Source organism: Camelus ferus, chromosome 3 (genome assembly GCF_009834535.1).
Source record: "Camelus ferus isolate YT-003-E chromosome 3, BCGSAC_Cfer_1.0, whole genome shotgun sequence".
Taxonomy (NCBI): domain Eukaryota; kingdom Metazoa; phylum Chordata; class Mammalia; order Artiodactyla; family Camelidae; genus Camelus; species Camelus ferus.
This window is the reverse complement of record NC_045698.1, coordinates 94,661,618-94,732,928: the sequence shown is the minus strand read 5'-3', so window position 1 is coordinate 94,732,928 and position 71,311 is coordinate 94,661,618. Positions and strand designations below refer to the sequence as shown.

Below are 71,311 nucleotides of genomic sequence, written 5' to 3'. Positions count from 1 at the left end.
ATTCACCTATATTTTCTTATTTTACGGTTTTGTTTTTGAGTCACATCCTTATACTTAAAAAAATCTCTGCAATGCTTCAATTATGTTTTATTGGTTCTACACCCACTTCTTTTGATTCTTACTTAGGATAACCTACACTTCTTGGAATTAGTCTCTATTATTTATCCTCCAAGTAGATCATTTCCTTTCTCATAATCTTTACTACTTTTCCCACTTCCTCTGCATTTTGTAAAGACTGCTAAGGTTTATCCTCCCTGTCAGTGATTTAATTTTCTGGCCATTTTGTTTTTTTATTGCCTCCCATTCAGATGATTTTAATCTTACCATTAATACAGCAGTTTCCTTGCCTTCCGTCTATCCCTTTTCATCTCATTTTCTTCTTATGGTTTTCTACCTCTATTTCATAGAAGCTTTGTTTATTGAAGGTGCCAGTTTTCTGAAATTTTCTTCTGGATTTTGCCATAAATCCTATTTATTGTTACATTCTTCCTCTGAATTTTTAAGATGTTATTTCTGTTCCTGTGACTCTTCACTAGGGTTTTGGTTGTCCCTTGTTAGACTCCCCCTTCCCCACGTGGTTCTGCACAAAGAGAAAACTTAACTACTGGAGCACATGAGCGGGTAGGTTGCCCAGCTCCCCTTGTCACGAGTTCGGCAGTAGAGTAGGTGGCTGTAATAGCTCACGACCCAATATGACCCAGGAGGAGTAACTTATAATTTTCAGCAGTACTTTTTTTTCCAGAAAGATTTTACTTGGAACTCCAATCTAAAAATCTATAAATCATAAAAGCTTGACTTAAGTCAGGGATAAAGGCTCAGCATATCACTTCTGCCTTGTGCTTTCTTGTCCTAAGGCGGATTTTCTCCTGCTTCTCAGTTCCTGGCTCTCCGATAGGTTGAACTGATAGAATAAATGAGAAATGCAAACCCTTATCAGGAGCTGCTATGAAGATTTCTTCTCTGTTCCTTGTTGTCAAAGCACTGACCTTGGGACCTCAGCCCTTTAAAATCCCCCATCTCTTTCTCTCTTGCCCACCCCCAAACTCTCTGTCCTCCTTTCTGTGATCTGCAGTCTTTGGATGGATACAGAGCATGTAGTGTTGTGAGTGTGGGAAATGATGGTCCTCAGAGCTCCTCACAGGCAGCCTCCTGGTGTTCAAAATGCCACCTGATTTCACGGCTGTTGCAGAACTCCCAAAGGGTAGAAAACAGAGGTTGCTGAAGATTCTTTCTGCCTTCTTTCTAGGAAACAGCGATGCTCTGTTTCATGGATGAGGCAAGATTTGTCACCGCTTTTTTCTTTTGTCCTTCTCTATTAGCCCTATATTTGGTGAAAATCCTTCCCAAATTCAGGCAATGTAGGCCTTGGGCCTTTTCTGTACCTTCACAAATACTGGGGTGGGATTTGGAGGATGGGTTTGGTATGAGGCTGGTTGCTTGTATTTAAAGTTGCAAGTTTCATGATTCACCATAGAACTGACTCCTCCTGACTCATCTCTAGAAATGGTCTTATAATTATATTTAAATTTCTCTTTACTTTAAAATTTCATCTTTAAAATGTTGACTTCGTTTATAAGATATTCAATAATTTATCATTATAATTTATATTGGGAGGATATGCTCAGACATTTTTACCAGTAGAGGTAGTTATGATAAAAACTGTATAGCACGGGGAGATGTATCATATGCAATATCTTGTAATAACCTATAATGAAAAAGAGTATGAAACAGAATATATACACATATATGTATAACTGAACCACTATGCTGTATACCAGAAACTAATACAACATTGAAAATCAACTATACTTCAATTAAAAAACAAAACAAAGCAAAAACAAGCAAACAAAAAAACAGCATTGGGGGAAAAAATAGCACGGAGGCCACTTGTCTGTAAGATACTCTGACATGTCTGGCTCTGAGGTTTAAATGCCCCCCTTTTCCTTCTTACATCACCCCTTTGAGGCCCAGGACAAGGGGGACAAGGGGAAGGGCCACCCAGGGTGGCAAGCCTCCCATCCTAGACTCCCTAACCCGGCTCCTTCCCCACCCAGAGCTCAGACACAGGTGTGAGGGTCCCCTTTCTTCCCAGTTTGCTACAGCCATGACCCAGCTTTAGAATATTTTGTTCTGTTCCAGAGCCCAACAAAGTCAGCATTTAGCTAATGAGCACCATATTATTGAGAACGTAAAAGACCCCATTGTTTGCCCTGCTTTATGGAGGAACATGGCTTCCTGAGGTAAATTAATTTGCGGAAGGAGTCATAATAACCAATTGCTTTACAATGAGCAACGCTCTATGCCAGTCATGCACAGGGTGGGGTCAAGGAAAATATGACACAGTATATTTTTCTTCAACTCAAGTCTCTTACAGAAAAAAAAGCTTTAAAATAGTCAAGCTATGAACTCAAAACAGTTCTAAAAGACTCCCCTGTACTCTTCCTCATCTTCTTTGAATATCTGTAGAGAAGACACAAGTGTCAGGGCACTGGAAAAGAAAACAGGCACGTCAGGGCGGCTAAAAGTGGCTCTTTGCCCTGGTGGGGCAGATAGTTCAGAGGCGATCACAGAAGCATCTGGCAGTGAACAAGGGGCAACGATTCCAAAGAGCAGGAAGTCACTAACAAGGGAGACTTAGAAAAATGCACGTGCGCGTACGTGTCACACATTCAAATAGTACAGAAGGGAAGAGGTGATCTAGGTTCCACAACAGTCAGAAACGCAGGTACATATACAAATATTCAGATATAATATTTATCTTCAAATCAGGTCTTTCCTGAAAAAAAAAAAAAGGGTGGGAAATGCTTCTACGAGGTGTTCAAACTATTAACTAAACAGTTTTCAAAATGTACCCTGAATCCTCCTTTTCTCATCTACTTTGAATACTTTTGGAAAAGAAACCATTTTTTTAAGTAAAACACAATTGAGGTAAGAAAATAGATGAAAATTTTAAAAACAGGACAAATGAAAGCCTGGCAATACAGTAGACACTTAATAAACATTCATTGAAATATCTATTTTCAAAATAAAACTACAATGTCCTTTTGCAATTTGATTTTTTTTAATTCTTTTTTTTTGTGAAAGAGAGGTAATTAGGTTTATTTGTTTATTCATTTGCTTGTTTGTTTATTTATTTAATGGAAGTACTGGGGATTGAACCCAGGACCTCATGCATGCTAAGCATGCACTTTGCCACTGAGCTATGCTCCACCCCCTGCAATTTGATTTTTTTCCTCTCAGCAGTATATTTTGGGCATCTTTCCATATCAGCTCCTGGAAATTAGTAGCATTACTGCATGGTGTTACATTGGAGGGATGCACTGTAATGTTTTTGATCCCATTGATGGACATTTCAGTGTTTCCACTTTGTTTTCTATCACAATCACAGCTGCGACAAACATTGTTTCGTGTGATCTTTGCGCACAAGTGGGAGTCCTTCTGTCACATAAAAAACTAGGAGTGAAAGCACTGAGTCAAAGGGAACATAGAGGGTGGGATTTCAGGATAAAGCACTAATACTTCTTCAGTAACTCTAAGGGAGAAGTATGAAGGGATGAAGACTCCTCAACCCTGTCCATTCTTTCCAGGTTCTCTTGACCCCACTCCCAACAGGGCTTCACCAACTGTCTGGGTTTGGGTCTGAGGTAGGGAGTAGACCCTAAGACCAGTATTCAAGTGCAAGTAGTTTATTTGATCAGTGACCTCAGAAAATACAAGTAGGGGAATGGGGAAGTGAGACAGGCAACAGAGGGTATGTTACCAAGCACTCCCCGAATATGGCAGCTGGGGTTCAATCCTGCTGGGAAACACTGGGAAAGAGTGTAGAATACACCTCAGAGATACCCAACCATGGAACATGGAAGCTGGTTTACATATCCATCATGGCCATGTCCTGTTGTTGTTTGAAAGTGAATCCAAGGGCATTAAGTATCTGGCTCTTCCAGCCTGTCCTGGGTAGAGGTTAAGTAAATCCCTGTAGCAGGCAGACAGCTGCAGATGTTAAGAGGAATCAGGTGCTGTGTAAAGAAGAGTGCCAAGAGGGTACAGGCAGGGAAAAGACAGCATCTGCTTCTTCTCTGCTAAGAAAGTGTCATAGTTCCCCAACAGAACTAAAAATTCCTACTTAGTGGAAGAAATTGGAAATCTACTGATGTCTAAGATGGATGCATGCCCCTGATTGGCTGCCAGTATTTAAAACCCATTTCTTTTGGGGGAGACTTCTTTATTCTATAGTTGTTGGAGGGAGGCTGAGGCCCTTTTCCACTGTGAAAGCCCAAATGGGGAATGTTTATACCCTGCCTGCTGTGTTTGAGACTAATGAGTGGCACAAAGATTCAGGGATAGTCAATGATTCACAGCGGCGGTAGCTAGGTTAAGAATCTAGCAGCATGATGAGTCTCCAGGAGAGCAGAACTGGCAGTGTTGAAACCAGAATATTCTGGGTCTCATTCCTAGCAACGCTACCTCTGTCTGTTTCTACCCATTTTCCAAGCCTGCTTCTCCAATGCATCCATCAATTCTTGGAGCTCCCCAGTAGCTTTCAAATAACACAAGGGAGTGGAGTATACGCTGTTAGCAATAAAGAAGCTTAACTACTATCTGGAATCATTTCTCCTACCATCTTTGTACAGAACTATCCATGCAAACAGACAACTATTTTGAATATTAGACACCAGACTAGTGGGCAAAGGAAAACTCTCCATCAATGACAACCTGGATAAAGCCCTACAGCTGGAGCCACAGGTAGCAAAAAAAAAAAAAAAAAAAGTGAGGGACTTCTAACTGCTCGTACTGTGATCCACCACATGGTTCATGTACCCTTCCCTAACTGAGAGAGGCGTTACCCCATCACCAACCTCAGCACAGGCGCAGCTTTCTAGCCACTGAAGAGAAAGAAAATTGGTGTCTTACAAAGGAACAAAAATCAGGCTTGTATCAGAATTTTCCTCAACAATACTATACAGTAGAAGACAGTGGAGCAAAACTGTCAGTGTTTTGAGGAAAGAACATTCACAGCCATTTAAAGGAGAGGAGCCAAGTCCCCAGCAGGCACTGATGCACCTGGGGACGCAGTTCTAATGGAAGAAAGACAATAAATCTCTAATACTGAAAACTTTAAAGATATGACCTGAAAACTGCTAAAAAATTTTTTAAATTAACCAAGGAACTGGAAAAGGACACCAATTACTGCTGAGAATGGAATTTGTGTTCTAGAAAATCAATGAGGAAAGCAGCACACATAGAAGCAAAACAAACAAAACCACCACCATCCAAAGAAATGCAAATCATGGGTACAAGGTAAGATTCATAAAGGGTAGCTCTGGGAGATCTGTATGCAAACAAGAGATTCTTGAGGCAAAAAGGCATAGAAGGAGAAAAATAATAATTAAAGAAATAATGAAGGAAAACTCTCAGCTATAGAAAAATTTACATTTTTAGGACTAAAGGGCTCATCCACTTTCAGGTTACACAAAAACCTCCAAGGTAATCATATCCTGGTGAAGTTTCTCAGATCTGAGGTTAAAGAGGAAATCCAACACATTTCCAGGCACAGAGAAATCTTTACTTACAAAGGAAAATGAACCCCATTGGTACAAAACTTCTCATCTGTGACAGGGGAAACCAGAGGACAGTAAAAGAATGCTCCTAGATTTTGAAAGAAAAGGACTACATTCCAAGAATCCTACATCTAGACAACTTACCATTCATGTGTAAAGACTACTTTTCTGGGTATACAAGGACTCAGAAAGGACACTAGTGTTTCTGCGAGAAAAGACTAAGGAAAGTGCTCTAACTAGGTTAAATTTAAATTGGAAAATAAAGACTGTACGCTGTGGTAAGACAAAAAGAACAAAAAACATTTGGGAACAAGAACATGGTAGCCTTTATGGTTGAATCTAAAATCAGATGATGAGAATGGGACTGGGGCCTTTAATACCAGTGTCAAATGTTAAGAAAGATGGGAAGGAGTAAAAGCTTTTGATAGAGGTTACAGAGAGGAGTGTCAGCAAAAGTTTCCATCTGGGACACCACTGATTAGAGAGATAGAGGTTTAAGTTTCTTTGGAAAAAATTAAAAGTTAATACCATTGAAGTTAAATCCTCCTATAGAATGACTATCAAAAAAAAAAAAAAGAGGAAAACCAAGCTGATAAAATGTGTGTCTGTCTATGTGCAGTAAGTGTGTGTGTATGATTGCTAAGATTTATAGCAAAATATTAACTACTGATGGTAGGTTTATGGGTAACATTACTTCTTTTTTTAATTCATAAAAATTATGGAACAATTAAATTCTACATGTGGAGGCAGGAAAAGTTTTGTACCCCTTAAGTACTGGGGATCTGTTGGGTCTGAGTTCCTCTTTGGGGGACAACACGCTTCCAATTCCACATGCCTACTGCCTGGTCCACGTGATGACTGGGTGCTACTGATCCTGGACAATCAGATGGCTCTCTCCTGCTGGCAGTCGGTCCAGGGATGGGTATCTGACCCATGAGTATACGGTTTTATGACTCAGAATGCATATAACAATCTACCTCTTTTATCTCAAGTAGCATGAAGTCATCATTGCCTGTTTTAGAACGAAACCAGGTAGGGGTAAATCAGTGAGGAGAGAGAATGAGAGAACAGAGGGAGCTAAGAAGATCAAAAGAGACAAACCATGATGACAATCCTGAACCTGTCTACCCTGCCAGTTTACTCCTTAGACTCCCCAGTTGTTTGAGTCAACACATTTCTTTTTAAAAAAATAATTTTTATTAATTATTATTTTTGACTTTTTTTTGATGGAGGTACTGGAGACTGAACCCAGGACCTCGTGCATGCTAAGCATGCACTCTACCACTGAGCTATACTCACCCTCCGATACGTTTCTTTTTTTAACTTAAGCTAAGCTAATCTGAGTTAGTTTCTGTCACTGTTAACTAAAAGAATCCTGACTAAGGAAATGTCCCAGCCCCTAAAACTTCAGGACATGTTCACTAACATAACCTCTCTGAGTTTATTTTAATCAAGAATGCCTTCCTTTGCCAGTATAATATGATTTTAGCCCAAGATATATATATATACACACACATGTGTTTTAATGAAAGCAACTGCCATTCTCACTCTCCTTATGAATAAAAAAAAAATCTGGGGAGTTCCTCCTCGTAACATTATCTTTGTTCTGCCAAAGGGTGTTGTTTTGGGACGGCTCCACTGCCCTCCTCAGGCCCTGAGTCCTCATCTGCACTTCCTAAATAGAAACATTTGTTCACAGAAAATCTGCCTCCACTCCCACTGTTCAGCTTCATCGCCTCTCAGTTCCCCCCCTGCTCACTACACTCCAGATATGGTGGTCTTTTCCTCTCATGACCTCAAAAATACCAGACTTTTACCTGATCCCCAGGCCTTCATCCATGCTGTTCCCCCTGCCTGGAACTTTCTTCCTGCACTTGGCTGCTTCTTCGTGTGTCAGCTCGAATATTACTTATGATATTCCTTCTTCCTACATCCTACTTCCTGGACAAGCTAATCTAAGATCTGACATCAACATCAACATCAACTTTCATTTTACTCTTTTCTTTCATAGCATTTATCATAAACCCTACGTATACAGTTACCTGTACTTCAGTAACCACGTGTCTAGTACCTCTTCCTCTAGAGACTACAAGCCCCATGAGGGCAGTGGCAGGGTCTGTTTTATTCAGGGCACTCTCCCCAGTAACTAGAACAGTGCCTGACCCATGGCTGGCTCTCCTTAGATGCTGTTGAATGGATGAGTGCAGCTTATGACCAGCCATTAATACATTGGACAGTTCCTGGAACACAGTCAGAAGGAGGCCTGCTTTCAGGAACAGGGCATCTCTTATAAGGCTTGCCAATGAAACACTGCATAGATTAATGGCCTTTGCACTGACTTTAGCACAATAAAAAAAGAATCAGGAAGGAGAGTTTCCAGGAACACCCTGGAGTCTGGAGAGCAAACGGACCGGGGTAAGGCTCCATATTCCCATTTGTCTCTTACAGACATTGGCCAGGACTCAGTTGCATCCTCTATACAGGATGTTTCAGGATCACTGTTCAACCAGATCAACTGGGAAACTCCTGGCACAAATTTGTTTTCACAAAATGAGAAGGTACCTATCAAATTTAGGTGTACTTGAAACATTTATGCAGCAAAGTTAGAGGAAATGCCTAATGAAGGTATTAGACTCTCAGATCAGAAGGAAAGGGGGTGTTTGTAATATTAGAACCACAGCTTTCCATTTTATAAGTTTTTTTAAATTTACTTCTCACACTATACAGTAATGTCAGAGCAAGGGCTTTGAAGTAAGCGAGACCTGGGTTTGAATCAAGTCCTGCTACTTACTAGCTATGTGACACAAAGCAAGTTACTTAACTCCTCTGGGCCTTGGAGTTTTTCATTTTCTTCCTTCTGAAATGGAGGATAATATCAGAACCTACCATATAGGGTGATGGTGCATGAGTGGGCATTATAATGTCATAGTCAAAGCAAAGCACTTATCACAATGTCTCGCACCTAATGAGCACCCCATACTCATTGTGAGTTACTGTTATCTTTTTTTATTGAATAAAAGATCCTTTAAATTCTATACTGCTTTACAATTTTCAAAAGTTTCACAACATGATTTCATATAATCCTGTAATATCCCCCTTTCTCCTCTTACTCCCTTTCCTTTCCCCACCGGTAACCACTAGTGTGTTCTCTATATCTGTGAGTCTGCTTTTTTTCTGTTTTATTCACTAGTTTGTTATATTTTTTAGATTCCACATATAAGTGATATCATACAGTATTTGTCTTTCTCTGAGTTATTTCAATTAGTTTTCCGAGTATATCCACATTACTACAAATGGCAAAATTTCATTCTTTTTATGACTGAGTAGTATTCTACTGTGTGTGTGTGTACATTTGTCTGTTGATGTACACTTAGGTTGCCTTCAAATATTGGCAATTGTAAGTAATGCTGCTATGAAATTGGGGTGCATCTATCTTTTCAAATTAGTGGTTTTGTTTTTTCAGATATATACCCAGGAGTGGAATTGCTGGGTCACATAGTAGTTCTATTTTCAGTTTTTTGAGAAACCACCAAGCTGTTTTTCACAGTGACTGCACCAATTTTCATTCCCACCAATGGTGACAAGGGTTCCCTTTTCTCCACCTCCTCGCCAACATCTGTAATTTGTGTTCTTTTTGATGCTAGCCATTTGGACATGTGTCAGGTGATATCTATTGTTATAGACAACAGTAGTAGCTATTGTTATACCTATTCTTGTAAACACAGGTAAAACATCTAAAATGCTGGGTATCTGGCACATAGTAAATAGCAACTGACTACTGTTTTTTTTTTTTTTTTTGACTCCAACAAAGGTGATATTCAAATATTCAACTACCCTGGTACCAGCCAGTCAGAGAGACACTAAACTTTTACCTTTTGGTAGTTGGATTTGTGGGAGTAAAGGAGTAGGCTACTGTGGGTCAGAGGGCATGGGGGAGGGCAGGGATGGCTGTGATGGTGGGGGGTCATTTTAGGGGATTCTGGCAGTGGCCAGGTACCAAACCGTTCAGAAGTATTTCTACATTTGACCCCCAGGGTAGCAAGCCAGTTCACCACCAGCCTGGAGCCGGTACTGACTTAGATCTTGTGGAGGATTCCAAACCAAGGATAGTGCTAATTCTTACCCAGTTAGAAAATCACCTCCACAGCTCACTTCCACAGCCAGGGCCAGCGTCCCGCCTCCGGCTCCTTTTCTCGACCCTTCTTTGTTCACTACCCACACAGGAACCATCATCTCCCTCCACGCCCAGTGACTTGCAGCCTCAACAACACCTCCACCATCACACTGTGCAGGGACTGGCTCCCCCCACCCCCGAAACCCTTCCCAGTCCCCAAGGATAACTCCATGTTGCCCTCTCTCCCTACCCCCCATACCAGGCAGAGGTGGGAGTCAGCCCCTCCCCCATCTGCAACACAGCCTCCCTCTCCCTGCCCTCGGCCATCATCCCCATCCTAAGCCTCGGCTATCCCCAGCCCCAGCCCCAGCCCCACCCTGAGGCCCTCAGGGGCTGTAAACGTTTACCCCATTTCCCACTCTCCACCAGGGCTGCCAGACCCTCCAACCATCAGAGGCCTTAGGGCTGGGCCTGCCTTCCCACCCCCGCTGACTCTAGCTCGGGAAATGGCTGGCCTCTATTTTGAGCAGAGGGACGTGTCACACCTCCCTGGCCCAGGACACCTCCTCCCTTGCCAAAAAACCACACTCCAAGTGTGCTTAGCCAACGACCTTTCAGTCCTGGTCTGCAAAAGCTGTCAGGATCTTTCAAGTTGCCTAAATCCTCTGAGCCTCCAAAAAGTAAATCTTATTTTCTCTTTTTTTCCTGTAGTTGGCTATATATAGCTCCATGCACAATAGTTAACCTTGGAGGGCTGAACACTTGGACAGGCTTGGCCTATTGTCTTAACACCCGCCCACGTGCAGCCAGAAGCCACAACCGCAACCGCCCAACTGGGAACCGCCTGCAGGGAGGGGTTCACAGAGAGGGAACCCATCCAGCTATTTCGGGCGGGACCCACAGGTCCTGGCTCTGCTGCTTCTTTCCTGTGCAACTCTGGAGAGCTGACTTGAGGTCTCTGAGCCTCAGTTTTCTAAACCGTCAAAATACTGTAAATTTGGTAGGAGGGACAAAAGGCAAGAGAACTACTGTATAAATTTGCCAAGAATCTAATTCAGAGCTGGGGTCAATGGTGGTTGCCAAATAAATATGTACTGTTGATTATGTTACCTGGTCACTTTTTGAACCTCTGGGCGTTTGGCAACTGAGAAACATATCATTTCTCTTTCTGTCACTCACCCACATAGCACACTGAGGCATATACACTTAGAAAAGGCTATTTGCTCCTCCCTTTCTTTTCTTTTTTAAATTTTTTTTTAAATTGAAGCATAATCAGTTTACAATGCTGTGCCAATTTCTGGTGTACAGCTTAATGTTCCAGTCATACATGTACATACATATACTCCTTTCTTAATGTTTCACTCTTATCTGCTGACGACTTATCATTGAGCTTGCTCCTAACACTTTTGAGGCAAAGGGCAGAGTGTGAAGGGAGGTCCATATACTACAGGCCTGTACTGTAAAACAGTTTTACTGACACAATAAACTCCACATGATAGGTTTTGACATATGCACACACCCATGGGACCAGAATCATGAAGTGGACACATCTAATACCCTCCCAAAAATCTCCCCCCTTTATAGTTCCACCCTCCCATACCTCCCACGCCACCTCCACCATCCTCAGGCAACTACTGTTCTGCTTTCTGTCAAAACAGATTAATTTGCTTTTTTCCTTTTTTAAAGAGTTTTATATAAATGGATCCATATAGTATGTATCCATTTTGGTTGGTTTCTCTACTGAAGCATAATTATTATGAAATTGGAATATTCATGTACAAAATTTTGTTTCTACATGTTTTTCTCTTGAGTAAACAGCTAGTAGTGGAATGCCTGGATCATGTATGTGTATGTTTAGTGTTTCAGAAACCCCCACACTGCTTTCCTGCCAGAGTGGTTGTACCATTCTATATCCCCACCAGCAGTGCACGAGCGTTGCAGTTCCTTCACATTCTTGCCAACACTTGGAATAGTTAGTCTTTCTCATCTAGCCATTCTAATAAATGTGTAGTGATATCTTACTGTGGTTTTAATTTGCATTTCCCTAAAAATTAATGATGTTGAGAATATTTTACCATGAACTTATTTGCAAGCCATATATCTTCTTGGGTGAGCTGTCCAAATCTTTGGCCTATTTATAATAAAATGAGCTGCTTATTTTCTCACTGTTGAGTTTTAAGGGTTCTTTTACAAGTGCTTTATCAGGTATATGATATGCAAAGATTTTTCTTTCAGTCCATGGCTTGTCTTTTTATTCTCTTAACAGCATCTTTCAAAGAGCAGTTTTTTGTTTTGTTTTGCTTATTGAAGTATAGTCAGTTTACAATGTTGGGTTAATTTCTAGTGTACAGCACAGTGATTCAGTTATACATATATTCCTTTTCATATTCTTTTTCATTATAGGCTATTATAAGATATTGGATATAGTTCCCTGTGCTATAAAGTAGGACCTTGTCCATTGTTTATGCATTTTATAGTTTCCTCTGGATATATATACCCAGGGATGGGATTGCTGAATCATAGGGTAAGTCTATTTTTAATTTTTTAAGGAATCTCCATACTGTTTTCCATAATGGCTGCACCAAACTACATTCTCACCAACAGTGTGAGAGGGTTCCCTTTTCTCCACACCCTCTCCAGCATTTATCATTTGTGGACTTTTTTAGTGATGGCCATTCTGACTGGTGTGAGGTGATACACACTGTAATTTTGATTTGCATTTCTCTGATAATTAGCAATATTGAGCATTTTTTCATTTGCCTATTAGCCATTTGTATGCCTTCACTGCAGAAATATTTGTTTAGGTCTTCCAAAGAGCAGAGTATTAAATCTTGATGGAAGTCATCATTTTTTTTCTTTTATGAATTATGCTTTTTGATCTCATATCTAAGAAACTTTTGCCTAACTCAAGGTCAGAAATATTTTCTCCTAGAAATTTTATGGTTTTTAGATTTTACATTTGATCTATGATCCATCATTAGTTAATTAAAAAATAATAATTCCATTGTGTATATGGTGGGGGTAATCACTAAATATTTTTCTTTTGGTATATGGATAAAACCAATTATTTCAGCCCCATTTGTTGAAAAGACTACCTTCTCCACTGAACTGCCTTTGCAACTCTGTCAAGAATCAGTTGCCTAAATATGTGTGGGTCTATTTTTGGAGTCTCTATTCCGTTCCATGATTTATTTGTCTGTCTTCATGCCAGTATTGCACTATCTTGATAATGTAGTCTTAAAATTGGGTAATGTTAGCACTCCGATTTTATTCTTCTTTTTCAAAGTTGTTTTGGCTAATCTAGTTCCTTTAATTTTTTTAATATCAATTTTAAAATCTGATTGAATCAGATTGTCAATTTTTAACAACAACAAAAAGCCAGTTGAGATTCTGACTGGAAGAGTATGGAATCTATAGAACCATGTGGACAGAACTGAAAACAACACTGAGTCTTCTGACCCATGAACAAGATATGTTTCTCCATTTATTTAGGTTTTCTTTAATTTGTCTCAGCACTGTTTTATAGCTTTCAGTCTAGGGTCGTGCGCATATTTTACTATATTCAGCCTTAAGTATTTCATAAATTTTGTTGCTATTGTAAATGATATTTTTGAAATTTTCAACTGTAGTTGTTTATTGATATAAATGAAAATACAATTGATTTTTGTATGCTGATCTTGTATCCTGCAACCTTGCTAAAATGACTTATTAGTTTTAGCAGCTTTTTGTAGATTCCATCAGATTTTCTACATACACCAATTGTGTCACTGGCCAATAAAAACAGGTTCCCTTCTTTCTTTCTGAACTGGATAACTTATTTTTCTTGACTTATTAATATTATGTAAAAGTGGTAAGAGTGGACATCGCTGTTTGATTCGTCATCTTAGAGGATAAAAGCCATTTAGTCTTCCACACTTAGGTATGATGTTGGATGCAGGCATTTTGCAGACGCTCAATATCAGGTTGAGGAAGTTCTCTGCTGTTTCTAGGTTGTTGAATATTTCTAAAATCAGGAATGGATTCTGGATTTTTAAATGCCTTTTCTGCATCTACTGCTGTAGTTTCATGTGTGTGTGTGTGTATGTGTGTCTGTGTGTATATATGTACATATTTTTAAAAATTTATTAATATAGTGAACTACACGTTAGTTAACCAACTATATGAAGGTTAAATAAACCTTCCATTTCTGGGATAAACCCCATTTAGTCATGATGTACCAACCCATTTACAGACTACTGGATTCTATTTTCTAAGATTTTGTTTAGGATTTTTACATCTATGATCATAGGGGATGTCAATCTGTTGTTTTCTTGTTATGAGTTTTTCTAGTGTGGTATTAGAGTAATGTTAATGACATTAAAATGAGTTGGCTTCCCCTCGGGTGTAGGCTATGGGATGATATCCTGAGAAAAAGGTGCACATAGACCCTGCAAGACCCTCAGGGCCATTCTGGCAGGTGATTTGTGTATTCCAGTTATCTGGAGTATGACCTAGAAAAGTTCTGGGTATGCATTCCCCTTTGGTTCCTGTGGAAAGCATTGCAGGTAGGGCTCTTGAAAGCACTAGGCATAGGGTAGGGACACCTTTTTCCAAGGTCTAAGGCACACCACCTCCACGCAGCCTTCTGGAATTCTGACTAGCCATCATCTAGAATCTTTGTCCACTCTAAATCTAACCCCTCTCCCTCCTATGAACCTTCCTGTGTGAATTACCCTGGTGAAGATACTCTCTAGCGAGTTTTCAACTTCTTCCTACTGCCTCCTTCCCAACAGCATTAAGACGTGCCCAAGGCTCTCATCTAAAAGACCAACAATGAAACAAAGCTCTCCTCAGTGCTGGAGTTCCTTACCACCCCTGCTCCCTCTCTCCTTTCATAGCCCAACTTCCAGAAAGAGCTGAATGCCCTCACTCTGTCCCCACATCCCATTCACCTCTAACAAACATGAATCTGACTCTCATCCTCACCACTCCTGCCCAGGTCACCGACAAACTCCTAGTTGCCAGTCACTTGGGAGCCCTTCGGCTACACCCCATCTTGATTCCTCTTCTGTTGATGTCTTCAAAAGCCTGGTCCTTCTCCTGCCTCTCTGGCTTTTGCTTCGTCCACAGACTCCTACATACGCAGGCTCCCCTGAGATCTATTCTCTCTTCTCCCCATCAGACTGATCACCTAACTCCAGATGACTTACCCCATCTCCACCAGGAGCTGCACGTGTTTACTCAGGGAGTGCGCTGCTCAGTTCCAGAGAGCGCTGTTCACACGGTGGTCATTCTGAAGGGCAGTGCCCAGAACTGAGCTATGCGCAACCTGGCCATATGTGGTTGCCCTGCTTGTCCACACTCCAAACATACTACTTGACATCCCACAGAACAGTGGTCTACTACATCTCTTGGCTGTAAGGTTTTAAGGGCTGAATTCATGTTTGAAGGGCCTGGCACACAGTAGATGATTTTAAGGGTGTGCTGAATGTATGAGCCCACCACCCAATCCCAGCCAGCAAAGGTCTCTCCATTGAGAAGGGCTGCCATGCCATAAGTGTGGGGCTGTACTTCCTTTAGACTATGTGTCCTCTTGGACTAGAGAAAAAACTGTTTGCTAACCCTATTACCAGACAATCTCATTCTCTGAGCTGATGCTAGCTGTGCATTCTATTTTGTCTCTCTGAGCCTCAGTTTTCTCATCCAGAAAATAAGATCTACCTTGCAGACTAAGGTAAGGAGTATTAAGACAAAGGTGTCAAAACCACCCCTGCTTTCTGTCCCTTTCACTCTAACCCACAGCACTCAGGGTAATACTTCTGGCTAAAACTTACCCCAGAAAAAAATTTATTGATCATGGAAGGGCATCTGGAAGGGAAAAGGGAGCCAAAACCCTGGGAAGTATGTTCCGCCTTACCCTGTGTTAGCTCTCAGTGTCAATTCTATTCCTGCTTATTAGTATTATTTAGTTATTCATTCATCCATCCATTTAGCAAATGTTGCCTGCTTGCTACTGACAAGTGCTGCGCAGGCACTGGGAGAGGAGGATTATATGCACAGATATGGTCCCTTTCTCCATGACACTGTACTCTGCCACACTTGGAAATGTCTGGGTTTATTTAGGTGTGAATCTACCAATGGAAGGAAAACACAGAGCTGATTTGACAGAATGTAAGGTGGCGGTGGGGGTGGGGGTGTGTGGAGGCTGTGGTGTGAAAAGTAGGGAGATGGCTCTTTAGACAGAATGGCCACAGAAGAGCCCTCTGAAGAGGTGGCACATGAGCTGAATATTAAAGACAGGCTTACAGGGCAGGGAGTGCTCTAAGAGTGAAGGAGTGAGAAAGGGCGTGCCTGAGGAACCAGAGAACACAATGTGGTTGCAGCAAAAGCAGACAAGAGGAGAGGGGCAACAAGTACTATCAGAAAGGCCGGCAGGCACCAGAGCATCCAGCAAACAAAGTCTGGGTTGGTTTGTAAGAATGAGAAGAGGTCTTTCAGGGTTTGGAGCGGGAATCCAAGTGATCAGCTTTAGGTTTTACAAAGATGGGAGATTTCTTACTGTCCCGGGACATTTGCCCACCAGGGGGAGCGCCTGGAATGCATCCTCTGGGTCCTTTGTGCCGGCTGGTTCTCATTCCTAAACATGGCTCTAGGTGCCAAAGCCAGGCCTTGCTCAGATTAGGGGCTGGTAGTGATTTGGAAAGAAATAATCATTGGTAATTATTTTATTAATTTCTTTCTGAATCTAACGTGCCTGACTTGAATGAGGAACATTATTACAGCATAACTTCCCAGTCCTCCACGAGGTACATACTATTAATATGCCCATTTGGGGATGGCAACTTGGCAATTACAATTGTAATTGTGTATGTTACTCAGCCCAGCAATTCCACTTCTGGGAATTTACCATCAAGAAATATTTGTCTCTGTTCATGAGGAGGCTTGTGCGAAGATGTTCATCGGAACACTATTTGTAAACTGGTGACAGGAATAGAAACAACTTAAATGTCCAGTCCTACCAGGAGAATGGCAAAATAAATCATGGTTCATGTACTCTTGGGGAGCTATTATAAATAATGAGACATCTCCAGATGCTGTTATGCGAACATCGCCCAGACACACAGTGGAGTTTTGCACAAACCTGGGGCAGTATAGTCCTAGCAAATGAAGCAAAACAGAGCCATAACCCAAACAAAACTATACATTTTCATTTACCATTATATGTAAATTTATAGAAAGAGGACTAGAAGGAACCACAGCCAACTATTAAAAAATAGCTGTTTCCTCTGGGGAGGGAGGGGTTGGATTGGTAGCTAGGATTGGGTCAAGTACGGCTTTGGCTACCTGTATTCATTTTAATTTTTCATGTGGTTTTGGTTCATACAGCATAAATATAAAAACAATGCAAAGTGTGAGCTTGAAGTCACATAGTTAGGGAGTAGGGGGAGCTGGATTCCACCCAGGTTGGGGGCAGCACAGTTTCTAGTATAATGGATTTCATCTCTCCTCACTCACTTATTCACTCACCACACCTTTACTGAGTGTCTATTGCGGACCAGGCACCCTACTAGCTACAGGGAAACAGTAAAGAGCAAAATGGAAGATTCCTGTCTAGTGTTTACTAATTGTTCGAAATATTTTAAAAGACACACTATGCATCACTCTTCCCCTTTCCTGAGAGTTCCAACTTTGGTTCTGTCCCTGAATAACTGTTATTTTTTATAATTCCTAATTTTTTAGTTATTAACTCTTGAGTCTCAGCTTATTCATCCGCAAAATGGGCCAAACATTACCAGCCTCATAGTTGTTCTAGTCATTAAATGAGGCAAATAAATGCTTAATCCCGAACTTGGTGCCTGGTATGTAGTCAATAAACCCAGACACTATTATCCTTGAGGCCTCAGCCTCTGAGTCGGCAATTTATGGGTAATGTCTCCATCTAGTTTCTGAGTCCTCCAAAAGGAAAGAAGTGTAAATAAAGGGATGGGATAGGGGAAAGGAGGAACGAGTCACGTTACTTTACTCTAGACAGGGATTTTATCCTGAGCTATGATGTTATACTCTTGGGCCTCTGTGCCCTATCTTTGCTTTCTCCTGGACTGCGAATTCCTGATTAATTCACTCACCTTCCCATGCGAAAACCATTTGCTGACCAAGAATTCTGTGTCCCCAAGGCCCAGCTCAAGGCCTGACCCAGATATAAAACAGCGGCCTCAGCCCTTGGCAAACTCACACGCTGCCTGTGGGCTACTTTATAGGGGACCTTAGCTCCTCAGTCCGCTGGCGGACACCCTGAGGGGTTTTTAAGAGAGGACTGCTCAGCCGCCTGCCCTGACCCAGGACCACTGATCTGCTCACCGCCACCCCGCGTCCTCCCGCCACAGATTCTGGTCCCTTTCTGTGGTTCCGCCGGCAGGACGCGGGCGGGGGAGAGGCCTCCCGGACACCTCGGACAAGCTCTTGGTCAGGCAGCCGGGAGAGGGGAAGGACAGGGTGACGCAAACAGCTCGTGGGCGTGGAGCGGTTGCAGTCCGCCCCCTCCACGTCATTCAGTAATCCTCCAGAGGTTGGGATCCTCGCTAACCACCCGGGTCGGCTTTAGCTCAAGCGGTTACTCCGTCCCATTGGACTTCTAGTTCCTATATGGGGGTTCGAGACCCGCGGGTGCTTTCTGACCCTTTTGCCTACTGAATTAAAATAGAATTTCATCTCTTCAGAAAAATTTAATACTTCCTCTATCATTCTTCATTTTGCCCAGTAACATAATTCATCGGTTGATGACAATAAATTGAGGTAGATATGACGGCTGGACGGAGCGCATGGAACGTCACTCCTGGGTCCCAAGTTAGCCTGATCCTAGATGGCCGAATGACCAACCTCAAGCGTGAGATAGGATACGTGCCCGCAAAAAAAATAGCGCGGGACCCGAAATTAACAGTTAAGGTCAGAATCTCGGGACCTTCGAGTCACAGTGTGGATAATAAATACTCCAAGTACAACGAGAACGCCTCCAGAACGTAAATACAACCACTGCCATTTATTTTATCTTTTAAATCCAAGTATAGTTGACTTAGTGTTATATTAGTTTCTAGTGTACAGCAAAATGATTGTTATACATACATATTTATATTCTTTTTCAGATTCTTTTCCATTATAGGTTATTACAAGATATTGATCCCCCCACCCCCGCGCATATATCACGGTCGGTGAACCACAGTGATACCTCTCCTCCCTTACACCTTAGCCGCCCCCAGTTTTTCTTTCAGGTCCTGGATCGCCCCGAGTTCCTCCCTTGCAGCCTGGGAGGTTGTACCCACGTGGAACGGTCTGCCATGCGCCTCACTCCCAACCAAAAGATTTCCGTCCTTCACCTAGCTTGTTGGGAACACAAAGTTTCTGTTCTTATCCTCCCTTCACACCTTACTGGTTTCCTTCATAACCTCTGCAGGATCTGCAGGCATTGTATGTAATTTGGCTTGATGTGGGGATAAGCCGCGCGGAAGTAGGACCTTCTACCCTGGTAGTACTCACCGCATCTCGTACTTGTAGGCCATACTGAGCGATGGTTGACTTGGTTAATAACGCGCACACACAAGTACTTTTCAGATTAAACTCCTGCAAGTGGAACTGCCATCTTCAGGGCTTTAGAAATGCACTTCGGATGTTCCCTCCAGAAAGACCAGATTAAGATGGGGAGGGGCCTTGGGTCTCAGGGGATGAAATCCCGGTGGCTCCAGGGAAGAGGAGACTGCGCTCTCAAGGGGGAAGTGGGGGGTGGTCAAGGCCACGGAGAGGTTCTCCTGGGGTCGCTCTCGGGCAATAGTTCCAACTTTCCTCTGGACCCTGCATCGGTAGGGACCACCTACCAGCCGGCGTTGCCTTCCACCCGCCTTGGCTTTGAAGTCTTTTGATCACACCACGGGCATTCGATCACACCAGGATGTATCCCGCTTTCGAGTCTTTTCAGGGTTGCTGCCCCACCTCCTCAGTGAGCACTGATCAGCCCGCAGCCGCAGCTCAGGCCTGCGCCCCACCCCCATGCCTTCCTCTGCAGTCACTGAGAACACATTCCTTTGGTTTGCGCCCCAGGCATAAAGAATCCCTGGGACCGCGTGCCCTCAGGCGATGGGCAACCAGGCCTCTTGTGGCCTCACTATGTGCCTCAAGCTGGCGGGTGCAGAGAAAACCTTCAGGGGCTCGAGCACCCGATACACCCTAATAAGCCACAGGATCCTCAAAGGGGCCTAGGAACAGCCAACATCCCGCAAGCAAACACCTCCACCTGAGGGAGAGACCTGGCTCAGAAAAAGGAGCATCTCTCTCTCCACCCACCCACTCGCCATGGAACCTTGGACCTCGCAAAGGAGAGAAACTGAGAGGCGAGCTTGTAGAGCTGGCCCCAGCTTGGAAGCTGAGCTATTAGCAGTCATGTGGGGAGGGGGACGGGAGAGGAGAGGAGGGATTAAACTGGACATTAGTCAGTCAATACTTATTTTCTAATCTTACATGAAGAACACAAATGACTGAACTGTAAAGCAAAACAAATGGCAAACCCTTCCTGCTTTGGTTCAGAGGACTCCTCCACTGAGGGATCGTCTTAAAATTTCAGATTCCTGGGCCACACCTCAGACAGCAGAATCAGGATCATTGGGTGGTACCCCCAAATCTGCATTTTTAAAGAACTCTAAGGTGACTATTTCATACCTCCTTCCTCCCCTTGTCTTATATTTCCTAAAATGAATTCATGTACACCCAGGAGAATTTCCTCGCCATCCTACCACCAAAGCCACTTCTCCCCCTGCATCCTAGAACAGTGCTTGGCATACGACAGGCATCCAATACATATTTACTGAAAGAATGAATGAGTGTTTGGGATGATAATCCCACCCCCTCCTTTCAGGGAGGTGCTAACTTTCCTTATTTCCTCAGCCAGGGGAAATCCCATTGCTTTCCAGAAGTGAATGGTTAGGCTCCAGAAACTGATGCATTAAATCAAGGGGGGAAAACCCAAACAAATGCATTACATCTCCCCGGCAGCTCTTGGTAAACCAATAAATAGTTGAGAGAGGACTGAGCCTGATCTCATTAAAACCATAAAGTCAATGGCTTTCCTTTAAGAATGTTGCTTTCTGCATATTTACATCATGATGCTAACACAGCTGGAAACTGGAGGATTCCTGCTAGGTTCCAGATGTGGCTGGCAGGATCTTAATCTGCTTCCCGCTCAACCTGACCTGGCCCCCTTGGGAAACAAAGATTTGCCTTTGGAGCTCAAAGTAGAGAAGGCTTAGAGAGCTAGACACCCCTCCTCTGCTCAGCCCGAGCTGCTGTCCCAGCAGCCGCAGCCATTTCTTTAACATTGGTTCTCAAACTCTCCCCTGTGTCAAAATCACCGGGGAGACTTGTTAAAATCGCTGGCTCCATCCCCTGAATTTCTAATCCAATAGGTCAGAGGTGGAGCCCCCAAATTTTTACTTCTAAGAAGCTCACAGGTAATGCTGCTAGGACTGTAGTTCCCAGGACTACGCTTTTAAAAACTTTGGCCTATGGCAGATCTTCCAAATCTGCTGGGATATTTGTCACTCAAAGTGCAGCCCTGGGAACAGTGGCATTAGTGTCACCTGGAAACTTCTTTGAAATGGAGAATCTCAGGCTCCATCTCCACAATTTAATGAGAATCATTTCAACAACTTTGAGAAGCACTGACCTGGGGTGTGTGGTAAATATGCTAATTTCTGGTCTTCTTTGGGTCCAACTGGAAGACTCTCACGGGGTAGGGCCTAGAAATCTGCATATGTAACAAGGTTCCCAGGGGGTTGGGTTCTTAGGCGGGGTGGAGTAGGTGACAGAAAATTGTTGCTTTGCACATTAAAATCACCAGGGGAGGTCTTGAAAGTACTGAGGCCCCGAGTCCCTTAAAACCAATTAAAATCACAATGTCTGACACTGAGGTCTAGCCTTTGGAATTTTAAAAAGCCCCTCAGGGATCTAACAAGTAGCAGGGTTGACAACCACTGCTCTTGGCTTGTTGCTGGATATATGCCTTCCCCCTTGGCTACCCAAAGTAGTGGTTAGAAGAGTCTAGAGTCAGAGTTGGGTCTGAATTCTGACTTAACCATTAATAATGCCTCCTTGAGTAAATTACACAAGCTCGCTAAGCCTCAGTTTCCCATTTTGTAAACTAAAGCAAATGTAAGATGATAAAAGACAATGTGTCCTAGCACTCAGATTATTCTGGTTGGCACCAGAATGGAATTGGAGGCTCTCCAAGACCCTTTGTGATTCAATTTCCCTCTTACCAGCCAGCTATGCAGCCATCTTTGGCTGCTATAGGACAGAAGCTTGTAGACTGTTAAGTGTGTTAAAATGCAAAAGGGGACACATGTTCTCAGAAGGCTCTGCAAACACTCACAGGCCCAGATGATGGGCATTATCATTTGAAGGCCAAGTGTAGTCCCACTATGACTGCGAGTGTCCTTAGGGTGACAGCTGGCCCACCAAGGGGTCACCTAAGAACGTGTGAGGAGGGGGTGTGACCAACCCAAGGCAGTTCTATACCCCCAGCCCTCAGCAGCTCTCTTGTGGGTCTGGGACAGTCTTAGAGGCAGGGGATCACCCTGCTTCCAGAGGAAGGGCCTTTACCTGCCCAGTGTGGCCTCATAGGGCCTGGCCCTGAATCTCAGCCCCAGAGATCCCATCTTGGCCCAGGATGCAGGTTTTCCACAAAGCAAGGGCAATTCAAAGGCCTCCACAAATGCTGAGTAAAGAAAAAGAAACTAAACTCACAGGCTTATCCCCAAACATGATTTTTCTAATATTGAAAATAGAGTTAGAAAGTTGAACAAAGGGTTTTTCTTTCTAATCATTCACTGTTTTAAATGCCTATGTTAGTTGCTACTGCCATCCAACAACTTCTCACAAACTTAGGGACTTAAAACACCACCACAATACTAACTCTTTCCCAGTTCTATGAGAATTCTGGGTGGACTTGCCTGGGTTCTCTGCTCAGGGTCCCACGGGGTAAAATTCCAGTGCCGGTGGGCTCTTACCTGGAGAAGAATTGGTTTCCATGCTCATATGGGGGGGCTGTTGAAGGTCTGAGGGGCCCATTTCCCTGCTGGCTGTCAGTGGGGCTGCCCTCTGCTCCTAGGAGCTACCCAGGGGCCTTCTTACTTGGCTTTGTCTATCCTCAAGCCAGCAACTTGGCACCAAGTATTCCTCAGCCCTCAAATCTCCGACTGCCACCTTGGCTACCAGTCGGAGAAACCCTGCTTTTAAATAAGGGGCGTGTGACTAGATCGGACCCACTGGAATAATCTCCCTTTTGCCATCAAGGGAGTAACACTAGGGGTGGAGTTCACGTAGGCCATCTTAGAATTTGGCCTACCACAATGCCTGTTTTGTTTTATTTTAAAACTTATTAATAATTTATTTGGGCACAATAAAGGAAAGACAATATGTGGTATATGCTCACATTTTCCTCAGAAACAAAACCTGTAAGTAAGAACCTGTTCCAGTAATTTGACAAAGGCTATCACTGGTTCGTAGAATTATAGGTCATCTTTACTTTTTCTTTCTGTTTCTCCGTATTTTCTAAACCTTTTGAAAGAGAAAGTGTTAATTTTGCAAAAAGAAAAAAGTTACCTTCAAAAGCAGAGAAACCTGACTCTATTAGATGTTAAAAGATACTAAATTAACACCAATTTAGGTGGTGTGGTACAGATGCAAGCACAGATATACAGATCAGAGGAAAAGAAAATGTGGTCCAAGACACAAGCTTATATGGATAACCAAGTGTTATCTCCAAGAAGGCAAAACGATATAATGGGGAAGGAAGTAACTGTAAAATTCCTGGAGCTGGGATAAAAATTTGGAGGTGGAAGTATTCATTAAGACCCTAAATTCCCATCTCTCAGTAAATCAAATTCAAACTGGATTTAAAAGTTAACAAGGAAATGATAGACACATTAGGAAATACACCTCAATTCACAAATATGATTTTTCTAAAGCTAAACATATGGTTAGAAAGATGACCAGAGGGCTTTTATTTTTAATCATCCACTGGTATAAATTCCATAATCTCTAAAAAAGGTATAGGATATTAATAAATACCTCTGAAGATCTACTTTCTGTTTGGGGTATTCCTCCTGGTTGAAACTCTCAAGTATGTAAACTATAGACCACACATAAAGGTGTTTGCTCGTTACTCAGGTACCCAGGGTTCCCGCCAGTGTAGCATCTCTCATGTTGAAAACAGTTTGCATTCATAGTAAAGTCTCCCCACGTTCCTAACATCCTCAGGGTTTCTCCCCAGTGTGCAATGCCAAGATGGGCTGTGCTGTGAGCTCTCTCTGAAGGCCTTTCCACATCACACCCGGTTGGGACTTCTCTCTCCTCTCTTGCTGCCGGGCTGCCACTGCCCCATGGACGGCCAGCCACGATTCCCTGTTGCAGGCTCAGAACTGGGTTGTGGTTTGATGACGTACTCGTCCTATACGTATTGACGACCTACTGTGTGTCTAAGCTAGATGCTGTGGGGGCAGAGGATGTGCTTGCAACACCAGGAAGCATGCAGTGCTGCGGAATTCAGGTCTGTATGAAAGTATACAGCATAGGACTCAAGGGGGAGCAGTTATCAAAACTGTGTTGTAGGTCCCTGTGCATTTCTCTGATGAGAGAGCCCTTAGTTTTCATCAGGAGTCCCTGGCTTAAGGAAGATTAGGAATCCCTGCTTGAGGCTGGAAGTTACTAGGATCTGAATGAAGGAGTTTCTTCTCAGAGTAGGCCTGGGATTTGAAGCTGCATGTTGGCCGTTGAGAGGCTGTTCTTCCTTCATTCTCAGCCATGTCCAGGAACTGCCCCTGCGTGCCTGGAGAACTGAGGACACAGGGTGCTGATGCCCTGGCCCCGTTTTTCCTCCCCTCCCCCACCACGGTGGGACTGACCTCATCCTCCACCAGGGTTGCTCCCCTCACCCTCATGTCTGGGAGCCCGACTGAGATCCGCCATCAGGGAAAGGGCCCTGGCTGCAGATGGCTTCCTTAAACTCGAATTATTTATGGGCTGTTGCCAGGGAGCTTTGGGACTCACTGGTCCTCCTGACAGGGGAGAGAGTGGTTTTCCATCTGTTCACTCAAAAACTCATTTCCGCCCAAATGAGAATATTTAATCAAAAGTCTTTTTCCTCTGTCTCTGCTGCTCCCAAATCTCAGACCTTCTTCCTTCTCACACAACTGAAGGAAGAGGCTCCTGGAAATGGGGAACAACTCTCTAAGCATGAAACTTCCACCCCCAAGTTGTTAGAGGGTCAGGCCATCTGTTCCAGATGGAATGGCCCATTCTGCAGTGTGACCAGGCAGCCATTTGTGCCTTCTCTGGACCCAGATCTTCTCCTTGACCTGTGTGGGGCCTGCTGACCCACGTGTGCACTGCCTCGGGCGGGCTTCTCAGCCAGCATGGACTGAAACTGCCCCAGGGACAGGGACACCAACAAGTCCGCTTTCCTGGAAGAGACCTGGGGAGAGTGCTGGATGTGGGCTTCTTCCAGCTTCACACTGCCTGAGAGCCCCCGAGGAAGACACCCCAAGTGTCTAGCTGGTAACCAGGCTCTGGGGTAACACCTTCTGAATACTTTACTGTGTGCCAGGTCCTGTGCTAGGCGTTGGGACACAGGGGTGGGATAGCACCCCTCCCTCACAGCAGCTCACACCCCAGCAGGGGAAGCCAAGAAGGATGGAGGAAATTACTCTGAGTAAGTTACTGGGCCTGTGATAACGAATGCACAGGGGATGGAGGGAGGGGCTTCTGGTCCAAGCTTGAAAAATGAGATTGAACAAGCACATTATTTCCAGTTTTCCATTTACCTACAGGGCACTCAGTCCTTGAAAGTGGCATCCATTCAAGCACTCAAACCAGAAAATGTATCCTCCTCACCCCTCTTCCCCTCTCACTCCAGATGTAAGTCCTTTTGCCAAGGTTCCTGATGACATTCACATGGTCAAATCCAACGGGGACACCAATGATTTAACATGGCTGATGCTCCCTCCTTCTTGAATGCTTCTCCTCTGTTGTCTTCCAGGCCTCCTCACATAACTTCTCAGGCCCTTTTGCAGGTTTCTCTTCCTCTACAGAGCCTTCAAATGCTGGAGCAATCCTAGGCTGTGCCCCAGGCACTCATTTTCTCTATGTTTTCTCACTAGGTGATCTCACCCGGTCGTGGGTTTTGAATAACATCTAGAGTATCTGATGATACCCAAACACCCCATCTCAGGCCTGACCTCTTCCCTGAGCTCTTGGCCTGGATATCTAAAAGCCTTCTTGACAGCCCACTTGGATGTTTAATGACTTCTCCACTGTAAACTATCCAAAGCAGAACCCTTCCTTTTCTTTTGCTGGCAGTTTCTACCCTCTTTTTCTGCATTTTAGAAAAAATGGCACCACCTCTTAGCAAGCTGTTCAAGGTGAAATCATTAGCATCCCTCTTAAATTCTCCCTTTCTCTCACACCTTTTCTCCAACCCATCTTCAAGTCCTATCTGTTCTACCTTCAAAATATACCTCAACTCCTTCCATGTCCTTCCATCTCTAGGGCCACTGCCCTGGTCCTCCATCATCTCTTGCTCGGATGACTATAATGGCCTCCTGACTGGTTTCCCAGCTTCCACTCTTACCATCCACCCCACTCTATCTTCCACACTGAAGCCAAAGCAATCTTTTAAAGATATACTAGAAAATTAAGAAAATAATCCCATTTGTAGTAGCATCAAACAAACAAACAAACAAACAAACAAAAAACCACCAACAGACAATTTAAGGATTAACATAACCAGGCTTCTGTGAAAGACTTATACACTGAAAAGTGCATACCATTGCTGAAAGAAATTAAAGAAGACACAAATAAATGGAAAGATAACCTGTATTCATGGATTGGAAGACTTAATATTGCTCAAATGTCAATACTGCACAAAGTGATCTACAAATTCAATATCACCCCTAACAAAATCCCAAAGATTTTTGTGCAGAAAAGGAAAAATCCATCTCAAAATTCATCTTGAGTCTCAAGGGACCCTGCGTAGCCAAAACAATCTTGAAAAAGAGAAACAAAGTTGAATGACTCACATTTCTTGATTTCAAAACTCACTATAAAGCTATAGTAAGCAAAACAATGTGGTTCTGGCATAAAGACTGACATGTAGACCAATAGAACAGAGAGCCCAGAAATAAAGCCTTGCATATATGGCCAAATGATTTTGAACAAAAGTGCCAAGACCATTCAGTGGGGAAGAATGTGGAGAAACTGGAACCCTGATGCACTGCTGGTGGGAATGTAAAATGGTGCAGCCACTATGGAAAACAGTTTCTCAAAAAATTAAAAATAGATCCAGCAGTTCCATTTCTGGGTATACACCCACAAGAATGGAAAGCAGGAATATGGTATTTATACACCCATATTCATAACAGCATTATTCACAATAGCCAGAAGCTAGAATCAATCCAACTGTGCACTGATGAATGAATGGACAAACAAAATGTGGTATATACACAATGGAGTATTATTCAGCCTTAAAAATGAAGGAAATTCTGACACATGCTACTATGAGGAATAACCCTGAAGACATTATGTGAAGTGAAACAGGCTGGTCACAAAAGGACAAATATGGTATGATTCTATTTATATCAAATACCTAGAGGAGTCAAATTCATCAAGAGAGAAAGTCAAACAGTGGTTACCAGGGGCTGGGGAAAGAGGAGAATGAGGAATTAGTGTTAATGGATGTAGTTTCAGTTTTGCAAGATAGAAAAAATCCTTGGGATTGGTTGCACAACAATGTGAATATATGTGATGCCACTGTACACTTAAGAAGGGTTAAAATGGTAAATTCCATGCTACGTATATTTACTACCAAGAAAAAAAAATCTGATCATGGCACACCTCTCCCCATCTCTCTCCCGTAAGTAAAACCCTCCAGGGCTCCTCACTGTCCTAAGGATAATGTCTAAAATCCTCACCACAGTCCCACGGACAGGCGTGGTCTGGCTCCCACACATCCATCTCAGCAGAGGAACCTTCCCTCCTCTCTGCACTCTGGCCGCACAGATCTCCCCAGCGTGTGCCTCAGAGCCTTGATGCACACTGCTCCTTCAGCCCAAATTCTCTTCCCCAGCCCCTCATTCTTCAGGCCTCAGTGTCAACTCTACCACCTCTCTCACCATCGGAGCTCTGTGATGGACTTCATTAAAGGAAATGCAGGGACGGTGCAGCTGCCTGGGGTGCAGATGGCTGTGTGGAGCCTGCCACCAACCGGTCCAAGGCCAGAGCTGGAACTTTCCTGTGGGGCAACCGTACCTCAGTGCTGTCTTCCTCCCCTAGGTCCCAGAGTCCTCCCCTACCCAGGAGCAGGTGTGGAGTGCAAGTTATCTGTGCCTGAGGCTGTGTCTCGGGCCCCTCAGGCCAGTGGAAAGGTGTGTGTGTGTGCGGCCCTACCTCCCACCCCCACTCTACTTATTCTCTGAACTGGCTTAATCTGGGATTTGGCCAAAGGATCCCACAGAGCGCATGCATTTCTTTCGTCACCAGGCAGGGATGGCCAGGAAGCTGGCCCCATTTGACTTTTCAGGACAGGGCACTGAGCCCATTCATTCCATGGCCTTCTCTCCTGGCTCTAGAAAGGTTTCTGAGAACAAGATTCTGAGCAGCTCCTCTCTGACCATGACATTGAATTATGGTTTCGAGCACAGAGGTATTTTCCTCTGCATGAGAAATCCCTCCTTTCCTGACATCCACGTGGCGAGTGTCCATGGCTGTTGCTGACCTCACTCCCGCCTGTAATAAACAAGCTGTGGTCTACGTTCTGCAGGCAGAATCCAGGCCTGCAGGGGCTTCTCACAGGGCCACCCTGGCACCCAGGTCCTACTTGTCCAGAGCTGCTAGGGCTCCTCCTCAATGGACCCTGGGGTGGGTGGGGCACAAGGGGCAGAGTGGCTAAGAGAGTAGGGTCTTGTTTATGTTCCAGCCTCTTCCTATTCTGAAACCTGGCAAACAGCTACACTTCTTTAGGCTTCCATTTCCACAACAGTAAAATAGAAATTTTACAAGTACTTACCTATTTCACAGAACGGATGCAAGGAGTAGAAAAGATAATGCACTTAGGAGCATAGCCAAAGCAGTGGCCTCTCCTCCGGCCCCACCGCGGAGCTGGCCTGTGTGTGTGAAAGGCACACCCCAGCCTGGAAGGCCTTGTGGCTGCCGTGCTGAGGGTCTTTGTGGTCCTCTCTACTCCAGAGGCCTGGGAGCCCCAGAGTGACAGCAGCCAGAGAAGAGGACCAAGCAGAGCCTCTTTGCCTTCTTCCTCACCTTCCTTTTTTTGGTTGGGGCTCAGCAGGCAGGGCTCAGGGAGGCCGGGGCAACCTCCTGGCTGGGGCTGCCCTCTGACCTTCTGGCAGTGGGGGACACAGGGCACACACACCTCCCCCGGGGCAATCACTTATCCCTGGAAACATCCCGTGGCCGACCACTCGGCCCTGGGTGTCCATCCTCAGACAGCAGCACCTAACGCTTAGCCTGAGTCCCCAAGAAAAACAGAGATGGGGTGTTTGGGACCCCGAAAGGGGATTTGATCCTCTTTGGTTGGGCGGGGAAGGCAGGGCCTCAGCTGTGCATGGTTCTCAGTCACTAAGAGGACTCTCCGGCTGAAGAATAGATGGATTCCCCCCTTATTGGGGAGGCTGGGACAGGGGCAGGGCTGGGATCACAGGGACAGACGGAGGGGTTTGGGCATTTTGAAGGAATTGTGTGGTGATTTTTGTTTTAGTATATGTGCTGCCAAAGCGAGCACGGTGATTTCTGCTTTAGAGTAAAGGGTCTTTAACAGTTACACTAATCACGTCTTTGGGCTCTGACGCCGCCTTGTGAAGCGCAGGTGTGTGCATTCTGGCTAAGTGAGGAGCAGCAGCCCAGCTGCAGCAGGCCCCGCACAAGCGGCGCCATCACAGGCAGCCCGCGCCGGGAGCTGCGGGAAAAGCAGCCCCCCAGGTGCGTGCAGAAGGCTGAACCTCACCTCGCAGGACGCCCCTGAGCCCCTGCAGCCTGACCTCCCCTTCAGGTCGGCTCCTTCAACCCCTCTCATCCCTCCCACTTCCGGGAGCTCCTGGGGGTCCCGCCCTCTGGCCCCTACTTGCTCACATTCCTTCACGTCTGTCACAGAACCATAGTGCTGTCCTTCAGAGTCCACGTGGATGGGCAGGCGACAGTACCATTGGCTGGTGAGCAAATCTCTCCCCCGTGAGGAGGGACGCCCCATGAGAACGGGGCCACTACTCTCCAAGCCTAACACTCGCAGCCCTGGAACGAACGGATGGATGACGCTGTCGGATGACGTAAATGCCCGTCTTTCCCCAGACCGGAAGCTACCTCAGGGAGGGGCTGTGTCTCTGCCTCCACTGCTCTATTCCCAGGAGGGGTGGGCTGACCGGCAGCCCATTTGGGTCTTTGGGTTCCTTAAGGGAAATGAGCTCTAAGTCAGCCTTGACAGAGTCAAGAGTCCAAGGGCAGGATTGTCCTAGTCTCCAGGAGCGTGGGCGGCCTTGGGAAAAACACGGAAAAAAGGCTCTCAGCTGCACTGATCTTGAGCAGATCCAGACAGCAGGATAAGAATAAGGATACCTAATGCTGTGCTGAGTGTTTTGTAAGAACCATGTCCTTTCATCTTCACGATGGACCAATGAAATTGATGCTACGGTCATCCCCATTACAGATGAGGAAACAGATGTGCTGGGAGATTAAGTGATGGACCCAACGCCACACAAGTAGAGAGCAATAATGTCATGGTCACACCAGCCTCTCAGTGCTGAGGACATTTTAAGATGGAGAACCTGAAAGGAGCAGGGGAAGGGATGTAGATGTGGGTGGGCACAGCCCTGGGCATGAGCCTGGAAAGCCTGGACCTGCTCCCTTATCAAATGGTAGTTTCTGGGGGGCAGGAGACTTGGGGTCCAGTCCCAGCTTGGCCATTTTCTGTATCAGTAGCAGTTCTCCCTTTCCTGATCCTCTGTTCCTCATCTATTTAATGGGACTGAGGGCTACCACTTTACAGAGTGGTGCCGAGGAGTCAAAAGTCCAACACGAAGGCAAGGGTCACCATGCTGGAAGGAAGATGGACACTTCAGGCCAGTAAGAGGAGTAAAGTACTGGTAAAGGGAACACTGAGGACTCAAGACTCCAGGGCCGGTGGAGACTGAAATGAAAGAAGTCAACAAAGATGTAGGTTCACATCTCCATGTGCTGTTGGGGTACCTTAGGGCATATCCCACAGACCATCCCTAGGGGCATCCTTCAGGTGCTTCTGGGTGGAATCTCAGTGGAAGGAATGTCACAGCCCAAGTAACAGAAACCCAACCTTGTGAATACCCAGGCCAGCACACAGTTTCCATCCACATAGGCATATGTTTCTTTGGTTTTATTATTACAAACACACCATGGCTCTGCCACACCTGGGGAATCCTGAGCTCTGTATGCTCTGTCTACCCTCTCTTTTCTACCTGGACAAGGTCACACAGAAGGGTCCAAGCCACGTGTAGTTGCAAGAAACGTTTGACAGAGCAGTTCAACTCATAGCTTATAAGGATGCCATTTCTCCAGCTGTGAAAGAACCTTATAAAAACCATGCCACGATGCCCCAGGAGGCTGGGTTGCTTGATTCATGTTTTGTGAGCAGTCACAAAACTTTGGCTCCCTATTCCAGAGGGCTTGGCATAGGGAGGAAACTCCACATTTGGGACAAGTCTTTCTGGAAGTCAATGTCAGGCAGTGACACCCGGGTCTCTGCAGTGCAGTGGACTAACAGCCATGTTTAGGGGGAAAAAATTAAAAGTGTACCTCTCTCCCTCCTCCCCCCACCCACCCAAGGCTCAGATCTCATTATGGTGTGGCCCATGTACATTGAAGTGTGATATTTGGTTTAAAAAACATTCAGTCTCTTTGGCAAACTGAGAGAAACTGGCGGGGAGCTGCTGAAATGCATTCCTCCTGCGGTCTTTCGCCCTAATGCTTCATCCTCTCTAATAACCGCTGATAGACGGGGGCTGAAAGAGAGACATGTGAAAGGTGAAAAAGGTGCAACGTCCCACGTCTGTCTAGGATACTCTCAGACTCATGAGCCTGAAGGCCAAGCAGCCGCCTTCCCCTCCCACACACAGCAGATGTTTTTGGGTTTGTGAAACCACATAGCTTACTCAGTGATGTTCTGAACTGAGATTTTCTACATCTACCAGCCTGGGACCATGTCCTCACCATGGGTTCCAGCCAAGCCCCTGTGCAATATTTCCAGACTCCCAAAGCCAAAAACTCACAGCAACCTTAAAAGGCTGGAACTCTTATTTTCTCTGTCTCATGGAGAAGGAAACTGGGTGTTGTGGTGTCTGACCCCAGAGGCCAGGCTTCTCTTATTGCACCATGATGTTCTAATCTATACACATCAGATGGCAAGTTTCTTTCTGCCTCAGGTAAGGCCCAAACACATCTACAAGGACTTCAAACCCAGACCAGACTTACCTAGTTTCACAGAGCTCTGGGTGGCCTGAAAGAAAACACAAGGTGTCAGGTCTCCTAGTGGTTGTTATACCTGCAACTGCTCATGGCAGTGGCTTTGTCATTGCCACCCTTACTCACAACAAATGCCAGGGGTAAGGAAGAGGAAGGGGAATGGGAACTGCTGGGCCCTGGAGAGGCCCTCAGTCAGTCTTGGCAGCCCCAAGGGATGCGCTGGCCCTGACCAAGCAGAGTCTATGCTGGACATTCCTGGGAGGCCCCAAAGCCTGGCTTCCACCCAGATCACAGCCTAGAGCTTGGGAAGCTGGGACTGCACAGGGCATGGCTCCCAGGAATAGGAACTCTGGGCCAAGAACCCTCCTCGAGGGGCACTGAGAAGACCCCTCCACCCAAAAGTAAAGTGACATACTCCAGCTCCAGGGCTCTGGGTTAAGGGCTACCTCCTCCAGGCTCTTCTGTTGAAATGCAACCTTCTGTAACATAGCCCATATTCCCCAGGGGCTCCACCTGCAGCAAGAGAGCCTGAGTGGGACTGCTGGGCCCTGGGTTAGCTGGGGAGCAGGAGAGGCTCAGAAAGTCAGAGAGGTTCTGAGAGGGGCTGAGGCTGGGAAGGGAGGTTCCACACACAGAGCTGGCCCTGTATCCAGAATCCACAGCGCTGCCCAGGAGAGCCCCAGCATCAGCCATGATGGGCCACGTCATGGAAAACAGAAGAGTGACTTGGAGGCCTAGGCTGATGGCAGGCCAGCCCACTATCACGAAAATTCGGGATGGGTTGCCCTTCTTGGTCAGATGGATTCCAGAGCTGTATCTGTTCTCACCAGCAGCAGATCCCCATGGGCTGAAGTTCAGAGGCCTCATTCTAAAGGCCTGGGCTATCACCCACAAAGGAAGGAGGGGCTGCTTGGGTTCTTTTCTGGGAACTGCACACAGGTCAGGGCTAAGGGTGCCCCAATGGGAGTGCGGAGAAGTTACGAGAGCACCCTGGGAGGGCAGCCAAGGACTATAGGAGAGCCCCCTCCAGGGGTCCAAGCACAGGACCCAAAGCTGTTCAGGCCAGGGGCCAACCTAGCAGGCATCTTACCCTGGAAAACGCTGACGCCTGTTTAAAGATTTCAAGCGCAGAGTCTGCAAGTTCATCCCCTCGTTCCTGAGGTCTGTTGGCTGCAGACGAAAGAAAAGGCAGCTTGGATGAGAGAGAAGCTATTAGCATATCATTCATAACCACCATGACTGAGGCACTGTTGGCTCTTCTGGCTCACATTCTCAGATAAAGTTTTCCTTTATAACTTTCCATCACTTGTGGTGGAATGCGGCCCGTGGGGAGAAAGCTCAAAGAAAGGTGAGTGCACAAGTGAGGAGAGAGGCTGGGCTCCAGTGCAACTTTGCAGGAGGTAATGAAAGCTCATGCCGGGCGAGAGGCTGCAGGAGGGATGCTCTGACCCACGTTCACAGCATCCACATGTAACAAACAGCTGGGCTCTGTCCAAGGGGGCAGGGCAACCTGGCAATTCAGCAGAGAGAAATCTGTCCTCAAGTTGCTGGGTGTAGTGCATCTGAACCAACAGTTCCTATGCCACCTTTCAGCGATGCCGTCCATGGAGGCTCCGTGGGCACATCCCACATTATTCTCATCTTTGTTTAGAGAAGTGTTTTTATGGAGCACCAGCTGTTGCGTGTGGAGGAGGGCCAGCTGCAGGCTGAGTAGGAAGGTGGTACTTTGGGACCTCACCTGGAGGCTGCAGGACACTAGAGATGGCATGGACCACGCCATTGGTGGCCATGATGTCAACTTCAGCAACAGGTTCCTTGTTGACATTCACCACGTTGTTCTTCTGAGAGAAAAAGAGCCAACAATCATCGAACACAGAGCATGTTTATCTAATTCATTCTGAAACCTGACAAATGTTTACTGAGCACTTCTAGATACCAGATCTTGTGCTGAGTGCCAGGGATACCCTGGTGACTGGAACAGTCCCTGCTTGCTACAGACCTGCAGTCTGGTGGGTTCAATCTAAGCCCTCGTGTGGACTCAGCACGTTGCAATTTACACAATGATCTTTTGGATCTTTTGTATAATTCACTTAGTCCTCACAGCACTGCATGGTGAAAAGGTGGTTTTGATGGCCCCACTTGACAGAACAGGCAACTCAAGAGAGGCCAGATGCCTCCTTTAAGCTGAGTAGGTGGGAGAGCTGAGGACAGAAGCCAGGCATTCAGCTCTGGGCGAAGGCCTCTTTCTGCTTCTCCTCAGTGTCTGACTTCAGATCTTCTCACAGGGTAAATCTATCTCAGGCTTTCCTGAACGACTCATGAATTAGACCCAAGAGGGAAGGGGGAACTGAAGCCTGAGACCAATGGGACACTGACACCCCAAATTAGGAGCTGGGAGATTCTCAGGTGACCTGCAGAAGTCAAACAAGTCACCCCATCCCAGCCTCCCTGCCTGCTTTCCCATACTCTTGAGAAAAGCTAATGAATAAGGGGACAGCTGTAGACTAGGAGAGAGGCGCAGGGAGTAGGAGCTGGACCAGTCACATGCTGCAAGGGTGGACCCTCCATGATCCACAGAGGGGTCAGTGGCTTTGGCTGGTACACAGGCAGCTTGAGCTTGGCAGAGCTGGGGTGGCTATCTAGTCCCTCTCTTCGAGGTATGGACCCTCTGAGGCAGCTCTAAAGTGGAATGTATATCATCAACATACAGAGCAAGGGAAGGCTCACAGACCATGCATCAGAAGAAGAAGCCTCTTGGGTTGGTCTGGTTCATGAGGCAGCTCAGTGAGCCCCTGGATTTGGGGGTAGGTTGGGAAAGGGATTGGCAACTGATCTTTTAAGACATGTAAGTAATAGACTATCATCTCCTTAAGGGAAGGAAGATCTAACAGCTTCTCTCAGATGCTTTATTCTGCAAATCTGCAAGTTCTTATTCATGTCTTACCACAATCCTGCTTGATTTCCCTGAATACCCTTTTCTCTTTTCTTTCTTTCTTTCTTTTTGACAAAATGCACTCAGAAATTCAAGACACATCTTAAAGACAGTTTGTGTGTATAATGCTATCCTAGGGACAAGATGTTGAACCCTGGTGGCAGGGCACGGCCAGCCTTTTAATTATTAAATATCCTCACCGAGCTGACTTCCAACTTGTCACCTTGGAGAGACTTCAGCCGCACCAGGGCCCCGATGCCTCCACTAACCAGGATTTCATCGCCAATGTGGTATTTCAGGATGTTGGCAAGCTCCTTGGCATTGCCTGCAGGTTTGTGGGAAAAGGAAGCAGAGTTAATCCCAAGGTTGGTAACTGGCATGGTCAGGGAGGTCCCAGAGAAGATGCAAGTGGTCATCCCCAAGATGGCAAACCCCCTGCCCACTTGGTGAGCACCTAATGTGTGTTCAGCCCTCTGGCCCACCGTCTGCATGACGGTCAGGGGAATGAGGCACAAGGCCGTGGCCATGAATCTGCCTCTGTAGTCGGCAGGCTGCTGGGTTAGGTACATGCTTCTGTGATGCTGAGAAGGAGTTAATCCATACTCCTCTGTGAGTATGACTCATGTTTCCATGAGCTAAATATTTGCTTGGAAAGCCAGGGGCCTTTCCAGCACCGGCATCTGAGACATTTCATCATCAGCATGGCTCCCGATAGTTGTAACACAGAAGTGAAATATTTACACATTCTGCCCTCAAATGCATATTCTGAGACGGCTGTTTCCTGAAGGGACAACTTAAAAGAGTCAACAGCTGCAATCTAGAGGAGACATGGAGCCGATGAGGTAAGGGCTGAGGGGGGTATTCCCTCCACAGCGTCCCTCCTTGTCACGTCTCAGCATTCCTTCCAGCCCACATCAGCTTCTCCACCAACTGGGGAACGCATCCAATTGCTCATAAAGGTGCACAGGCATTTCCCAAATTAAGTGTGGGAGGCAGTTCTGAAAGCTGCCAGCTGCCTCTCATCTCTATCAAGGCCGCCCCTGATATTCATATTACCAGCCAAATGGCTGGATATCCCCAAGGCTTAGGAATGGCTATTTCCAGCATCTTGAAACTGAGAACAGGGGAAGCTTGAAAGCATCTGGGGGCGTTCACTTGGCTATTGACGAATCCACATGAGTGCCATGGGAGGCAGCCATCAGGTACCAAACATACACAACTTGGAGCTCCCAAGAGTTCCTCTTCCACAAAAATACCCTCATTGGTGCTGAGCCAAGCCAGCCCCCAGGACACAAAGCGTCTGCTTTTCCTGAGATCTCAACACCTGGATTGACCTCTGACACCTGGACAGGCTTCATCCGCCAGGAGAGTTGTGGTCTAATCTTGCCCGCAGGCCTGGGGGAGGGCGTGTTTGGGGGAGCTCTGCCCAAGCCCTCCCTTTGCTCCTGCACAACGGAAAATCAAAAGGAAGCTGAGCAGGCTTGGGCCACCTGGGGAATATCCCGTTCCTGCTGAACAGAGAGAGAATGGAGAGTTTATGTTCAGAATGAACTTCTCCCCTCTTCTCAGGAACATATGTCAGCACCAGAGACAAAGGCATTCATTTAGCAATAAAGAAAATTAAACAGGACATGAATTCAGCTCACAGCTGCCCCAGCTTTCTATTCCCCACTCCAGAGTGGCAAGGGAGGTGTAGATGACGTAGGCCCCAAGGTTTGGCCAAGGTCCTTCCTCCTTTCCCTTCTCCTCCACAGGCTCATCTTTCTGTAACGTGTGGAAGTTTTGTTTACAGGCATGCATCAGAGTAAACCCTGCAAGCCCACCCCACTGCGCCAGAGTCATAGCCATTCCCCCATCACTGATGGGGGATGTGTGCCCCGCATGGTGGGATATTCATTTAATCCTTTCAACATGCTGAGCAAGGTACTCTTACCACCCTCATTCTTCTAATGGGAATACTGAGGGTCAGAGAGGTTAAGCAACTTGTGAGAGGTCATTCAGATGGTAAATGCCAGAGCCAGGGTTTGACCTGCTTTCAGGTAATCCAGGAGCCCAAACCATGAGATTGGCTCTCAAAAATCCTCAACTCAGTTTCTCAGGGCCATAACTAGGTTTTTGGTAAAGGTTTATCCTGAGGGACATGTGATACAGGTAAATGGCTTCATTTTGGGTTCTCACAGGTCCTCAGAGGAAGACATGCTTTGGTGACTGGGCGGTTGTTATTGACCCTCAGTTCCGTTCTACTCTTCTCTGCCTTGTCCAGTGCATGGGAAGGCTGACTGCTGTCAAGTGCTCATCCAGGCTCCCTCGCCCTCCTGTAGTCAGCTGCCCGGAGGCCCGGCAAGCCGTGGGCATGTGGGAGGAGAGGGAGGCCGAGGCACTTATTGGTCCCCTTGCCACAGTTCTGCGGCAGCTGCTTGAGGCCCTAACCGCCGTCCCGTGCCCCTCCTCCACAGCTCCAGCTCTCCCAGTCCTGCCCTCTCCCATCAGCCCCTTCCCTGGCACCCCAAAGCCAGGGTGCTAAACACTGGGTATCATCACCCTTTGCTGGTTCCTTAATCCCACCTGCACCTCTGCAAATAGTCCTGTCATTAAATTCCTTTCTGTCAAACCCTTTGTAAAGTGCCAACTGTTTCCTGCTGGAACCCTGAACGATATAGTTACTTTAGAAGAGTTGAAAAATATACTTAGGTCAGTCTTTACCCAAGAGTTTGTTCAGTTCTCCTGGCGGCATGGCTTGGAAGGCTTCATTTGTAGGAGCGAAGACTGTGTAGACCCCTTCCCGGTTGAGGGTCTCGGTCAGCCCTGCAGACTGGATGGCGGCTACCAGCATGCTGTGGATACACACATGGAAAATGTCTCCAGCCGGTGGGGGGAGGGGGTAGTCATTTGCTCAAACACCACACCACTGTGGGTAGGCGGAGCCCAGAGCACTCCATACCCCTTGCTGGTTTTCGTCCACTCCCCATGCACAAACAGGGACCAATTCCAGTCTATACTTTCTCTCCATAAACGCTAAGCTCAGTTAAAAGCCAGAAGTCAGAGGCCAAGAGGAGAAGGAGGAAGGGAGAGGTCAGCCGCATGGCTGACCCAGAGACTGACTGAGGCAGAGGGCCCTGAGGATGCAATTCCAGGAGACGGGGGTGGGAGCAGAGGGTGTGTGGTCTCCCAGGCTTTTGTGTAGGTGGCTGCATTCAGTGACAGGAAACATTCAAGGTCACAGCCCTCAGGAGTGAGCGAGCAAGTCAGAAAGGGAGAAAGCAGGGCAAGAAAACAGTGACATTGGGAGCCAGAGAAGGAGCAGTGAGGGCCCTGCAAGGGCAATAGGCAGACACTGTGCAGAGCGAGACCCATCGCTGCTCAAAGCCAGGGCCCTCAGCTCCCCTGGGACTTGAGAAGGAGAGCGGGCTGTTTCCCTGGCACTTCAGGAACACAAACAAGTGCAGTCCCCTCCCTGGTCCCATGGATGTGAGGACTACACTCCCAGAAGGGACCCTTCTTCTCAGCCTAAACTTTCAAGGTGACTCTCATCTTTTCAGAATCCCAGGTCTGGAAGGTCACACTGGCACATGGCCAGGGTTCACTGAACCCCCGAGGAAGTGGGGAGCTTGACAGATAGCTGAGGCCCAGTATCCAGCCCCAGCATGACTACTGGGGCGTAGTCCCTCCCAGGATGGGGCCAGTTACCTGAAGCGATTGTCCCCCTTCAGGACGTCCATGACGGTCCCCATGGGTGGGGTCAGCATACGGTCCATGGTGAACAGGGTCCCATACCTCCCCCTCTTGTCATGGGCGGCGATGCAGCTGTTCTCGATGCACAGGCTCTGTGCAAAAGAGGGGCAGAGAAAAGGGCAGGTTGCTCTTCCCCAACCCCAAGCAGGGGCCTCCCAATTTGTTCAGAGCATGCGCTGACAGCTTCATCCACACAGATCAGTGAAGATCTATGGGGGGGGGGGTGCATCTTTAAGACTAGGATAAAATGAGGTATTTTCTCCAGAAAAAGAAAAAAAGAAAAAGAAAAATGGTATCCCTTAAGGAAAGAAGAGACTTAGAGGCTTCAGTAAAGTTACAGAAAGGGCCCATGATCACGTGACACAAGAGGGCCACAGACAAAGATCAGTTAAAGAGATGGAGTCTATTGATTTATTTATGTAACAAATTATAACCATCTGTAGCTAAATGGTGCGGGATGGTCCTGAGCAAGGACTAAGTTGTGTTGTGCTTCCTGTTTGACATTCCAGGGTAACTGTTGGGTTTGAAGAGAAGGAAGAGACAGGAGAAGAAAGAAGAGAAGCTTTGGGACCAAGAAGGCTTGTGTATCAGTTCAGGGGGCTTCTCTTCACAGGAGCTAAGAAGGACCCAAAACCTATATTCCTCCTCCCTCTGTTCATCACTCTGGGTTCAGGGTGGGCTGCTGTTTACCCAGCCAGGCCAGACAGGTGTACATTTTTTTTTCTCCCAAAGGTCTCGAGAAAAGATTTGACCCTACTGGCAGGACCCCATTTTAACCCTTTGATACCAGATATTCTCTCTAAAATTCCTTCGTTCTTCATTAGAAACCAGTTCTCAGGCAAGCTCTGGCTTACTGAGCACTTTTTTTTTTTAAATGCGAATTCAACTTCTGTTTCTTGGAGCCAAGACAATGAAAGAGCATGATTTAGGACTCAGAACTTACGTTACGGTAAACAAAAACTCTTAGTTTCTTGCCACCCAGAGTGTCTAGGGTCTGTCCATGGTACAGATACTTGGAGGCCAGCTGATCTTTAATCATGTGGTTCAGAAGCAGATTCTTTGTCCGGGCATTAATGGGAGGGGTTCCATCTGCAACAGAAGGTGTGGTCAGGTCCGGAGGCCGGTCCGGAAGTGGAGGGAACCAGAGACAACGCTGTGGAAAGCCCGTCCCTCCCTGAGATTGGAAATGGAGATTGAGAAATCAAGTGAGGCTGCCAATATTCCTTAACATCTGGCATCTTCTGCAAATTTAAAAAACAAAAAAAAAGGTCTACACAATCCAGGGTGTCTGGAACTTTGCCCTGAGAGGGAGGGGAAGGCACGGACGCAATTTGGCCCTGTCTGCCTTCCCCGTGGCTGTGGCTCAGCTGTATCCTCACTCTAACCCTCTGACTATCATGCTGGCAATTGACCCTGCAGATAAAAAGACAGGGGAGTGCTCTGCTCTCCCGACAGATGCAAACTCTTGAATTCTGAGGCCCAGATCCCCAAATACATTCTCTGCTCTGCCAAATGAAAGAGCAGAGAGCCTCCTCACTTTCTGGTGAAGTCCCATCTGCTTTCCGTGGAGCTGGGCGGAAGCACTAACGGTCCGTGGGGAGCTGTAGATTGGGGAGGGTGCTGTGGAGGTGACAGCGGTGGGGCAGCTGCCCCACCCACCCACTTGAGACAAATGCACAGGGATGCCTTCTCCACGTTACCTTTGAAGACAGAATTCATGGGGGCCAGGAGAGTCAACCGCTCATTTCCGGAAAGATGACTGCTGAGGCCAGCTTGTCTGAAAAGGTCAATGGCTGTGGAAACATCAGATTCTGCAGCCAACTCAAATAGCGTCTTGGCTACAAGGAAGGAGAAAGTGGGTTCAAAAGTTAGAAGTGCTGTTTTCATTTATCAACTGTCCACCCTAGAGCATGACATACATCGGCAGGAATGTCATCTCTTGAGTCAACAACTCCACTAAACGCTGCTGGGGCACAGCAGGTTTCTGTCATCAGGGGAACGGTCACCCAGAAAACTTTACTGGGCAGGGAAGTGAGCTGAGGTTCAGTTTGATTGAGGGTTTCTGTCCCAGCCCTTGGTCAGGGTCCTGTCCAGTGCTGGGGAGGAAGAAAGCATTGTCTGTGTCACGGCTCCCGAGGAGTCCACAACACTGGTGACCACACCCATAGAGACAGTTTTCTGCTGGGTTGATTTTTTCCCGTGAAATCCCCTCACTCATGGTCAGTGGACCTCCCTGGAATTCCAGAATGGGGGTAGGATGCCGAATAGAACCCAAGCCAAAGTCCAGTCGGTCGTTTCTCCCTGGGCCAGTGACCCTGGGATGCTTGGGCAAGATGAGCAAGCAAGTGCTCTGAGGTCAGCAAATGGCCCTCTGTGCCCAACCAGAGCAGGCAGATCTTCTGAAAGGCTTCCATGATTAAGTCACTCCCTCCCCACACACCTTCAGTGGCTTCCCACTGCCCACAAGGTAACGTCTGGACTCTCAAGCCTGCAGCTCAAGACCCTTCAGATTCTGGCTGCAAACAGCCAGATGCCCGGGACTTCTCTTCCGAGAGGCTGTGAGCTGTGTGGGGGCGGGAAGCGGGTCCCAGGATCCCTGAATTCCCTCAGCCTTGCCACCACGGATGGCGCAGGGGATGGTGGGCCTGGCAGGCCCAGGGCCCCCGAGGCCTAGCTTACCAGAGTCTGGTATGAGCAGCTCGTCGATGAAGTGGATCACGCCATTGGTGGCCAGGACGTCTTTATTGGAGATGATGGGCTTCCCGTTGATGGTGAGCATGTCCCCACTGCAGCCCACCTCCAGTGTGGTGCCCTCCAGGGTCTCCAAGGAGAGACCCGCCACAATGGCTTCAGCACACATGGCCGACTTCAGGATGTGGTTGTTCAGCAGGTCTAGGGGCCGAACAGGACACAGGTCAAGTCAGCGCCAGCCAGACTGCCACCTGCTCACAGCCGGAGGACACTGTTCTCTCCGAGGCTGACCTTCAGACAAGGCTGGGGCACTGCACGGCCTAGAGCCCCCACTCCCCCTGCCTGCTGCCCTCTAAAACCAGCTGGGGCTCTGAAGTCAGACTGCCTGAGTTTGCTTCCCAGCTCGGCCACTTAGCAGCTGTGAGACCCTGGGCAAGTCATTTAGCCTCTCTGAGTCTCAACTTCTTCATCGGTCAAGTGCAGACAAGCATATTGTATGTTCACCTCCTAAGGCTGGTATAAGGATGACACAGCACCCAGTACAGTGCCTGATGACAGAGTAAAATCCCAACAATGCTAGTGATTAGCTCACTAATACTTGAATTTCAGGGTGAATTCTCTTATTAGCGCCTGAGCTTCAGTGATGGGGAGAAACTCAAATGAGCTTTTAATCTACTGACTTTTAATCTACTGACATTTATACACATGTAAAATGTGGTAGGAAAAGATGAAAAGTGTAGCAGATGAGAGTTCTAAATTACTTGTACACTTCATTTGTTTTTGTTCATTTCACCCAAGGGTCTACTGAGATCTTGCCAAGATCTTTCTTAAGTTAAGACAGTGCTCAGTTAAGACGTGGTCTTTGCTGCCCCATTCACCCCACCCATAAATCATATATAGGATCATTTAATTACTTGTCCAAGTGCTGCTTTAGGGACAGGGCAGGGGCTGGGGGTCCTGAGGCAGCCATAAGGAGCAGTAGAGCAGGCCGCGCCCCAACAGCAGCCGGGCAGAGCCGGTTCTCAGACAGCTGCTCACTGGGTCACCCGGGCCCTGTGTCTGTGTTCTCACCACAGAGGCGAGTTTCAGTGTGTCGAGCGTGGGAACCAAAATTGCACTGTCATGGACAGGAGGAAGCCCTGAGGCCCTGCAGCTGCATCAAGGGCCTAGAAAGCCAGTGCTGACCTGATTCAGCCGGTGGGGCAGACTACGGACGCTAAGACCACTACAGGAAGGAGGCCATGAGATTAGTTTCTCAGGGAAGGAAACTAAAGGCCAACGTTGAGGGTAGGGGGAGTGATCTCTAAGGGTCACTCACAGGGTGAGCCAGGCCAGGGCTGGAAGGTAGTCTGCAAATGGGCACACCAGCCTAGGGCCGCTTCTCGCCTGTCTACCAACCTGCTAGTAACCAGGAGACTGTCAGGGGGACCGTGGTCGTCCACCTTCCAGCCTGCAGCTGCAGCCCCACAAAGAAGGCCTCGCTTTGAACAAATGGCTTACTAAGTGGGGAAAGGCAGATGTGCAAAAGGGATAAACTAGGGGTGTTTTCTTTTCACTTTATAATAAGGCATTGCGATATCTACAAAGATAAAAATGTGCTCAGTACAAAATATATTTCAGGGGAAAACAGCTCAAATTGGAAAGCTGAAGTGCTGCAGTGCACCCAAGTCTCATTTCCTCGGAAGCCTTTAGGACCCTCGAGCTGCGGGGCCCACCCCCCAATCCCCATGACCTTGGGAATATCTCTGTCACTGCACCCACCACATCAGATCCCAATGACCTGTTTTTAAGCCTGTCACACCAACGAGGCTTAAACTTCCCTGCCTGTGCCATGCTCACTGTAGTGGCCTTGGTTCCTGCCCCAGGCCAGGCACACAGAAGCACTACAGTATTTGGACACAATAGAGCCCCATCGGTGCTTTCAGAAATGTGCCCTTTCCTATCCCTGCATAGTCGCAAGGAGAACATTTTGTATTTATAGGATGTCTGAAAGGCATTAGACATTTTATATAGTACATTTCAAAGGTGAATTTAAATAGACTCAAAAGAATTGAAGTCATCGCTGGACTATGTTTTGGAGGAGTAAGTGTGGTTGGAGTCCACAGGGGACCTGGGCCTACTCCTCTTTGTAGGGGACTCAGGGACCTGCAGGCAGCAGCTCAGTGGTTCTGGAGTTGTCGAGGGTGGAGTGTGTATGTGTGCAGAGCCTGGCCTCCCCTCCTAATCTCCCTCCCATGCTTGGTCCTTCCGTCTCCTCCAGCAATAATCAATGCTGCCCCTAATTTAGCAGCTCACTGAGAAGATGAGCAATGAAGAGTCAAGAGTTGACCATTATGGGTTATTAATTGTAATTTTGGATTATCCATGAGCCCAACACTCCCCCACCCCAGGTCAAACATAGGAAGAGTCCAAGGGTCAGCATGATGATTCCATTCCAAGAGTGCCAGGACCTGGTATCCCCTCTGCATACCTCCAAGCTGCTGCCCACTCTGGCTGACAGCATTCGAGACTTTAACCCTTCCTGACTCTGGCAAAGCCTGCATTGGACCTCCAGTTCTACCTCACTCCTCAGCCCGGCTGCGTCCCTAGACAAACACTGTTAGATTCCTTACTCGCCCCCTTGACCAGGGTTCTGCTCTGGCCTTGCAGAGACAGGGCCAGCTGGGAGCGATGGGACAGGAAGACAGGTGGCGTGTCAGTCTTGGACAGGAGCAGGCCTTGGGCTTAGTCTGGCCACTCCAATGAGGTGTCAGTAGACAACCAAGGGAGCTCACCTCTCAGGGCCTCTGGGTCACCCAGGATCCGGTTCAAGGTCTCAGCGGGGATTTTCTCGAAGGCCTCATTGGTCGGGGCCAACAGCGTGTACTGGCCATCCCCTTCAAGCAGGGTGTTGAGACCTGATGCAGCCACGGCAGCCTGTGGGGAGGGGAGAGGATGCAGTGTTCCCTGAAGGCTCTGGGACTCTCTGCAGTCCAGAGGCATACACGGTCTCCCCAGCCCTCCCCCAGAGGGCTCCTGGCTTTTGTGGAAGCCCCAGCTGAAAAGACAAGCCAAACCAAAGCTCACCTCTTCCCACAGCCTCCAGGGGCCTTGCTGGCCGGAGCTCTGCCCACCCCAAGCATCTCTCAGTGCTGACCGTGCCTTCCTCCTTCCCACCTCCAGGCCTCTGCCCCACTGTTCCCTCTGCCCTTCCCCCTTTCCTTGCTTCTCTGACCCCTAGTCCATCTTTGGGCCTTGACGAAGATGTCATTTTCTAGGTAATCAACTTGGCATTGCCCCCACCCCTGCCCTGGACGAAAGTGATTCTGTCTGTTACACACTCACACAGCTTGCCGTCCTTCTCACATCGCAATTAAATCGTTATTGGTAGGTATCTGCGTGAGCACCATGAGCGTAAGGATGCCACAACCCATTCTCTACAGAGCAGCCAGAATGATCTTCTAAATGCATCCGACTGCTCTCAGGATGAAGACATGCTCCTTGCTGGGTCTGGTCTGCATGGCCCTGCGGGTCCGCCCGCCGGCCTGGCTGCTCCCACCTCACTTGCTGGCCACCTAGTGCTCTTCACTCCTGCCTCCTGCTCATCCTACTGCTGAGCCTTCATTGTCACGCTCCCTCCTGCCAGCTGAGCTCTCATCTCTGAGTTTTGTGAAACTGGCCATTCCCAACGTTCAGGCCTCAGCTCAAAGTCACCTCTCCCAGAGAGACCTTCCCTGACCACCCCGCCCCCTGTTCCCCATATACTGTGTGACTTCACAAGGCTCAGCACCCTCTACGGTTGCCTCGTCTGTGTCCCCAGGAAGAATGTGTCAGTGAGGACAGAACTTTGTCTTGTTCTTCTCTAGTCCCCTGCACATAAAGCACACCTGGAAGTGGCAGGTGCTTAGCAAGTGTGTGTTAGCAGAAGCAAAGACGGCGTTAGGGAGAGCCAAAGGGGAGAAGAAAGGAAGAAATATTGACCAAACCTAAACAGGAAGAGGCGGTTACCCTATGGGGATCAGCTGCTATTAATCAAAAGATGTGCCACCAACTTTGTGGGAACATCGTCTCCCTGTGGACCCCTGACTTTAGAGTGACCCTGAAGGAAAGCAGAAGAAGATCTCAGAGAACAGGGTCCCCAGGCCCCTCCAGAGCCACTTCCTGAGGCCACTTGAGTGCCATCCCAGCCCGGGGTGTTTGTCTGTCTGTGTTGGGGATCTCCAGGGCAGGAACCACCCACTCCCACTTGGCATCCTTTGTGGTCAGGAAGTTCTCTTCAAATCAAGGCAAAAGCCCTGACGGAGCAGCCTATGCTCACTTCCTCTGAGCAGCCGTTGCCAAGAGGAACGCCCGCTTGCCACCCTAGATGTCAGACAAATGCCTGCTGGGCAGGGGGGAAGGAATCTGTGGCCCTAGAGAAGCCAGAAGCCAGGCCAGAAGTCAAACCCCAGACTCCCTTGTCTAGACTGGTGGCCTCTCTGCTGGTCTGGGCTGCAAGGAAACAGGGGAAGGGCTGCAGCAGAGATCCCATGGTGGGGACACGTGGGCAAGAAGACCATGCCACTTGAAAGGCCATTTATCTAGCTCCACTTGTGGAAACCTGCACCTAGGAGGGAGAGCCCTCCCACCTCTGGACCCGCAGTGCATGCCCAGGCAGCGTTCCTGCTGCAGCCACAAACCACCGAACTTCCCAGAGGAGTCAAGGAAAGGCAACTTTACATGGGAGAAACCGGCAGAGGGAATTTCCCAGCAGAGGATTATGACATCTCCCTGTGGTTAAGCTGACTGTCTGATTAGTGGATTCACCATGTTCCCTAAATGCCCACGGACACGAAGACATCCTCCATTCTTCCCACAAAAAAAGGGACCCTTGGGAGGCAGTGTGTCCCCAGGCTGGGCCTCCACCTGGGGCAGTACCTCACCCGAAGGGTCTCGAAGGTGTCCTCGATCTCAATGATCTGCTGGATGTTGTTGGTGACGGTGGAGATGACCTTGTCAATGAGATGCACCACGCCGTTGGTCGCATGGTGGTCGGCTTTCAGGAGCCGAGCACAGTTGACGGTCACGATCTGCCCAGAGAAAAAGGGAGCATGAGTGGTTAACACGTTGGAGGCACAGTCTCAAAGCCCTAGGAGGGGAAAACAGGGACAGAATGTGGGCTCCATGAGCTGTGGGACCAGAGGAGCTGATGAGAAGCAGGTGCAGGAGGCAGAAGACTGCCCACAGCTGATCTCACCAGTGGGACACAACCCCAGAAACGAGCCCCGCGTGTGGACCAGGAGAGGGCTCAGGCTGGGCATAAAGCAGGGCTGCGGAAGTAGGATTCCCTACCCCGTTGGGATAGTGGTGGATTTGGATGTCGGAATTCTGGTACATGGAGGTGAGGGCCATGCCGTGTTTCAGCTCATCTGTCAGGACCCGTCTGTTCACCATGTGGTAGCGAAGGGCGTTGAGCAGCTCAATGTTCACGTTGCTTACCAGGGAGTCCAGCACTTCCTAGGAGGAAGGGCAGACTGGCAGTTAGGAGGCAGCAGACCTACCTCATGTTCAAGGGACAGGTCCTTGCCACCCTGGGAAAGGTGCTTCTGAAGCCCCAGGGGCCCCCGTTCTGCCAAGGACCCCTCCTCTGTGAACACTGAGGCCTCTCTATCTGCTTAAATGGATGGAGCGTTGGAAGCGACCTGGGGAGGCATATTTTAGCTCAAGTGCCGTGGCTTTATCTGAGGGCTTGAGGGAAACATTTTCTGAGGCAGTATGGGAAATCACTACAGACTCTCAGAAGCCCATCCCCAGTAGGAGTCCCCTGGGCAGAAGGGGGTCATCTCACAGCTGGCAGGGAAGCCCAGGCCTCGTTGCTGGGGGCGAAGATGGTGAAGCTGCCGGGCCCCTCCATCTCGGGCCTCAGCTTCTCCGTGCGGTCCGTGTACAGCTGAGTGGTGGTTGATCCAACGACTCCCAGGGTCTCATACAGGTTTGAGAGCGGTAGGGCTGTAGGGGCAGAGGACAGAGCAGGGATGGCCATCCCAACCAGACCACCTCCTCCCTTGTCTGAGACGGGATGGCACACCCACGGGAGAACATGGGCCTGTTGTTGGAGAGCCTGGGAAGCTGGTCATCTGCTTCTTAAAACAGCTCCAAGGGCCAAATGCCTCCCTACTGAAACTCAACTAATTGGTCATTTTTAATCATTTTAAACCAGAGTAGAGCAAAGCTTTTGTTCCTAGACATTTAGATAATACAGGTAGGAATGGCCCCAGAAAGAGATACCCTAATTACAAGCTAGACTTGCATCTAGATTGATCAAGTTGTTTTTGAAACTGTTTCCCTAATAGTCTCCACTGGAATGAAAAAGAACTTGGAGGTACTTTTTGTATTTACAAGTAATAGAATGTTATTTCCTGAAAGTAGCCTGAAGCTCAGGAGAACATTTCCCTCCACAGGGAGCTTTGTGTTCCTTTTAAAGGGCAAGAAACTAAGAACCAGGGGGGCTGGGCCCCCCTTCAAGGTCCTCTCCTCTCCCATCCCACATTTCCCTCGTCTTGCCACTTAAGTCAGGAATGGCATGGCCTCAGCCCATGCCAACCCCACCGCTACTCACCCTGGCACCAACCAAATCACCCCCTTCCTTTTAAGTCTCGTCTCACATTCTCAGCTAATGAAATAGCAAAGATTTCAAAGTCAAAACAAAACAAATCCTCCTCTGCACAGTGTATGGTGTGTGGAAATAAAGGAAAGGATCTGGTAAAATTCACAAGTACCATGCTGTCTGTGGGCCTACATGGCCATTTGTGGCATCCGTGGCTGACTATGGGGTGCCCACCTGGCCTGCTGCTCCTGTCCCTACCAGCTCCTATGGGCCAAGTTCCAACAGAGTGAAGGGGGTAGCTGGGTGTTCCCGACCAAGCCCACCCCACCTCTCTCCAGCAGGGCTGATCAGAAATGCTGGATATGTTAGAATCACTCCCAGCCACAGATGACAAGGTGCTTGGTACAGAGGGCACAGGCAGGTCAAAACCAGAGCCTGGCTACCCAGAGTGTTCAGGAGGTCTGCTTGCACCGGAAGGAGCAGCACAGGAAGCTTGCTATTTCCAGCTTCCATTCTCAGGCCCTGGAGTGGGGCCTCCTCCCTCAGAAGCCCCTTCAGACTCTGCCTCTCTTTCCGTGGGTGCTTCTCTCTCCCTCCTTCCCTGCCAACCGTGCCAACAGACAAGAGACAAGGTTCGTTCACCTGCTGGACAGCCCTTCTCTCCTGGGACCTTCTCGTATCCAGGACAGCACTCATAGCTGATGACTCTGTAATGAGACACATGTGCGTATTAGGCAGGGCTTCCCTCCTCCTCCAGGGAAGGGGCGTGATGAGGAGCACAGCCTGCTCTAGGAGGAGACCATACACTAAGTCATACTTTCACTGGCAAGGAGCTTGTCACACCCCCTCACCTTTATACAAGGTGCCCAGCAGTTGCCGTCACCTACAGCCATGCAACTGGGATACAGTCAGAGGACTGTGGGAGCATATTCACAGTGGATTAGAAAACATTCTCACTAAAATTTATCTCCAGCGTAACTCATGGGAACCCAGTGGATAGCCTTCCAAATAGGCGGCAGGGATGAGTGAAAGGAATCCTGGAACTTTCTGGCACTGAGTCAGCACTAACCTCTTCAGCCAGTCCTGTCTCCTGTCTGGGTCTCAGTTTCCTCATCTGTAAAATGTACATGTGTATTGTACGGTAATCATTGCATCACATTTCCCAGGGTCTTCTAGCTCTCTGACTTAATAACCAAGAAGGGTAGCATATATATGATCATCAAGTTTTTCTCAGTCTTCACAATCAAACTTTAAAATAAAAACAAAGCTCTTTTCACCAAGATGCTTGTTTTTCTGTTTCTTTAACTTAAGAACAAAAATGTAACTCATGAAAACACCTGTATGGTTTCAAACAGAAAATACACAAAGGCTTATATAGTAAGGTGTTCTCCATCCACCCTCATTCCTCAACCACCTCATCAGCCTTGCAGGAGGCAACTGATAATCCTGGTTGGCAAGATTCTTTGTATTTGGATGAACAAGACTGCCAGTTTTTAGTTTTAAACTTTGGAGTCATTCGGCAAAAAAACTTGAACTCTTCTCTTCTCCTAATTCAGACCAGTCCATCATGGAACACTTACCACCTCTTCTGGAGGTCTGAAACACACAGCTTCAGTTAACACAATATTCTGGGGAAGCCCAAAAGATGGAGAATTTCAAAGAACATCATATGGAAGAGCACGTTCTAAGCAAGACTTGCTTTGCATCGCATCCCCACATCCTGTCTAAAGCCACCCCTGCACCAGCAGTGTGCCCACAGCCCCTCCTCGGCAGTCCTGAAACTAGAAGCCAAAAGCCATGTCCTGCCCTTTCCTTTCTTCCACGTGGACATGCTCTTTGGGACAGGAGAGAATCAGACTTGAATTGCAGCAGGTTTACCGCAGAACTGCTCACCACGGCCTCACACAGGAAGTTTAATGACATCACTGGAAGACAGGCAGGCAGACTGGGCAGAAGTGTGGGCTTTGGAGAGAGCGGGGAGGGAGAAGGTTCTCTTATGAGCCCAGGACATTCTGCTCCTATGAATTCCGTTGGAGTCATCTCAGGGAAGCCCTGGTGAGTCATGCGAAGAAGAAGCCTGCTTCGTGTGTTACCCAGCGGGGTGTTTCAGACACAGATTAGTTAGATTCTCAGGCTGCCAGGGAGCTATAGGTATCACTTTGCCAAAAATGAGCACCCCCAGGAAATGGCTGAGGAGTGACAGCTATGTACATTCCTCCCACTCCATTCCTTTCTAACCTTTCATCCCCACTTAAAAGGGCTAAACAGGCTGGTGGTCTCGGGACTGACCTTGACTGACCCACAGTTTTGTCTCTGGAAACCAGTCATCTTCTGCAATGACAGTGAGATTTGACGACACACAGCCTTTCAGAGGCAGCACAGTGTGACACAGACAGTGTTAGAATTGGGAGACTTGACTTGTCATCCACTGGTAACTAGCAGGGTGGACTTGAAAGCCCGTTTTTCTCTCTGGGTCTCAGGAAACTGAGACCCAGAGCCACAAGCCTTGAGCCCATAGGACCTGGGGACACCCATGCACAGAATCTCAGGCTTTCTCTGATAAATACCAGGGCTCTGTGGCTAGGGTTAAGGAAGTGGGATTTGGTCAAGTCCCCCAGATCTTAGCTTCTTTCTAAAAGTGCCGGGATGGCATTCCATGCGGTTGGAGAAGCATGGCTGGAGGAGAGGTCTTCTCCTCAGACTTCCTCATCTCTGGGGTCCACTGTGAACACAGGTGCTGACACTCCAGTCTGGGAGTCTCCAGCCATGTTGGCCAAAGACTCTTCCTCCAGGGCGTTAGTGTCTGAGTTCCATCCTAACAAGCCACCAGAGAGCTCAATGGCATAGGTGGCCTCACCAGGATTTCACTGAGGACAATAGAAAGCCAACTCCCTAAGGGCGAACTTACTGGTTCCTGTGGCCATGTGTCAGGGGTCGGGGAGGAGAGGTGGGGAGAATGACAGGAGAAATGGAGGGCTGTGGACGGGGGAGCAGGGACAGATGTAAGCAGAGAAGTCTCAGCCTGGAGAAGGAAACTCCAGACGGAACCCAAAAGCCTGCAAGGGGTCTCTCAAGATCACAGCTGGGCAAGGAAAATCTAGGACTCTCCTCACATTTTGTCAACTCCAGTCCCTTTTACATTGCTCTCAACAGTGTACATATTTGCGGGAAAGCAAACTGATCTGTAAAGATTGACATCTAGAGGACACGGGCGGTCTCTCCATTGTGACCAGTGGTCACTGCCTCTTCTCTCCAGGTGGGCTTTCTGAACCGGTGTCCCACAGAGGCTGGGTGTCGGGGGCACATTACCTCCTGCAGAGGTTCAGTCCCCCAGTCAAAGGCTTCGTCCCGGTCAGCCCACTGTGGCTCGCTTCCAGGAAGCCTTCTCCTGATCCTCTTGCCCTGCTGACCCCTCCCTCCTCTACCCTTGTGCTACCCACAGTCTGGCATCCCTGGTTCTCTCTCTAGGTGCAAGGGCGAGCCATGCCTCTCACCCTCAGCCCAGCAGCCTTATGTGTTGAAACACTTCCACAGCTGACAGTTTCCCTGCTCAACTCTCCCAGCAACACTTCTCAGAAGCAGCCTGGCTGGCCACAGAGACGCAGAGGGCAGCTGGAAACTGCAGACAGAGAAGACAGTCCACGATCTTGACCAAAGCTTTCTGAACTAGCACACCCTTTTCTCAGCCCCGTGTACCATGCTCCTGGGGCTCTGGCCCTGGGGAGAACACACAGGCTGTGGGAGATGGGGCTGGGGCCATCACAGAGTCATGGTCTGGACACCATCTCTCAAGGATGAATGCAGGAAAAGGATGGAAACCACAGGGAGCCTCCATCCATGTCTCCCAGTTCCTTGGCTTCCCTGCACAGAGAGTCCCAATCGGCTGGTCTCTGGATCGAATATTATCAGCAAAAGCTGTTCTGATTAAAGACTCCTGGCTTCTCCCTGGCCTGACACATTCCAGTAAGTAAAAACCTCAGAAAAAGCACATCCTCTTGGGCGATGAGACATTCATTTTCTTGTTCCAGCTTCCCGGGTGGGAAGAACGACTGGAGGAAGAAACTGAGAGAAGGTGCCTGATTTAGAAGGGCATCTGAAAGAGGTGGGAGGTGGGGGCAAAAAGGGAGTGTCAGTCCAAGGTCTAAGAACAGAAAGAGCAGAGTTTGGAAAGCTCTCCTCTATTCCCCTCCTAGGTTTCACTCACAACTGGATACAAAGAGAAGCACTGGTTTTTCTGTCCCCATCATAATCTTCCAAGGAGTTAATGTAGCAAGTTAAGACTCACTCTCCCCCAAGTGAGCTGCTCAGCTGTGGCTGCTGTGACGGCTGTAAACGCCAAGGGATTAACTACACTCTGAAGGAGTGCAGTAAGGAACGGAGCCTGGGAGCCAGTTTCCTGCGACGGAAGGTAAACCACTCAGTGTGTCATGGTTTCCGAGGGAATCGCAGAGCAAACACAGACCAGTGCCGTCGTCTAGACATTCACGCCACCCTCGACGCTGCCTGCCTGGACGGTTCATTTTCTGCACTCAGCTGAGCTCTCTTGAGCCTTCCAGGAGAAAATGAAAATCTTGAGCCCTCTGGTAAAACAGGGCTTGTTCTAATCTGCTGTCTACCACCAGACACTCCACCACTACCCCATTCATGAGCACCCAGCTCAGTGAGTGACGAGACGGAGCCTCTGGAAAATACACTACATTTTTTGGAGACAGTCTGTTTGTGTGTGGTGTGTGAGGGCATTTGGGGGGCTCCTGGATGCTAACTGTGTCTCCTCAGTTTCCATACCCTCCATCTGACCAGGGGTATTGGGGAGTCCCCTTGCACAGGGGTTCAGATGACCACCACACTGCGGGTAAGCAATCAAAAGAACGTTGGTGGCTCTGGGCCTCTCCTAACCCTGAGAAGGCCTTCTCCTTGGGACCTAAAGTCACAGGTTTTAGGGCTGAAAAGAAATCTGGAACAGTTGACCGAGGTACTTTGGAGCTGCTCACCTGTGGGTCTCCCCATGTCACCAACATTTGCTGCTGGGCTGGATTCTCCCTGGGGGCAGAATAACTAGAGCTCCCCCTCTTACCAGTGAATGACTCAGAGCAGGTGACTTAGGCTTTCCAAGCCTCAGTCTTCCTCTCAGTAAATGGGCTAATAATCATACTGATCTTAAAGAGTGATTGTGAGAACTGAACAAGCCAACTTATAAGAAGCATTTAACAGATGCTTGATATTTACTCAGGTGTTCAGCTTCATCTTAAAACATTCCAGGTATAAACTTTAAAACTAAAGATAGGTTAGTAACTTCATTGAAAGTAACGTCCAGCAGGAAATCACTGATCAAATCACACTGTTAATACATTAGGCCCTCATAACACAGCTATGTGACTTAATAGATAGGGCCTGTTGTGGTTGGGACAAACTATCACAAATTTAGTGTCTTAAAACCACACGAATTTATTATCTCACAATTCTGGATATTAGAGTCAGAAATAGGCCTTTTGAGGTTAAAATCAAAGGCTGCATTCCTTCTAGAGGCTCTGGGGGAGAATCTATTCTTTTCTCCTCCTGCTTCTAGAGGCTGCCTGCATTTCTTGGCTTGTGGCCACATCACTCTAAGCTCAGTTTTCATTCTCACATCTCCTTCTCTGACCCTCCTGCCTCCCTCTTAGAAGGACCCTTATGATTATATTAGACTCATCAGATAATTCGTCTAATAATTATAACTGATTTATAAAATAAATAAGATAATCCCTCCCACTCTCAAGCTCCTTGACTTAATCACACGTGCAAAGTCTCTTTTCCCTTGTAAGGTAACATATTCACAGGTTCAGGGGTGAGGATGTGAACATCTTTAGGGGGTCATTATCTGTCTACCATGAGGCCTTTCCCCAGACGGTAAGTGGATTCATGTCAATACTCAACAGAACAAGATTTCCTGTCAGCTAAGCTGCCTTCTAGGAGTTTACTGAATGGGACAGAACCTTCAGGAAGCCCTGCACAGCAGAGGTGTTCGGTGGACGCCTGGTGTTTGGTGTAAGTCAAATCTCAGTTATTTCAGAGCAGGTTAGCCATGGGATCTCAGGGAGCTGCAAAGGGGAATACAAAACAGGAAAGGAGGTGCTGGCATGAGTCTGGGGACAGCTTGGCATCCCTAGATGGCTTCTCACCATCCTCTTCTTTTTCCTCTTGGGACCAAGGTTGCGGGATACAGGAAAGGGAGGAGAAGGAAGGCTCTTCCTCAGCTTCACTGCAGATGTCCCTGGGTGCCCTGTCCGAATAAGATCTACTGGAAACAGCTCTGCCAGCTGATGGAAAAGCTCGACCATACACCAGCTGGCTTTGGCAGAAGTCAAATCTCTAAGTTTAAATGCAGTGCTAAAGAATGACTATTTCAGCCCTTGGGCAAAGCCATGCTCACTACCAGAGAAAGGGGAGTGTCCTGCCAGCTCACCTTGGCTCTAGAGAATAGCTGCTGTGCTTGTGAAATGTGTTGCTTGTGAAACAACGTCAAGCCTTTTTCAATGGACAGCTGCCATCCCTACCTGCCAGCTCCCTGGCTGGCCCTCCCTGTGCCACGTTTAGGACGCCTGAACTCCTGCTATGATTATTGCATCTCTATGATGTTAGCTCCTACTTGGCCGTTAAATGGGCCTCCCTCTTGCCAGGGCTTGTACAAAGGAGGCCTGTCAGAGGCAGCAAGGCTTCCTGACCACAACTTCCTGCAACATTGCTTAAGCTGCTGTATGTAAAAATGTTATGGTTACGGATTAGACCGAAGCCTGAAATCACAGAGTGGGATGCCATCTCCTCCCAACTCTCTTTGCATGACTAGCTGTTTTATCACACTCATGCTCTATAGGATCTGAAATAAAAGCTAACATGAATTTCCAAGCAATAAAATTTACCAAAGTCACTAAATAGGAGCCCACTGGTAACTACTTCCTATAATAAAATCCATGTGTCAGGCTTGACAAATAGCACCAAGACCCTTTTTGGAAATGCAGAAAAGTTATTGTCTGAAGATGATGGATGTCATGGCCTGATGGGGGTGCCAGGTGCTGCGTGTGGCCAGTGCCGGCCCTCTCTGGAGGTGGAGGTGGATTCGGGGCCTCACAGCAGCAGACACTTGGCTCCAGGCTCCTGGGTCTCTGTGTGACCTGACACGGCAGAGTCGTCATCCCCTGGCCCTGTATGTAGTGTCACTTACCTGCTGTTAAGTCCAAAATCTTCTGCAGCTCTTGGGCTTCTTGGTGACCTGTATCACCCCTTCCCTGTGACACTCTGCTCTCTTTTATACACACCTCTGCTCCAGCCTCTTCCCTGGAGTCATGCTGAGAAAATTCCCACTGCCCAGGTTGGCCCCATGCTGAGACGGCCCTCTTTGTTCCAACCACCACCTCTTTGCTCCTCGCTTCCCAGTCTGGTCCTCTCCCCAATAAACACACCAGGGGATCATTTTCACCAGGATGATATCCACTCCAGCCAGTACGGCGCTCTCCCCACACCCTCCTGCCCACCCATGGTACTGAATTCCTGGGGCTCAGAGGGCAGCTCCTTCATGGGTCAGTCCCGGGCACAAGTGAACCACATACTGCTCCTTCTCAGCTCCCTCGGGGACCACAGAGATGAGTCCCACCACTTCCCCTTTCCCTCCCTGAGTTCTCTGGACTTCTTTCAAGTCAGCTTCACCTTCCTGACACCACGCGATGTTCTAGTAAGGGACTGTCTTCTCCTGGATCAGGAAGTTTTATATATCAACTCATGATTTTCTATCCCTATTTCCTCTTTTTGAAGCTGCCCAAGGCAACAACACATCACGGAATCGTCGGTGCAGATCATTCCCTTCTGGCTTTGTTAGACCAGCTCAGTGGCTGGGACTGGGCCCTGAGCTCAGCTGGGCCGCACTTGACACCTCGATTTTCCCACCCTCACCTACATGTCCGTTCCTCTCCCTAGCAGTGGGGCTCTCCCTGTGCTCACTGGTGCTGCACCACTGTGTCTTGATAACCCATCACCAAGAACATCTGGTCAAAATACAGCTGCGCTGCCTGCACCCACCCCGGCACATCAGTGGAGAAGGTGAAGGTACCAAGAACCAACGAGCCAAGGCGACGCACCACCCACAGCAGTGTCAGCCTGGGAACTGCTGGGGAATATCACTGAGCTACTGTTAACAGGTCAGGCAAGTGCTTCAACATGGGGCCACCCCGAAACACCATGGCCAGTGCCACCCTGCTGCCAGCTTGACATTACAACCGGGTCCTATTTTTAGGGAACCAGAACTAACAAAAAGGTGGCATCTTACAACACAGGGGCTCTGATATGTGGAAGAGCTGTTTGCTTGGTGCCAGGGCTTTGGTTACCTTCCAAGAAGCAATGATGTGGGACATGGCTCTGTGTTTAATTAAGGAATTAATTATTTATTTAAGTGGATAATATATACACTTGGGAATAGCCAAAGAGTACCAAAGGTATTCTTTTTTTTTTTTTAACTTGGGCACCAGGAAAGGACATGTGGCATAAAATTGGCATAATCCCGTTTGGCCACAGCAGCAAGAATTCTGGCTGGGTATTAGTTCCCTGAACCCAGGAGGTGGGTCCTCTTGGCTCACTCAACTCTTGGCTTTGAGGCTGGGCTTGGTCAAGTGGGGAACCAGCTGTTACGGCCCTGCCCTCGACAGGCTTCCAGGTTGCTGCTGGTCTCTTCCCAGCTCTGCCCTGATCCATAGTTTCCCTAATTCATACTAGGACTGATAGCTGTTAGGACACAATTGGGCTCACAAGCTGGGATATGTATTTCCATGTATATTTTAAGGAAAGAGTGTTTTCCCTTTCTTAAAGCTAGTCACAAGCAATACATTTAAAAATCTCTAACATGGGAAAGGGTTCAAGATAGTGGCTAAGCATCTCTTAATTCTCTTATTGCGCTGATGAAAGGAAGGTCAGGCCCTCACAAGTGGCTCAGGGAATTCTGCACAGCACACATTCCTGTCTGAAGGAGAGAGCCAGGTTTGAGATCTGTTGATGGTTGGTGCCAAAACAGATTAGGTTTCCCTGGAATTCTGTTAGAACACACAGGCAGCAGGGCGCTCAAGGAGACTGCCACCTCCCTCCCTCTACACTGACGGAGGCAGCTACAAGCCCTACTGTAACCACACTGGTCCACACCCTCTAGCACTCCCACTTCTGTCTGCGTGGCCAAGATTTGCAAATAACAGCAGGTAGCATTTACCGAACACTCACTGTGTGTCAGGCACCAGATTTAGCCTCTTATAACCATTGCTTCATTGGAGCCCCATAACAATCCCATGAGGTAGTCCTATTGTTATTTACACTTTACAGACAAGGCAGTTGAGGGTTCCAAAGGTGAAGCAACCTGTCCAGGTAAGTGGCAGAACCAGCCTTTGAAACAGGGAGTCTGAGCCTGTGTTCTTAGTATGCTATGCTGTCTTATAATGTGCATATTTCTAGGCCCGCTAAGTCTTGTTGGGGAGTTTACCCTGGATTGCAGAGCAGGAATGGTGTAGAAGTTCACCAAAGGGTTTTTTCTTTCTCAGAGTCAAGCTGATGACTTCTCCGCTGAATATTTATATCATTTAGTGAGGATTAAGAAGCACACAGACACGCACCTCTGTGCACTTAGAGACACATGAGTGCATTTTATGCTTCTTGTAACCCCGAATCAGCCCTGAAAAATGTATCCAAGTCTTGTCAGGAGCCTTAAAAATGCAAGACAAAATTGGCCAGCTTACTCAAAATGCCACTCCCAAGCACACAGTTCCCTGACATGTTTGCACACGTATCTTCAAGGCTCCTTAGGCAGCCTGATCCTTCAGAAGGCTGGCCCATGCCTGGGGGCACCTGCAGCCGGCACCCACCCAGCGCAGCCTCCTGGGGGGCTGAGGGGGTCTTAGGTGGTTACAGATACTCACGTTGATTTGCCACAGATCTTCCTCTGGTACCACTGCTTGCAGTTGGTGAAGTACTTCTTGTTGGTGCCAATGAGCTTCTGCACAGCACACACATTGGGGCTGAAAACAAAAGCTGCAGTGTTAGCAAGATGGTCAGCGTGTCCATCCCTCTCCACGTCCTTCCCATCACGTGGGCCCTTTTGGGTCATCAGAATGTTCTACATATGGAGAACATACTGTCATTTTAGTCTTGGCACCAGGGGCTGGCTTGGGGGTACACTTTGACTTAGATTTCCATCAGCTCCCCCCAAAACTCCCCTCCAATTAAAATATTGTCAAAACATACCTCATACACTGACAGTATTTCATTTAAGCATTCTTCTTTGACAGACATTTGGTAAATGTAAATAAAAACACCTTAAAGTGATTAGATCACATGTTATAGATTGAGAACACCAACTTTGTAAAAAGTGGTGTGTTTGCTGAGAGCAGAAGCTTTGAGAGAAGGCCCCAGTCTTTCTGTGCATCCCCATCCCACACTGAACCCAAACATCCAAGGTTTTAACCTGGCCTCCCAGTGGGTATTGCTGGTCCTGTGGTCATGAGGTCCGGGCCCCAGCACCTCCCAGACAGCTCTACACACAGACATCCTCTGCATCCCTAGGCAGCTGCCTGGCTCCCAGACAGCACCTATCAGGAGTGCCCATCCCGGAAACCAGAGGGCAGGGCTGACTGCTGTCCGGGCTGGCAGGAGATGCTCACTCACTGACCTCTCTATCATTTATCACTTAGGGTTCAGCTTAAGTCCCATTTCCCCCAGAAAGCTCTCTTCCAGTGCCCCAGGTGACACTCTTCTGTCATCTCTGATGGATGATACAGCCCTTGTTTGACACTAGTTACCAAACAGAAACCAAAACTGATTAGAGTGTGTGTGTCCTCTCTCTAATTACCCTCCAAAATACCCTGATGGAAAGTGCTCTGCCTTGTTCTTTTTTTCACATTCTTGATGGGGCTGAGCACCAGGCTGGATGCAGAGGAGCTTGGAATGGCCTTATTGAAAATACTGTTCCCAGGACCACCTGGCACAGAAGCATCCTCAGGAACCCTGTGCAAACGCCCCAGGTCTCTGCTGAGAAGCCTGCTTTCCCAGAGCTGTGGGGTTTTGTTCTTTTGTATTTTACCCAGTGTACCAAGTTCCGACCCAAACAGTGCTCAGGCCATGTGATGGCAGGACCTTCATTGGGAGCCCCTGGGAAAGGAGGCAGCTGTGGCTGTGTGGTAACAATGAGAAAGGGGGCTTCCTGGGCCAGAGGCAGGCAGTTCATCTGGCTGAATCACAAGCCAGAGGAAAGCAAAGTGAGGAGATGAAGCACTTTCACAAAACCTTGATGCCCAGAGAACTTCAGGTATCACTTGTAAATATCATTTCCTCTGTACTTTACACATATAATCAATAGCCATCATTTGAGATGCATGGTATTTTTCAGGAAGACATTGATACTGCAGTGAGAGCTGCACCTGCCATCCCTATCAGATCGGCTGCAGGAACTTGGTCAATTCTCAAATACTCAGAGCCAGGTTATTGGGTGAGAGGGCACGCTGACCCTTTACTTCCCTGCCCTGTCTCTCCTACCATGTGGATGCCACCTCTTGTCCAGTTTGTGGTTCAGCAGCCCAAGATGAGCTGGCCCAGGAGGCACAGTAAATATTAGTGGGACACTGTAAGAATCTGAAGGCAAGAGAAACTGAGGCTGGAGAGAACAGCCCCTGTCCCTCACTCCGCTGGGTCTGACTAAATGCCTGAAGCCTCCAGAGGACTTTTACAGACTTCCCCTTGCTTCTGTTTGCTGCCTGGCATTCACAGGTTATAGCAGTCCCCAGAGAATCCTGAGAGAGTCCCTGCTGGCTACACTCCAGCCGTAGGTGCTATTTATTGCTGTATAATTTCAGAAGTTTTTCTATCTGACCAAGCAGGAAATAATTACTGTCGATGAATTCCCTGCAACTTTCCGTGGGCGGCTGGTGAATCTTCAGAGTCTCTTGAGGATGTGGCTCCAACATTCTTCTGTGGAGTGTTTCCACGGCTGCTGCCCTTTGAGACAGGAGCAGAGGCTGGGGTTCTCTGTAACCTACTCCCTCTCACATTTGGGTAGGAAGGGTGGGCTGTGCACAAAGGAAATTCATGTTGAAGTTTAACTGAAATAAGCAAGCCATTTCTGGGCCTTCTGCCTCACGTACAACAGCACAGCTGTTCAGTTTGGATTTGAAAATCAAGTGCTTCAGAAAATTCCATCCAGTTTTGGTTGTTGATATTAGAAAGTGTGACTGCATTTTTACTTCTTTTTCAGTATTATTTTTTTCCTTCTCTCTAGCAACACAGATACAGCTGGGAGTCAAGAGACCACGTCATAGTCTGACTCTCTTGACAGCTTTCTGTGTCTGGACTAAGTCACTCCATCTCACTAAGCTGCAGTGTCTCCAACTGTAAAATGGGAACACAAACTACAGAGTTCGCTGTGTTGCGGTGAAGATGAAAGCAAAAGTGGTGACAGCGATAAAGGGGGGTGAGCATGGCCCACTTACTATTTCTTCCTTCACATTGTGGAGTGCGCACTACATTTCCTTAAAACAGGAAAGGGCTTTCCCTTCCCTTCCCAGAAGTTCTAACTTTGAAAGAAGGGCTTGAACAAGGTTATCCATTTTGCACAGGGTGCCATCCCCAAAGACAAAGCCAGGCAGCCCTGTGAGGTTTTCAGGGACAGTTAGGTCAGAGTCAATGCTCATCTGCAACCATTTGTCACAGCTCGCCTGCCTGTGTATCCTGACTTCCCTAGGGGACGGTGCACACCTGTGACTTCGTGGCCCATTCTGCCCTTCACAGACCACTACAGGCCTTTCCAACTGCACTGTGAGTGGCTAATCAACGGGACTGGCCTGCAGGAGTTTGGTGGGGGGGGGAGGAAGTTGATCTAATATCTGAAATTTATAAAAAAGGGCATTTGCATTTCTTTAAAAAAGCCTATTTTCCAGCTGGTCTGTGACTCTACTGGGCTTTGAAGGGAAGGAGGTTTGCCATAGAGATGGTTTCTGCTGGAACCCTGTCAACACCTCTAGGGTGAACAGTCACCATGCTGGGTGACAGGGTGATTGGGGTCTCTTTCTGACTTAGAGGCTAAGACACAAAGGGAACAGAAACCTCCCGGATGGACTGCAGCACCCAAATGTGACATGCATCTTTGGTGAGAAAGGCAGAGGGACAACGGTGAGCTGGGCAGAGACAATGAAATCGCCAGTTGCTCACATTTTTACTTTTATGCTCACCTCCCCCTCATCTTTCTGCCCTGCTCCCATTCTTCTGTACACAGCCCAAGTCACAGGGGAGTCTTCCATTTTCCTGAAGACCCTGGGACATCCCCGTGCTCTCCTCTGTCCTGCAGGGAGGGTACTGAGGCTGCAGCATGGCCTGATGGCTTTCACTCTGCTGAGTGGCCAGACTCACTCCCATCAGTCCCCTCGCCGCAGCCCAGGGCACCTGTAGGCCAAGTAAGACTGTAAGGCCACACACAGGCAGAGGGAACAACGATGACTACTCCCAACGAGGGACACTCCTGAGGGTAGGGGCCAAGGCTTTGTAAAGTCCTGGGAAGTCAATTCTGATCACTTCCAACAGTGAGTTTTGATCTGACTGCAGATCTGCCCAGTCACATGGTGGTCTGGGCACCACCTGAGTGCAAACACCAGACCCAGTGGCATTTGAACTGCTACACACCTCTGGCCACATATAGTTTTTCCTTGTGAAAAAGGAGTTGGTGCACCCAACTGGAAGGCTGGAAGCTGCGGCAAAGCGTGGCTTTGTGTGAAGCAGGACAGGACACAGAAGCACGGCCCACCTCTGCCTGGGTCTGCTCTAGGGTCTTTAGCAGGTCAGACCTTCTGCCTGGGTTTGCCCCCTAAGACCTGCAGGAGTATCTGCAATGATAATGTCCCAAATTTACAAACCCAGCTCTTGTTTTAAGAGAGATTCCAATCCCGGCTCTGGCACATGCTGCAGAACCATGGGGAAGTGGTGCATCCTCTCCAGACTCAGTTTCTCCCTCTGTGCAATGTGTGTGAGGCCCAGCACACTCTCCTGCCCTTCATCTGGCAGGGGAGCAGATGCCGTTCTGCCCTGGCTGTGCCTGGACAGCACTGTCTGCAGCCAAGGTGGTGGGTGGAGGGCCTGGCCAGATGAACAGGCACCTGGGGACGTTGGGTGCTGCCAGCTTGTGTGACCCCAGTGTCACGTCTGCAGGCGCTGGACAAGTACCTGGCTGGACTGGAATATGTGCCCTGTTGGATGGGCTCCCTCTCTGCCCTAACCACCTTTCCACAGTGATTCTGAGAAAAAGAGCTTCCAACTCTCTCTGCTATCTGCTGGGAGAAGCTGAAAGCCCAGGATCCCTCAGGCTTTTGGCCTGAAGTGGGGTCGCGGGTCAACACTCCCATCCACTTCCTCTGCACAGTGCGGGAGGCAGCCTTTCCCTCCATCGTCCCCACCTCTCTCCCTCCACCTCCTGCAGGCCTGGTCCCTCCGAGCGCCCCACGCTACCAGCTCTGGGTTCGGGCTTTGTCCCCGGCGCCCCCGCCCACTCCGACAGCCCCCGACGGCCCGTCCCTTGGTCGCCCAGACGGGGCGCCCGCTTACCCGTGCTGCCGGCCCCGAAGGCGGCTGTGCTGCAGCACTAGCTGGTAGGGCGACCTGGCGGGGCCCGCCGGGGTGGCGGCGGGGCCCAGGGCCAGCGCCAGGGCGAGGGGCAGCAGCCGCCCGAGGAGCGCCATGGAGCGAGAGGCCGCGCGGACCGGGCGAGCGGCTCGGGGAGTGCGAGCGCCGCCGCCGCCGGCAGGTTAAGTAAGCGGAGCGCAGGGAGCCGCCCGAGGGGCGGGGAGCGGGAGGAGGGCGGGCTGCGGGCTCACTGCGCCCCCGCCTCCCGACCCGGCCCGCCCCGCTCCCGCCCGCTCCCCCTCGACGCCCCCGCCTCGCTCTCCTCCGCCCCTATCGTTCACAACCAGCCCCCTCTCTCATCCTCTCTGCCGTCCACCGACAGGCTTGCAGGCACCCGGGGCTACAGGTCCTCCCGGAAGGGGAGGCAGTAGGGAGAGGCAGCTCCACACACTACTTCACTGTCTCCTTGATCTCTGCAGGGTCCTGAGCCCAAAGGTCCCTCACTGGTCTCGGTCCATGCTGATTCCTGCAATACTGTCCCATCACACTTGCCTCTGCATTCCACGAGCACCCCTCTGCTCTCTCAGGCTTGCTAACTTTAAGACTGATAAGGAGGAAAGCTTACGATTGACAGAAGCCAAAAAAAAAAAAAAAAAAAAAAAATTGGGGGTAGATTTTGTTAGACTCCAAGCTACTCTTGGAAACCGTGGAGAAGGGTGGGGTCCGTCCATTGGTACACATTCTCTGTCTCTTTTAATAAACGTCAGTGCAACACTACATGCCAGAGGATGCTGCAAAGAGATAGAAAATACAAGATCTCTGCCCTGGGGGAGCTCAGAGCAAGTAAACAAATAGTCACCTGGGAGGAGGTAAGTACTCACCCAAGCACCTATTAATCACCCACCAACTACCTGTCCCTGCTAGCCCCGGGCGACAAAGACGGATGAGTGAATGAGATCCAGGCTTTTTCTGAAAAGGCTCACAGTTGGGAGACCCACGGACTGTAAATAATGTGCCGTGGGGAGGGGCAGCTGGGGCCTTGGGAGCCTGGAGCAGGCACTGGGCCCTGACAGGATGTGACACTTGCTCTAGGCCAGAAGGATGAGAAGAAGTTAGCCAGGCAAAATGGTGTGCATTCTGGGTTCTCAAGGTGTCCGACTGGCTGAAGAATGGGGAGGTAGAGTCAAGGATAGAGAGAAGGCAAGGTATGTCACAGGGCCCAGACCCCAGCCAAATCCTGCAGGTGATGGAGAAGCAGGTCAGTGTCAGGAGCAGGTGAGGAGAGGATCAAATCAAACAAGGCAAGACTGGAGGCAGGAAGGTCAGCTGATCAAGAGGGGACCAGGTGAGAGCTTAATCGGTGGTACTGGAGGTGGGCATGAAGAAAGGTGGCACACTGAGGGGTGTCCAGGAGGTCACAGACTCGGCAGAACTTGGGGGCTGTACCTAGGGAGTTGGGGGAGGAGGAGGAGGATTCAGGGATGACTAAGGTGCTATTATAGGCAGGCGCATCTTGGTGGATGGTGGTACCATTCCTAGAATGAGAGACATGGAGAGGGGCAGCAAATTTGCCAGGAGAGGTTAAGTGGTTTGGGACACACTGAGTTCAAGGTGCTTGTGATTCATCCAGGGGTCTTGTGGGCAGCTGAATATAAAGATCTGGGACTCCAGCGAGGATTCTGGGATGGAGATCCAGACGTGGGAGTCATCCTCAGCTGTAAGTGGCTGAAGCTGTGAGAGTGGGTGGATTCTATGGGGGGCACAGGGAGTAAGAGGTGGGTGATGACAGATGACGGAGAGGAGGCATGGTAGAGAGAAGCCAGCAAGGAGGTGAAGGAGTGCTGACAGAGAGTGGGAGGAAATGGGGGAGCTCCATCAGGACAGGGCTGTAAGCAGTGAGTACCACTGCACACCAGATAGATCTGAAGCGCATCTGCTGTGTGGGAAACAGAGAGGTGCTGGGGAAGGCAGGAGGATGAGGCCAGATAATGGTGTTTTGACTCTTTCAGGAAGACTGAGAAGGGAAAGGGGGAGTCAGGGTGGAAGCTAGGGGACAGAATCAAGAGAGGCTTGACAAGTTAAGATGCTGATGCAAAGGAGGGAGGAAAGAGGAGGTCAAGGCCACAGGAGAAAGAGGGATAATCAGAGTGAGGAGAGGAGAGGCATGGAGCAGAGTAGTTCGGGGCTGGCAGAGGAAAAAGTACCAAGGGAGCAAAAGTTTATGAGGCCCTGACTTGGGGGAATGGTGGAGGGAGAGGAGAGGAGGGACAAGTTTCAGGGAGATTTCAGTGGTAGCACTGACCAGATTTGGAAACCCCTTGGGCATGGAGGGAAAGAGAGCAGGTGGGGAAGTCGGGGATGACCTCAAAGTCTCTAGCTGGGATGACCGGATGCACGACGGACACCCTGGTGAAGGTGCACACTGGGCTGCCTATGGGAGTGAGGCATGACTCCAGGTGTGTTTGCATTGTGCCTGACAAGCCATCCTCATTCCTGGATGGAGATGTGCAGGAGGGAGATGCTTTTAAAGGTCTAGAGATCAGGGTAGGTGTGAGGACTGGAGATGCTGACTGGAGTCACCACACTAACCCTAACCCTAACCTAACCCTAGCTAAAGCCCTGGATTTGGGCAAGCTCCCTCAGGAGCATGAGTTGGTAAAGAGGAGGAGGAAGAGCAGAGGAAGAGGAGGAGAAGATGGCAGGTCAGAGCCCCAGGGAGCACCCATCTGGAGAGATTGAGGGGAGACAGAGAAGGAACCCTGAAAGGAAAGAGACACAGGGAGACCCCGAGAGGCCACAGGAGAGGCGGACTTCAGAGAACCACCCTCACTGCCAGGTGGGGCAGAGTCCAAGCTGGACCCTATCACCAAACGGTTCCTAGACTATGATTGGCACCCAGGAAACCAAAGACCACGAGACTATAGAACATTTTCTGGAACATTCATAACCCAGCTTGTATCTTCCTCATTGAAGACTAGGAGATGTCCTGGGGTAGTTTTGACCTTGGGTCCTGCCCTGACACCCTCTCTGTATCCTTCCTTCCCATCTCCCCAGAAGAAGGGGCTGAGACACTCCCTTCCCTGGCTACCTGTGGGGGCTGGTCCCAGGGTGGGGACTTCTGCCACTTTGGGGGAGATGTTCCCTTTGCCAGTCTCTGTTCAGATGGGGCTAATTCTGCCAGCTGGTGAGGACTGTCAAACACATACTTCAGTCTGGAATGAGTGGACCTCCCTGAAAGCAACTTTCTGAGGGGGGAGAATGCCTCTCCTGCAGCATGAAGCTCTTCATTCGGGTGCCTGGGATTTAGCTCCACTTTATCTGTGAGTACTTCTCCTCATTGTGTTCATTATCATTTTCTTTTTTCCTAGTGCCTTGGGAAGAAAATCCAGAGATAGGAAGAACCATTTTGATGATTTCTACATCAAAAATCCTATCTGCTGACCGTGCTCAGAGATTGTGCAAAGAAAGAGGTGTCTAGCAATGACCACTCAATGAGTCAAGGTGGACGGCTGCTAAGATCACAAGCTGGGAAGCTGGGCTGAGATCTGAGGACACGGCAGTCTCCACGAATTGTCTAGTTTCAGCTGCTGTAAAATAATCCCTTTATAAAAATCAAGGTGATTCTGATCAGAAGGGTAGGGTCAGGAATGGAAGTTTCTGGAAAGGATACACACTGAGAGGAAAGGAAGCAGCCTTTGGCAACTTTGCTGGATGGTTTAGCTTTAAACCTTGGGTCCCCTAGCCAGGATCCTCCAAGTGGATTACCAGCCTTGCCTAAGTGACAGCATTCATATAATAAAGCTGCTGAGTACACATGCTGGAGGTAGAGGACCTGGGTTCAAATCCCAGTTCTGCTACTTAGAAGCTGTGTGGCCTTGGGAAAGTTGTTCAACTCCTCTGAGCCTCAATTGCTACTTTTCTCATAGAGTTGATAGCAAAAGTTACCTCACAGGACTCTCGGGTAGATTACATGATATAATTCAAGTAAAGCATCGAACAGATACGAGTTGCTTACCTCCCCCCAATAATTGCATTATATAATAGAGATCACTGAAAAGATAGGATAGTTTAGAAACTATAGAAGTAATCATCTGAAAATAATCATTTAATTAATTGAAAGCAAAACATTTCTCTGTTTCAACATGACTGCTTGGCACAGGGCATTGGGTAGTGCCCAGAGAGGTTCAGGCTCGGGCTTGACTTCTCCCCGGGGGCTGGAGCACTGGCAGCATCACAATTTTAGGGGAGATGCTCCTTGTGTGTAAGAGCTTGGGAACCGTGCCTTCCCGGCCAGCCCCGCTCTCCCTCTAGCAAGGTTTACAGGCTTTGGGGCAAGTCAGGTAATCTCGCTGTAAAACTTCCCTCCTCTGCAAAACTAACATTTGATGACTTGAGTTTTTCCATGAGCTCAGGAAAGAGATTACAGTAATACTTCATTTACTGTTTGGATGTAAAAAAAAAATTCCACTTCCAGGTCCCTCCGCTTGCCCCCCCCCCCCCAAAACCAGAAAATGCAGAACTCTGTGAATGTAAACACGTTCTCCCACCAGAGATGGCTGCTTTGGGGGGTGTTTTTCCAAGGAAGAGATGCTGCCAGAGAAAGCAGCAGAGGTTCCCCATCCCAGATGTCCTGCCGCCAACCAGGGCTAGCACCGCTCACTTTCATTTGGGAAAGATTTCCTTTTTCTTTCAGTGTTAGACAGACTGAAAAGAGAGACTGGTTCGGAACAATAATGCCTAGACTTTTTCAGACACTTTGTAAAAATGACTACTTTCACATTTTGTGGCTTATACAAGGTCACCAGAAACAGTCTTAGTTTTCAAAAATAACCCTGTTGTGCTTGACAACAGGGCTTAAACATCAAGATGGGAGAGTAATTCCAAGAAGTTCTCCGCAAAAGGACACTAAGAAAGAAACTGGTTCTGGGTCTGTCACCAGGAGGTCTGCCATTTGCAGCCTGACCAACGTCATGCCTCCCTTTTGCTGTCCTCCCCAAAGTTCTGGGTGATGCTGGGCATCAATGGAATGAATGACATGGTCAAAATAATCTCCAGAGGGCATGCGGCCTTTCTAACCTGCCATCCTGTAGCAAATTAGAGAGCTCTTACGATTCAGTTCCCTAACACTTGCCAGGGAGAAAAAAGGGTGGGTTTTGGCATGAGATCTCCAACTTTTAAAAGTATCTGAATCAAATCTGGAGGAAAATTTCCATTCCTTGTACAACACACAGCCCAGAGAATAGTACTTTACACACAGCCATTATTCCATCCACCTAACAAGCAAATGCAAGAAGCATCCCTGATGACTAAAATTAAGGGGTGATTAGAGTGCCATTTAGGGGATTCAGCTTTGGCTTTTCAAGGATTTTCCATAACTTTGCCTCAAAATGTGATGTGCAAACAGCTGCATCAGCAGCAACTTGGAACTTATTAGTAACGCACCATCTTAGGCGCCACTCCCCATGCCCGCCCTGAGTCAGACTCTGCATTTTAAACAAGATCTCCAGGCCATCTGTGAGCACCTCAAAGTTTGAGAAGCACAGGCCTACAGGTTTATGTTAAGTAGCTAAAGCTCAGATGATTTTAAAATAGGATTCAATTTATGTAAAACTTTTCAAAGCCATAGAGCCACTGACAAGAAAAAAAATACACCTGAAAATCTGTACCAATAAAATGACCACACTGGAAGTCTTCGCTCTCACTGAAGCCCGGCTCACTCTGTGAATGACAGTCAAGACACCTGGGGGACGGGCAAGTGGCTTTTTCTCTAGGTCTAGCTGTTGGGTATTCAGTGACTTCCACACACTGAACAAGGAAAGGAAATTGTGTTCAGTCCGGGTCACCTTCAATTCTTCTCTCCTTTCAAAGCCTGCAAAGGGGGCCATGGGTGGTCTAACAGGTTTGTAACAGCAAGAACTTAAAATAAACCTTCACCTTCAGCCTCTACAAGTGATGGAGACAGAACAGCTGTCACAGCCCTAATATGGCATTAGGTCCCCAGTGTTGACTTTCCTAAATGACTTGCTGTTTTCACAACTTCTCCAAACACCAGCTTTCGTAATCAGGGCTTGCCAAATGCTACTTGTTGGCTAGAACCCAACTTTATTTTCCAGGGAAATTGATTTTTCAGAAGATACTTGCTTTGTTTGGGCTCAGATAAAATATCTTGGAGATACTTTAGAAGAGAGGACTCCAGAATGCTTTTGAGATTGCTTCAATTACCTGACCTCAAATACTTTCGTGGAATAATGCCCACTGTAAGGAACTTACCAGATGATGGTTGGCTTGCGAAGCAAAGCTTACCCATGCCTTTCCTCTGCTCCCCTCCAGTTTCCTTGCAGGAGGGCAAAAGCCTCAGAGAAGCAATGCATCCCCAAGGCCAATAATCCTCAGAGCTCCTCTGTCTAGCTCCTCTCCCTTTTTTCACTTGTGCCAGTGGCACCGCCCAAGGTTGGAAAGCTTGATGCCAGTTTTTCCTCTTTCCCCCCGCCCCTCAGTGTAATCAGTCACCAAGACCCTACAAGAGTTCTTTCCAAATCACTCCTAGATGATTCTGATCCCCTATTTACCACTCAAATATCCCAATCCCCATGGCCTCGCCTCTCACCACTCACAGCTCCCAGCCAGTCTCCTTGACATCAGCTCCCACGCTGACTCTCACCCCAGCATCCATCTCTCCCACCACTGCCTGACGTCTCTTCCTCAAACACCACTTCTGCCAAAACATAGCTTTCTTAGGACCCTCTCAATGGCTTCTATTGTTGATGAGAGAAAATCCAGTCTTCTATTTTCTTATTCTTTTTAAAAAAATGAACATCTCCCCCCCACCCCACCCCTGATTTAAAAAGAAATACATGCACATTATACAAAGCTTGGAACACACTGAAAAGGCTACATTAAAGCATAAACCTTGTCCACCCGTAATCTCTACACCAAAATACTTCTAACGTGTTGCCCTCCCTCTGTTGTGCCTGGCCTCTAAGCCCTCCATGGAATTCTTTTTCATCCTTCTAGGCTGCTCTCCCATGTGTCCCAGAGTCAGCTCTGGCTCCTGCAGGGTGAGTACTTCCTCCGCCCTCCCCCCACACAGCCCACAGAGCCCCACTTCTGCTTCCTCTGTGCAGAGCACTGGGCTCCTCTTTTCCTCCACTTACTCGTGTAATACTCTCCCTTCAAGACCAGCTTTGTTACTGAGAAGCTGTGTGTATTCAGGCAAATTCCTTAACCTTTCTGCGCTGCTGTTCTTTCAGCTGGTCTCTCGTCCATGACCTTCCTACCTCACGGAGACTCTCTTTTGCCGTGTCCAACCTCTAGCCTTTAGCCCTTGGGTCTGCCATCACAGTTGGCCAGTGCTTCTTTTGTAAGCACAGAGCCCTGCTAACGTTTACAGATTCATTAATTGATTGGCTGACTGTGTTTGGAAAGGTCTAGCCTAAATCCCTGCTAGTGCAATTTATGCCTCTTCCAGTGGATTCTGGACAGAGACTGGCACTGTCTTAGGTGGCTGCTTCACGCCACATCTTGGACTAGACTGACTGGTGTGGCCCCCTGCGTCAGACAGAGACTCTGAAGGGCCTTAAGGAACATTGGTCCTGACTCTCCTCCCCACCCTCCCTAGCCGGGTGTTCAGTCCCAGCAGGAAGGAGTCAGAGTATCTGGGGGGCTGGTGCTCCCAAATTCACAGACTGTTCCCCCAGGCTAGGTGAAAAGAAAGTGTCACTTCATCAGCCACAAAGCTGTGCCAGCATCAGAGAACGGAAAGGGGAAGCTGCTGGCTCCAGAGCAGCCATTCTGAGAGCCACGTGAAAAGTGCCTAAGAAACTGTTCTTAACCTGACACCACTCTGCCTCGCCCATAAAACCCTGGACCTTGGAATCCATGTACAGAAGGCAATCTGTGCAGGCTGGGGAGCTTGGGGGATAAAAGCCACACAATTCTGCCTGCTGGGTTTAACGTTTTAGAATATGCATTCTCCAGATCAGCACCTTTACCCTCGAATGAAAGGACAAAATTAAACCCATCACTTCACAACACCTGCCCCGACTCCTCTGCGCCCTCCACTCCTCCTCACCTAGCAGTCAGGCTCTGGGCCCCTCCAACAGGACAGACCCAAGGGCACACTTACCAGCATCGGCTAGTGCCACAGCCCCTCCCCAACCTCTCCCAGCATTTTCTGCTTCACTCTTATCATTCATGGGGCTCCTGATATTTCACCAGACATGAAGGGGGTAAACGCTATGACAAGAGGAGGCACATAAAGGAGCTTGGATAGCTGCTTCTAAAGACAGCAAAAGCTGTCTCAGAGGGAAGTCTCTGAGGTTCCCCCAGGTGGGGCAGAGTCCAGGAAAGGCTCTGAGGTTGAGAGTGATGCAGGGAAGCAGGCAGGAGAGTGGCTGTGTGCATGCCTGTGCACACACAGAACACTGGCCTGGTAAAGAACTGCCGCTTACCAATGGCAGGTGCTGTTCTAAGTACTTTCTACGCATCAAGTCCTTCCATCCTTAAAGTAATCCTGTGGGTTGGGTATCATCATTTTTCCTGTTTTACAGATGAGGAAGGCAAGGCTGGGAGAGGTGAAACAATTGCCAGAGGAGGGA

General features: G+C 48.2%; 1 protein-coding gene across 2 annotated transcripts; it reads right to left on the bottom strand.

Moving 5' to 3' along the window:
* Positions 1-31,072: 31,072 nt before the first annotated feature.
* On the bottom strand, positions 31,073-62,906 carry TGFBI (transforming growth factor beta induced). 2 transcript variants are annotated; one of them, XM_032476806.1, is made up of 17 exons: positions 62,697-62,906; positions 58,034-58,132; positions 48,753-48,817; positions 47,352-47,512; positions 46,856-47,020; positions 46,447-46,593; positions 44,320-44,461; positions 41,534-41,746; positions 40,555-40,692; positions 39,798-39,943; positions 38,810-38,946; positions 37,826-37,956; positions 35,323-35,447; positions 33,929-34,028; positions 33,281-33,360; positions 32,200-32,224; positions 31,073-31,730 (listed from the first exon to the last, which is right to left on the bottom strand). In XM_032476806.1, exons 1-17 carry the CDS (start codon positions 62,828-62,830, stop codon positions 31,690-31,692), a joined length of 2,049 nt encoding a protein of 682 aa, XP_032332697.1. In that variant the 5' UTR covers positions 62,831-62,906; the 3' UTR covers positions 31,073-31,689. The 2 variants fall into 2 exon arrangements, with proteins under 2 accessions (XP_032332697.1, XP_032332696.1); XM_032476805.1 differs by having other exon boundaries at positions 33,929-34,031; positions 62,697-62,905.
* Positions 62,907-71,311: the final 8,405 nt, after the last annotated feature.

What these genes read in the sequence shown, in the direction of transcription:
- TGFBI (XM_032476805.1), bottom strand. Translation starts at nt 62,830, where the DNA reads ATGGCGCTCCTCGGGCGGCTGCTGCCCCTCGCCCTGGCGCTGGCCCTG. An exon ending in TCCACCACTATCCCAACGGG is followed by an intron (nt 46,594 to 46,855) that starts GTAGGGAATCCT and finishes TTCTCTGGGCAG; the next exon opens with ATCGTGACCGTCAACTGTGC. An exon ending in ACACCTTCGAGACCCTTCGG is followed by an intron (nt 44,462 to 46,446) that starts GTGAGGTACTGC and finishes CCCTCCCCACAG; the next exon opens with GCTGCCGTGGCTGCATCAGG.